The sequence below is a fragment of the Camelus dromedarius genome, chromosome 2 (genome assembly GCF_036321535.1).
Source record: "Camelus dromedarius isolate mCamDro1 chromosome 2, mCamDro1.pat, whole genome shotgun sequence".
Classification (NCBI taxonomy): Eukaryota; Metazoa; Chordata; class Mammalia; order Artiodactyla; family Camelidae; genus Camelus; species Camelus dromedarius.
The window spans coordinates 98,595,799-98,667,887 of NC_087437.1; positions in this window are offsets into that span (position 1 = coordinate 98,595,799).

Consider the following 72,089-nt stretch of genomic DNA (forward strand, 5'->3'; position numbering starts at 1 on the left):
CCTATCTCCTGGGCAAGAGCAGCATCATAGAGAGAAGAGGAAATTCAACGTTGCATAAACGTTAGTATAAGAGGCCCTGTACACCCACTGGACTCTTTTACACAACTACACCAAAGCTACCCTATCAGACCTGACCCACTGTGCTCCGTAGAGTAGAGACAGCTAGAAGACAGAAGAGGAAGGACACTCTAAGGGAGAGGAGTAGATAGGTAGATCATGTTTAGGCAAAGGAGACACAAGAGTCAAAGAATTGTGCGGTGGATGCCCTCGATTTGCAAAGAATGCCCCGCAGGCTAAACAAAGCACGGTTTACAACATTCAGACTAAGGTATGGCTACTATTCAAAGTCATTGTCAGTCTTTAAATTGGGAGGATATGCTCAGAAATCTTTTAAAGTAGCCAGTATTAGATGTTCGTACTGGATGCCTGCAACATTGCACTAAGATCCCCAAATAGTAAGGCTACTTCACAGGATGCCCAAACCAGTGGGGTTTTCAATGTGTTGCAGCCTATTTCTGCTCCTTGGTCATAGACTGGGAAATTTTCAAGTTATTCCTTAAGCTCTTGGTAAAATGTCCAATCATCCTTGATACAGATATGTTTGAAAAACCAGATTTCAAAACTGAAAGAGTATCATGGGGCAGAATATATTCATATGGATAAGAAACATCTTCATCTACCAAGAGGAGTCATTATTTAAGAGAACCTGCCTTTGGATGGAATTAATGGGGAATAATTTTCAGTGGAGAATCAATGGAGAGTAAATACGTTAAAGAAAAAGTAAAAATAAAAATGTGACCACTTGAAGTGACCACACCTGCGTACTGCAAATCTGATGCTGTGCTTTTAGGACAAATGTTAGGATCATTTTGATAAAAATATTATTAATAATGTGTATTATGTGCTTATGATATGCCAAGGCACTTTGCTAAATTCTTTTAAGAATTATTGCATTTAATCCCTGCAATGACCTTAATATGGATTATTTCTGTTACTATTTTATAGATGAGGAAAATGAGGCAAAATAATTAGGTAAATTGTCCATAACATATGGAAAGGGACAGAGCTAGGATTCAAAACCCGATAGGAATACTCTGATTACCCCTACTCTTAACCACCATGCTATAATTTATACCTTGAATACGTCAATGCAATATTCTAATTTTTATCAAATTGAAATCATATACCAAGGCTTATTAGAGGAACAAATTGTGTGAGACTCCCCATTTTGAGAAACACTGACTTTAAACTCTAACATCACGTTCTATAAAAGAAGCCATCATTGACTGAAGATTTGTGTCCTCCCCTAAATTCATATATTGATGCTCCAGCTTGTATTTGGCAATGAAACCTCTTAAGGAAGTAATTTAAGTTTAATGAGGTCATAAAGGTGGAGCCCTCATCCAGTGGGGTTAGTTGTAAGGAAAGACCAGAGAGCACTCTCTCTCCCCGTGCAAATGAGAGAAGGCCATGTGAGGAAGGAGGGAGAAGGTGGCCATCTGCAAATAAGAAGAATTCCCACCAGAAATCCCATGGGCCAAAACCTTAACCTTGGACTTCTAGCTTCTAGAACTGTGAGAAAGTAAATTTCTGTTGTTTAAGCCACCCAGTCTATGGTGTTTGGTTATGGCAGCTGAGCTGACTAAAACAAAAGCTTTAAATTGTAAATTTTTCCTTCAAACAAGGAGTTACACATGTAGAATCTGCAAAATGATTTTTAAAGGTAGCCATTTATAAATGCAAATCTAAAATTAAAAACTTTTCACAGAACTCATACCCTACTCCCTATTAAAAATAGGTCTTTGGGTTCCAGTGTTTGTGAATCTTCCACAGGACAAAACCTGGGCTAACCATTATTACAAGTCTTGTCAGTCAGTGTTTCATATTATTCTGCCTGCATTCAAAAATTAATACAGCCCAATTATTTATAAGTGATGAAGGAAAGAAGTGCAGTATTCACGTCCGTTTTGAATGTTTGAGTAGGAATCTGCTCCCTTAAAAAAGAAAAAAAGCACAAAGTTCTTGTGAAGAATGGAGTGTCACAATTTAGTTAAAGAAAAATTCAGAGAACAATTTTTAAAGTGTAAATTTCCCTCTTAGTTTGCACAGATAGATTAATGTCCAGTGACTGTCTAGGCCACTAGAATATTGGATTTCCCCTTTATATAGAGATGATGTTAGCATTCTATGTAAGTGGTCATTGTGAACATCAAAAGAGATAATCCACTTGAAGCCTTGAAAACTGTCAAGTTCCATTAAAGCGTCAAGTCAATCATTATCATTGAGTTGTTTGCTCTCAGTGACCAATGCCACATTTTGAATTTAAATCATGTGGTACTTCATTGAAAGGAAATAATAACCATGTAAGTTTAGAAAACAAATGTTAACTCTTCCTGAATGACCATGCCTAGTGTTTTTACATTATGGAGCACATTATTAAGTGTGGTTTAGTGACAAAACCATCCACAATAAACATGAGCTTTGTTAAAGGTCTAATAGAATATTATAAACCAGCCTGACAAAGAATCTGCTTTATGGGTAAAGTGGGTTGCAGAAATTATAATCATTTAATATGACAGATTTCTGCAGAAAGGTGATATTTAATTTCAGTTTAACTTGCATATAGCAAGCACCCGCCATGTGGGAGGCACTGTGCTGGCTTCTGAGCCACAGTGAAAATGCTTGTATATCTGTTGTTGGTTGTTTTATAAGATGAGATTTTGTGGTGGTGAAGAGGCAGGTATTTGTAGAGGCATTTAGATAAAAGGTCCCAGGTAATTGGCCTGAAGCGTGGGGTGAAGGAAATAAATTCAGAGAATAAGATGGAGAGTTTATTTAAAAAAATAGTGGACTATTATTCTTATATACTGACTCCAGGGAGAATATTGGATTGTCAGTCACAGGTCCATTCTTCAAATATACACTTTGTGCAGTAAGCAGTGATCCTTGCTCTCTGATTATCGATACTCAAAGTGCCCAGTATAAGTAACAATGCACTAGTGATCTAACACAAGAGCCATTTACAAACTTTTTCCTTTTCTTCCTTAATGCTGAGTCTTAGGGGATATACTAAATCTGGTTCTTGTGCAACTATTCCAGTCTTTATGCAAAAGAGGAAGGAAGCTCCTTTCAATAGGGAAAGAAATGAAAGAAGAGCAAATTTAAAGATGATTTTTGCTTAGCTGTGTATAACTTCTATATTGTCATCTTTATTTTGCAGCCAGAACACATCCCTTGTTTTTAGGATTTAATCACCAGCAGGCTGTTTCTGAAGCCTCTGATGGCTGGTTTTTGTTCACTTTTGACTTCCAGTTTCAGGGGGAGACACTTGGATGGACTATTTCACCCACCATCACCATGGTTTTCATCATTGTGTTCGGTTTTCAATCAAAGTGCATGAAACTGCATCAATCAGATCTAAGTGGGTAAATATATTCTCCAAATTAAAAAAAAAAATCTCTAATGGTAGGTTGATTTCAAAATTCCAAGTGCCCTAAATCCAGAGTTGTAATGAAAACTACCAGTTTTGTTAAACAAAAGAGTTAATTATGTAGAGTTCTTATGCCAGGAAAGAGAGGGAAAATAAAGAATTTTTTTTTTCTATATCTGTCAATTGAAAATATGCAGTGTTGTAGCTGAAACATGAATATTTTAAAGTAACAGCAAATGCCTGTAATTCTTCTTGGCCAGAGGTTCCAGGCATGTCCTTTACTGGCAATGAACCACATGCAGGGAGAGTGTATCTCCCGGTGCCAAGGAGTTAATTATACTCTCCTAGACTCTGAGGACTTGAGTGTCTTTATTATATCCTCCCTCCTACCCCCACCTTTTTAGCATAAAGTGGAACAAATCCCTTCTCATTCCTCATCAAATTGTTTCCTTTTGACCAGGTGCGATTTCTATTTTTCTCTTTGTATTTATGTGTAAATGTTTGTCAAGTCAAATCAAAGAATAATAACTTGCTCTAACTTGTGCTCCCCTTCCCCTTCCATATTTTTTCCCAGAGTTCATAGTGTCAACCCAGCCCCAAACCCAGGGGGCACTATTCCCAACAGTGCAATGGAGTTGGGCACCAGGCTCTCCAAACTAGCTTTAGTTTATACAGTTTATACATTAAAGAAAATAAATGCAATTGAGAATGCCTAATGGAACTTTCTGGCACATGCTATAGGAGAGTACTTAAATATAGTCTGATAAAAAATTAAAACCAATTTATCAAAATGGCAAAACATTTGGTAATTTGGAACACTCTTAATGTCCATTTAAAGTGCAATAGTCAGTAATTTATTCCATTTTGGAGATTTCCAGTTATCAGCATTTAGTACAATTTATAGCTCATTCTTAATTTTGCTATTATTTACTTTAGCAAATAGGGGGAGCCTTACTCTGCACAAAAAAGTGCTGATTCGCATCTCGTGGAGGACCTCAGTGTAGCAGATTCAGTGTGGAAAACAAATTGACAGCTTGCTACCACCAAAGTACAGTTTTAAACTTATTTTTCTGTAAGATTTTAGATATGTGGCTTTCATACTTTAGCACCTTGAAGAACCAACCAGAGAGCTTATTAAAAATGCAAATTCCTGGCTTCTAGCCCCAGGGATTCTGATCAGAAGATTTGGAATGGGGCCAAGTAATCTGCACTGATTTTTAACAATCACCCATAAATGATGCTGTTCCTAGGAAACGTTTTGATAAATACTCATTGAGATAGAAAAATCTGTGCTTTTTGTACCCAGTGCCATTTTATATATGAGCCACTGATTAATACATATAGTAATCCTAAAATTAATTAAGGTGTTGATTAGATTCAATTTTGGGGATTTACATGATATATTGAAAATTCAGTTTGGAAAATTGTTCCATTTTATATTAAGTTACATCACTAAGACCAAACCAAATTCATCAAATCAATAATTCACTTAGAAGGCCACAGTATACACTCAAATCTATAAATGTTTAAATGTGTAAGGTGTAGTTTCTCCTCTTAAATAATATAATTCATGGGGAAATACAGATAGTGAAACATAGCATCAGAAAATTAAATACAATAAGCAGCTAATATTCATATACAATACAAAGAAGAGGTTGGTTTATTGAAAGTGATTTTGTGTTGGGTTCCAAAGACCCCCTAAAGAATGTGGCTTTAGGGAGTACGCACAATGCTGAGGTCTCATTCTGGTCAGATACTGCAGTAATTATTATGGAACAGAAACATAACTCACTGTGGGATATTTCAGTTTTAGAACTGAACATATTCTAAATGCCATCATTTTATTTATTTTATTTTGATTTTTAATTGAAGTATAGTTGATTTACATTGCAGGTGTACAGCAAAGTGAGTCAGTTATGTGGATGTGTGTGTATATATATATATATGTATATATATATACACACACACACACATATTCTTTTTCAGATTCCTTTCCATTATAAATCATTGCAAGATATTGAATACAGTTCTCTGTGCTATACAGTAGATCCTTATTGTTTATCTATTTTATATATAGTAGTGTGTGCCTGTTAATCCCAAATCCTAATTTATGCCCCGACCCCTTCCCCTTTGGTAACCATAAGTTTATTTTCTCTGTCTGTGAGTCTATATCTGCTTTGTAAATAAGTTCGTCTGCATCACTTTTTAGATTCCACATGCAAGTGATATCATATGATATCTGTCTTCCTCTGTCTGACTTACTTCACTTAGTAGCATAGTCTTTGGGTAACATCATTTTAAGTGACAACTCCATTTTTTTCCCATTAAGGAGCTAGAGCTGGTATCATCGTAAAAGAATGGTTTACACAGTAGAGGAGATAATGCATGTTCTTTTCACGGGTAAGAATGAATGTTCAATGAGCCTCCTAAAAATATTCATTCAATCTTGAAATATTTCCCCAAACAGAAAAGTTGATTATAAAGGAATGCTGGGTGTCAACCAGTAGATACCATCTTAGATGTGAAATGATGGTCGAAATAGAAATTACAAGAAGACTTCTCCATGGTCCTGTATATTCCAAAGAGTGTGGGGGAGAGTCAACCAATTACAAGCAAAAATGAAATATCACACATGACCTCAAATACACGACGATGTAAATAGGCCATTTACAGAATGGGCAAACAAATTCTAGGTTCTAGGAAGGGAAAGGCAGAAGAGGAGATAAATCCAGGCACCATCTGGGTTTAAAGCCTCAGAGCAAAGGTTCATCTCCAGCTGTTGGCAGAGTTTGGCAGAGGAATATGGTTCCTGGGTGATGAGTGACAAGTTGGAGAAAAGGAGAAAGTGACAAGCGGTTTCTAAGGAATTTGCAGCCCAAGGCATTCCTGGTCCCTGAAGACGACAGCAACTCTGGCAGGGATCTGGAGCGGTTTCATTTTTTCTGATGTGCTTATCTGAATTTTAAGAATCTAGAGCAGAAGAACAAGAAAATTCAGTTAGGACCTAGTTCTACATCCATTATCCAGGCAAAAGGCCACAGAATCAAACCTACTGAGGCTGTTTGTATTTGCCAAATGAACTATTTCAAATATTAAAATGACATCAATACAGGTTTCTGGAGAAGCTCACTGACATTAATGGCCCTGCCAAAAATGTAACGCACACTTCTGAACATTTGTCATATTTAGGAAGTTCTGTGCTTCAGTTCATTTCCACAGAGCTGGAGGAAGGAAACATAAATCACTGTGGTAGTGAGAGGAGGACACCAAAATTTAACGAAGGGCTTCACATGGCTCTCTGGACTTCATCTATTATCTCATTTGATAAGTTTATCCTAAGTGTGAACTGTGCTAACGGTGAAAGAGGGAGCCACGTGTAGCCTACAGACATTTCAGGGTGTCATAATGAACATGCCGTCTCAAGGGACTTTAACAGTTCAACTTTATGAAGTGTTGAGATTAAGTCATTTTCAAACCAACCAATCCCAAAAGCAGTCTGCAAATCCATTCATGTACACATCCCAGACCGTACATTTTCATCTGTACCTTTTCCCAGAGCCTTACACAAATTTAGTTATAAACCTTGGAAAAACAAAAATGACTTTATTGGAATCTTTCGATAACTTTCAACGTGGCGAGGATGGGAGGAGGGGGACACCAAATCATACAACCGCACGCGGTGTGGGTTTTATTCGGGAAACTTACAAGCGAAAGGTTGACAAGCAGCGGCATGCACCTCTGTTTTCTCATCATTCACGGAGAAGCACGCGAGGGCCTGGCAGTGCAGCTGGACTCACAGTGGTTTGTATCCTGCTACTCTGCTTCTTCGGGTGGAAGCACAGGATGGCCCCACCAGTGGCTGTCTTGGCCTGGGAAGCCCCTGAAAACACAGCTTCCAAAATTTGTGTAAGTAGCATCTTTTGGAGTGTGATCCCATGGAGTCAGGAACAAGGGAGAGACAGAGAGATACACAGAAGGAGGAGGGGAAATGAGCCAGGATGAGTTATCCACCTGGCCCCTGCTGTGGCTGATAAGTTGCTCAATACCATGAAACAGTCTGAATCCATATAACACTATCTCGAGATCACCTGCTTAAAACAAAGAAGGAGGGAAATATTTGCCCATTGGCTTTGGTCTCCCTGTGGCCAAGAACTGTCCCATTAATTTACCCCACAATTCCTATCACTCTGCTTCTCCTTGTGTCAGAGACACTCTAGACTAAATTAAGGTGTTCATATCCCAGGCCTGAGGGGAGGTACTGTGTGTTACCTCTGCAGGAAACTGATCAAAGCTCATGGCTGGAATAACTAGTGATGTTTGGGCGATTTTATGATATATGTAAATATCCTTAAGATGGAAGACTAAAAGTTTTGGACTCAGGCACTAGCAAGTTAGGTGCCATTGTTACAGCCCAGCTCAGATCTAAGGAACCCATAGAAAGTTGTGATATTATCTGCTGGGTAAGGGGAGCCACTCATCACACAGAAGTTTGGGTTTTCCTGCTGGGCTGAATGTGGCTCCCCGATACAGTGTGCCCAAGAAAGGATACCCAGGACTGCCTTTGGAATTCCTGGTTGACACTCCATGGTGAAGCCTGGATATTTAGTGTGTAAATTCATTCTAGTAATAATTTTTTTAAATTATGAGCTCTTTTAAAATATATTTTTAGGCACAGATTAGGAGTAAAAGATTGATCTGGTGTACCTGGTAATATTCACATTGAATCTAATTCTCGCATTTGATGTTCATGAATTGTAAGGGAAAGCTTGAGTAGAAGGAAGCTCCTCCTTGTCTTGCTTTGCAGATGGGGCACCGATATGGGCCAAAGTGCTGCTGGCATCCTCCCATCCTCCTAGCTGCTCTGCATCTTTAATATCAGGAATGAAAGGATGATGTTGATTGTGAGTATTTTCTGCTTAAAGAGTTTTGTTTTGATTTGTTCTGTTTTGTAGAAAAGGTTATCTTTTACTGATTAATAACAGTCTTGACTATTTCTAGATTTTCCCTGAACTGTGACTGTGTAACCGACCAAAGTTTTGATGGTTTGGTTTAGTTTTGATTTTTGAAAAGACCCATCCTTTCTCATTCTTGTACTTCCCATCACTCTGCTTAAAGCACTTTTTGCTATTTTTTTGTGATGTAAAAACCAGTCCAATTTATCTTCGTTCAACATATCTTTGCTTAAAATACCTTGTCTCCCTCTTCACTTTGCTTCACTTTTTCCAACTCTGTGGGTAACCAGACTTGACTAGTCACTCCCAAACCCCTTTAACTTCTTCTCTACTGTCTTCTGTTAATCATATAAGGTGATGGAGTCCAAACATTTTATTTCATAAAGAGAAGATCACATCTGTTGAATGTCATTCATGGAGATTACAAAAAAAGAGGCATTTATCCTTCCGTTTCTTCTTTCCATAAATGATGGGGTGGATCCTAATATGCATAGAACGCTCTTCTTTCTGCTGTGGGATATGATGAAATGGAAAAGACCCGGGCCTCCCAAGTATGCAAACTAATGTGGCTAGCCCCATTTTGTCAAGGAATTTTGGTGTGGGAAATAACCGGTGGGAAAGCCAGTGGGGAAAGAGAAATAAGTAGTAAGACTCTGAACAGATGTTCAGCACAGCGGGAGACGGCATTTCAGACCTGGGATCCAACTTGTAAAAAGAAAGTGTGTAGTGGCTTGCATTTTGAGAAAGAACCCCAGACAGGAAAAGATCATACTTTGTGGCAAAGACACAACAGGGAGACCTAAATGAGTTCATGACTACATTCGTCGTGGAACCACAGAGAAGAATTTTGGGTTAGGAAGCCCATTAGCGGATGATATGCGCAGGGGCTGTACTTAGCCACTAGCCCAGGTGCTTGTGGTGGGCTGTTTTGTCTAGATAGCTTATAAAGCTCTGAGCTGTCTTTTTAGTTACCACCTTTTTTGTAGAAAATTATTTATGCTGCAGTCTTGCTGTTTTCCAATGTTTCAGAAAACCGGCTATGTATTAGGTTAGAGTAATTGTGTAAGAACACGAACTCAGCAACCAGCAAAAATCATTTTTAGAATTTCTTCACTTTTAATTAAATCTATAAATCTCACAAGAGTAAAAAAAAATTTATGTTGCAAGTAAAATGGATTTTCAAATGCTTTCAAGTCCCTTGGGGATTAACACCCAGTAAGACTTGAAGTCATATCATCCTGAATGCTGGAAAGGTCAGAACACCATGTGAAAAGTTTGAGAGGGTTCTGAACCAGCAAGGGTAGCAGTAGATAAAACACTCATCCACTGTGCAGTAAAGGAATATTAGACTGCCATTCAGAATGCTGTTTTTTGCAACCATATAGAAATACAATTCCAGTACATTGGACAAATTGAATTCCAAAAGGGATTTTGCAGGAATCGAATCACCTGTGAGTTGGGTAAAAAGCAAGATGTTGCTGTCTAGGTAAAGAATGTGGCAAAAATAAAATCTAGATGAAAGCAAATTGAGAGTCGGCAGTTCAGACTCTGAGAGGAGAAGGTCCAGAGAACAGGACCAGAAATGTTTTCTATATTGGACCATAAGGATTAAATGATTAATTTATCAAACTGCTTACTGGGGGGAAATAAAAGGACATTCTCAAGACAAAGTCGTGGAACCTATCAGGGCTGTTACAGGCCAAGTGACATTATGGGGAGACCCATTGCTCTGAGTGTTTTTCTCAAACTCCTCCATTGAAATTAACACCTTCACTCCCTGTGCTGTATTTTATTTGCAGTGGTTATCTCTCTCTGAGGATTTTGGGGGTATTTACTTGTTGACTTGTTGATCATTTGTTTCCTCCTCTTTGAACATGAGTTTTATGCTGATCACCCCGTATCTGCAGCCTGTGAGCAGTGCCTGATATTTTTCAGTACTCCACAAATGAATGAAACAAACGAATGAAAAGGAAAATGCACATTTTGCAATAACAGTCTGGCCATACCATCCTTGCTGCACAGTGTACACAAATGAATGGTAATATAAGATGCTCTTGTCTATTAAAGCTGGATGCTTTCAGCAGACACACAGCGTGGGAGTTAAAGCCCTGTGGCAATAGCTCTTGTTTTTTGTGGGCATGCACAGCAAGACTGAGTGCATCTTGTTGATTTAGAAGGACACGGTGTTAAACATAATTTTGACATAGACATTAAAAAAGTAACAGCCTTAATATATTGACATATTAGTACTTTTGGTGGTTGCCTCCTTTCTCCCAAAAGAGAATTCAGTTAGGGTTAGGGTTAAGATTAGGGAAAGGTCCCTCTATGTTTGACAGATAAGTGTTTGAACTCCATGTCCAATTTTTCAGAAACAGTAGCCTGGGTTTTCCTTTTTTTTTTTTTTGGTGCAGTTACCACAGAATTGATATGGTATCTTCTTAAGCATACAACCTTCCTCTAAAAACTTGGTATTTCTGTATTACTCATTTTTAAAATGTGGACAACATTAAGGGATTATTTAGATCTTAAAGGTATTTTGCCCCCGAGTTCATTCGTTCCATCAATCTGTTCTCCCCTTCAAGCAACTTCCTCTCCCTCTCTCCCTTTCTCCTTTCCCTCCTTGAATTAAAACTGTTGTTTTATATCTAATCTGTTATAGACAAGATATAAATTGCATGAGGGCAAGGACATTTTCTGTCTCATTCCCTTCCTAGCCTTCAGTGACGTAGTGAATGCATGAACGACAACGACAATTTTCAGATAAATGAAGGAGAAACCAGTGGGCGGTTTCAAGTAGTACTCTGGGGTATCTGTATTTTGGGGGGGGGTTGGAGTGATTCGCCACTACATGTTTAAAAAATAATTTTTGTTAATAGTTTGCTTAGTGGCATCCTAAGATTTTTTTGTGCATATATATATATATATAGCAGTATAGTCAGTTTACAATGTTATGTCAGTTTCTGGTGTACAGCATGCTTCAGTCACACATGAACATACGTATGTTCATTTTCATATTCTTTTTCACCTTAAGTTACTACAAGACATTGAATCTAGTTCCCTGTGCTATACAGAATGAACTTGTTGTTTATTTTATATATATTAGTTGGTATCTGCAAATCTCAAACTCCCAATTTACCCCTTCCCATCCTCTTCGCCCCCTGGTAACCGTAAGTTTGTTTTCTAGGTCTGTGAGTCTGTTTCTGTGTCATGAAACAGGTCGTTTATCTTTTTCTTTTTTTTTTTTTTTAAGATTCCACATATAAGTGATATATGATAAGCTTTTAAAAAATTGAACTTTAATTTTGATTATGTATTTTCAAATGTCAACGATTGCTGCAAGGCTTAGAGAGTGTCCCTTCTGCCACCCCACCCCAGCACTAGTCCCTTTGCCACAGCAATCCTCCTTTAGAGACAAGAAATGTCACCTTTCTTAGCTCTTCTGGTACTTAACTTTTTATTTCTAAATACTATACAGTATTGTTTTATTTTGATTATTGCCTTTAAACACAGTTTGGTGGCAAATCCATAGTTAGTGTTATCATGATCATAACTAGAGTAAATACTCTCCATTGTTGAACCAAGTAGAATGCTGAATTTATGTTACATTTTAATATAATTCCCCCTGGAATTAATAAATGCAATTTTTTTCTATTTCCTTAATTTACCTAGAAATTATGGGTAAGTCATTATATACCTTCTGATAGGTATGTCAAATATGGCCTCATTCCAATTCCCATACAGTCAATTCTGTTAATCTATCAATTTCTTCTTCATCTTTGTTTCTCCTGGAAACATCCTTCCCTGGGCCCTCTGTCCGATCTGTAATGGCTCCTCTCTGTGCGAAGGCTTCTGCCGAACTGTCATCTGAATTCTTGATCTCTCCATTTTTGGATTTGTTTTCTGATCTTAAGTCTTCCTCCTTCTGGATTTGTCCCTTGTTATGGATGAAATATACCATTAGCTTCTGGAGAAACCGAATACAAAAGGTAGTATTTTTGAGAGATAGTATTTCTTAAAATGTCCTTATTTCATTTTTATATGTGGTTAATAGTGTGTTTGGATGTAAACTGCTAGAATGATTATTATACACAATAAGACTTTGCAATGCATCAGGCTACTGTCCTCCACTTTTCTAGATTGCTTTTAGAAAGCAAAAGCAATTATTATTCCTGATCTTTTGCATGTGCCCCCTCTTTTTTTTCTCTAGAGGGCCCTTCTTAGTCCTTTTTTAAAAAATTTATAGCTTTAGGCACTTGGTAGTAGGTCTTTTCAGTCTGAAGACTTACATCCTTTAGAGGTGGGTAATTTTCTGGTTTTCTCTGTGGAAGTCCTGTTAGTCAGATGTTGGGCCATTTTGCTTAATTTTTTTTCCTTTCATCTTTTCTCTCCCATGGGTTCTCTCTTTGGACTTTTGATCTTCCAATTCTTTGGTAAAATTTTTATTCAGGTATCTTTTTATGCTCCAATTTTTATATCTTGTTCCATGAATGTTTCTTTTTAGGCATTTGGTTTTGTTCCCTGGGTTCAATACCTCCCTTACTCTCTGAGGATATTCATTACAATGTTTTTTTTTTTTTTTTTTTTTGCTCCCTATATTCGTTTTGGTTCTCTTCTCGTTTTAATTTTAGAAGCTTTCAGTTCTTTGCTCTTGTTTCTAATTAAGAGCAAGGCCCTGACATTTGAATAGGAAGTTCTATGGGTGTGGGCTGCATTTATGCACTGCTGAACCTCCTGTGTTTACCGGGACTGGCCAGCCAGCATCTGTGCTGTGAAACCCCCAATGTCTGTATCCCTACTGGGCTTTTCTGTGAGGAGTACATTTTTTCTTCCATCTATCTAGGGAGAATTAACAGCTACCAGCTTTCTAGGATTTGGTGGAAAAGGAAGGCTCGGGGTTCCCAGTTTAGCAAGCAAAGTTTAACTTAATTTTTTTTTTCCTCTCAGTTTGCCACCTTGCTGTCTTCTGTGCCTCAGGCCTGCAGGTGCGTTACAAGTAGGGTGGCCATTGGAAGGTACTCTGAGTGAGTGGGGACAGGGGATCTGGGGGTAACTGCTCCCTGTGTGGTTTATCAAATACTTTCCCTGATATCCTCAAATTGTTCCTTGTAATTCCAGTTTCCAAGCCTCTCTGGGGTCGTTAGGAGACAAATGTGTTAGTAAATCTATGCAAGATTTTACTATCTCACTCTTCTAAATTTTCTTCTGTTTACTTCAGTCTTCAAACACTGTGGCCTTGGGGTTACAGATGTAATCTAATTTTTTTAAAAAAAGAAATTCAATTGTTTTGTTTTTATTTATTCGTTTTTACTTTGTTTTCCTGGATTTTAGAGGGGTGGGTTTTGAGAGGAGAGGGCATGGAAATGTTCTGATGTCACCAAATTAAATTTGCAAATGTGGTGATCAGACTTTGAGGGGTAGATTCTTATTATTTGTCAACATTTATTTTTAAAAAGAATAACAATTTATTAATTAGTACTTGGCAAAATTATCATGAAGTAAAATAGAATATTTCCCTTAAGTTGCTGAAAGCAATGTTGTCCTACTAGGAAAGTCAACTTGAGAAACTAAATAAATAGCTAAACATTTCTGGTGGGTATTGAGTCAGAATAGAAAAAGTTAAGTGATCTTTCTGGTCAGTGTCATCACATTATCCTAGACTAATGCCATGCTCCGCATTTAAGCAGGTGCCTGCAAGAAAAACAGAATGCTTATACAGGGCAGCTAAGAAACTATTCCCACTGGATAGTTCTGGTAACACACAGACAGATTTCTATTCTTCTTTCTCTGTTCTTTCTGCAGATTACTGATACATGATAATAAAACATTTTACAATTATTTGGATGAGAAAGGAACAAACATTTATCAGATACCCACTCTGTGCCATATACAGCACTGTGACTTACACATTATTATAATTTCATTGTTCTGTGGTAGATATTTGTTACATTTTAAATTTGTGTCTTTTTAGTGAGATTTCAAGGCAGTACCTAATTTCTGGGTGAAATTAAGGAGATTCCCAACATTTACTTGAATCATTTCCTGGGAAGAATTTCACTTGTGGGTAACTACATTCATTTTAGAATGATTTCTATACCTTTTATTTTGATGGCTAATTTTTCCTCTGGATTTGTTCATAATTCTGTGTGTGAATCTTTTGTTTACCCACATCACACATTGCATACCCAACATTGTGCAAAATCACCTTTGCTTATTTTTCCCACAAAAGCAAGGAATATGAAATCTTTGTATTTGATGAGGTCTTAAGAAAGCAGAACGAAGTCCAAAACTAAACACGAGCCCTCACTTGAGTTCAGTGAAAAGCCAAAAAAATAAATAAATAAATTGTATCATTAAACATACACACACACACACACACACACACACAACAACAACAATATATGTTTCTAATCATTGCACGTTCTTAGACTTCCTGGACAGGACTACAGCAACATAAAGGGTTTTTCTGAGGCTGGATGCAGCTCCTCATTTTGCACCTGCCCCTGAGGTAAGCCAGGCTGGCAGGAAGAGAAGGCAGGACTGATTCCAAAGGGTTAGTCCTTCGCCAGTCACTGGAATCACAAGCCCTCAGGGTGAGCTTGAACCACAGATGCACGTTAGATGTTCATCTCGGCGTTAAAAAAAGATTTTGTGAAAATAGCGGCTGGTCCTGAGCCCAGCAAGCGTGGAGAGGAAGAATGATAAGTTATCCATTTCTAGAAACTTTATAAATATAGGACTTGCTTAACACAGACTGCTGACCTTGAATTCCCTTCTTATGAGTATGTTTGTAATTCTGAAAGCAGCCCCAGAAGGCTGGAGAACAACTCACAAAGTGGCTATTAATAAACAGTGCTCGAAAAGTTACAGAGCCCAAAGGGTAAAGACAGGTGTTTCATTTCAATATTGGAAAGAAATGCTGACGGGGTCAGGTGCCGAGCATCCACCGCTTTGTCTGAACACTGTCGGGCATGTGTATGTGTCCATGTCCATGTGCACAACCCATGCACACATACTTTCAAAGTACAGTTGACCCTCACACGATGTGGGGGTTAGGGTCACTGACCCTCCACCCAGTGGAAAAGCTGCCAATAACTTTACAGTGGGTGATCTGTACCCACGATTCTGCTTCTGCAGATTCAACCAATCTCAGAGCACTTGCTACTGTAGTAGATTGTTACTGAAAAATAAGTGGACCCACGCAGTTCAAAACCCTGTCATCCAAGAGCCCACTGCACTCACTAGTGTGTGCATTCTGTAGTAGATGATACTTATTTAAGAACATGGTACAACTTGAATCAATATAATAGTGACTTTGTTTCTAAAATCATTCCAATGTTTTTCAACAACGTTAATAACTATACTTAATAAAGTCACGTTGGGCCAATATATTTTCATTCAAGCACTAGTGAAATTAAGACTGGTTGGCCTCATGGGGAAAAACATTCAGTTCCCTACTTAGACTGAGTCAATCTCAAAATGTAGGAAAAATAATATAAATGCAACCTATTTCCTAAAGAGAGTTGGCAATAACATCTTCATACATACACAGTGGTTTTTCAATATTTAAAAAGCAGTTATTTGGATCTCACAGGTCTTATAATGAAGCAGAAATAGGAGGCCACATACCTGGACAAAGTGCAAACATTTGCAGCAAGAGTAAATTGATGAGTTTTCTTTTTCAACCCAGTTTCAGGTCTGGATTTATAACACTGACTTCCTTCCATTTCATTTTTTCACTTCTTTTATCTTCATCCGTTTTCCCCTTTCTCCTGAATCACCTCCTCTCAGTCATTTTATAGAATAAATTGTAGCATGAAGATCATCTTCAAGAAATCATATCCTACGGCCTTTCTTAAGGTAATTCAAACTTGTACTTGGCCAAAAAAGAACTGTATGCTAAATTTATGTATGTTCCGGAGACAGAGAGAAACTATTTTTTCTCCGTCCCCTTCATGAGACATTTAAACAAGTGGGTAACAGGTGCTGCATGCCTGGAACACACTGTACTCCGAATATTCTTGCAAGAAGTTGTTCACTCTGGGGAAAGCATTTCATTTCTAAGTCTTAGTGAACACCACCTGTGCTTGGTCAGTCACTGGCAGGATACACCCCTGGGGCTGAAAAGGGATTTTTTTGGGCTAGGGACAGAATTGTTTCTCCAAATACTTGGGGAGGGAGCTGATAAATTACACCTACCAAGCCAGATAATAGCTGTAATCTTGTCCTTTGGGACAAGATATTTCACCCACGTTTTGAATGGAAGAGGTAACGCAAGATTGAACAATGTACTAAACCGATGTCTTATTCTCATTTGGGAAAAAAAGGTGTTTGATTTTACTAATATGAAATATAAAACTTGATTGTGCCAAGACTGTGATATTCATGTGGGAAAAGAAGAGAAAATTTGAGACAGAAAGAAGGAAATATCGATTAGTAGGATTAAGGGGCAAATTTCCATGTTTTTTGCACTAACCTCAGAATTAGCAGCTAGAACTCATGGACTTGGTCTAATAAAGACAATTTACACAGCACTATGGATATGAAAAGAGCCCCAGAGACAATATTTGTAAGCCATAAATTACTAATATATATGTACTTACGATGAATAAATTATTTTGCAGTATGATGAGCATGATATTGCTTTGAAGACAAGAATAAAATCAAAGTTTCTGAAGGAAGATTAACTCTATCAGCCCCTTAGGATATACCTTTTTTTCTTAAATCATTGTCATTGCCTAGAGTTTTAAGTATCCTAACGGTTAGAGGTGATGTGCTAGTTCATAGACAGCATCCTCCCAACTCCCCCGGGCGGAGCGGAACTGTGACTTAAGCCAGTGCTTGGTGGATTTCCCAAACATGGCGAGGTGCTCGTCTTACCCCTCCTCCACCCCGATGCGTGTGAATCACTGCCCACCTTCAGAAGCATGAAGCTGCTGTGTTATCAGTTTAGAGATCAAATTCTTCTGCAAGAATGATAACTATACTGAACTCCAGCTGAGATTTAGTGTTCCAGGTTAAATTCTTTCTGTCTCCATGCTAGCTTTTAATAATGCTGGACGACCACAGCATAGATTTTGAGTTGGGAATTATTGAGGAAAACGAGATGGTATGGGAAAATTTGTTCTAGGGACACCAGGTCAACATATTACCTCAGACGTTGTTGAGATCTGAGGCAGGACACTCTAGGTGTGACTCTGATGCCATTTCAGCTGTATTTTAAAGTATGTATTTCCAGTGGTCTGGAGGAAATTTCCACTTGAATATTTCATCGCATCTAACACTAAATTTATCTCCGTTTCAACTTAGACCTTTCAACTTGCTTACAGATTGCATTTGTCCGGGACATTGTTATTCTAGTGTTCAGGGCGAGAATCTTAGGAAACTGGGTGTCATCTTTGCTGCTTCTCACCATCGTTCTCTGTCTCACCTTCCATCAAGTCCTTTTCAAAGATTACCTCAGACTTACCTTTCTTCTCTATTTGTGTGCAGTTAGCGTATTCGCTGTGCTGGGCTTTCAAAGCCCACCAGCTGCCCACCTCCATTCCCCAGCTCACGTTCTCTGCCTTTCTTGAGCCTCTCTTTACTGTCGTTACACTTTGTGAAGGGTTATCCTGCCTCTGGAACTTTCTGTATACTCCTCTGGCCTGAAACTTCCTCCGGGTTCCCCAGATCTGATAATTTCCTTTTGACATAAATTCCTTTCCAACACAGCCTAGACGTCATGGTTTGATGACTTAAATGCACTTTCACCAGCACCCTTGAGGCATTACCCACCCCCAGCACCACCATGGTAATATACAAAGGTGAATCTACGCATTCATTTCATTTATAACTCTCCTTTTTCTTTACCATTTGTCCTTGGCCCTGAGCATTGAAAGTCTACCATGGGACTGAACAATACCACCACACCTTATTCTAAACCAGTCTTGGGCCCTCAGTACCACTGGAGACTTCCTTCTCCTGTGTCTGCTCACAGGATTTTTATATGTCCTGTTCTACATCCCTCTTCCTAGTGCTTGTTTACTTCCAGCTCTCTTACCCCCAGCAGCCAACTCTGCCTGATTCTTCAGACCAAGGAGCGGCTGTCAGCAACAGCTCACCTTTCTCCCTGGCACCCTGACCTCTGACCACAGACTCCATCCTTATCCATCTTCCTGCCTGTCTCAGAGCAAGACAGCCCCTGGTCTTCTCTCCGTGACACCCTTCCCTGTGCTCCAGGATCTGCAGCATCATTTCGCCCCTCTTTTTGTAGATAGTCTGCATTTCGTTTTTTATTCTCTCAATCCTTTCTCCAGAGTTTATCAATGTACCCAAGTCTCCTTCACCCTCAAAAATAGTTCATCTTATTACTATATCCTCTTCAAACTACTTCCTAATTCCTTTTTCAACTTGTGGTTAATCTTCTGGGGGAGGGGGCGGAGTGAGGGGGAAGACTACACTTACTAAGTCTACTTTTCCAAATTACAGCTGAAGTTATTGCAGTCTGGCTTCCTCTCTATTTACCTTCCTGAGGTGGTTTTCCCTTTAGCCACAGATGACATCTTCATTGTCAAATTCTATTTCGTCCTCACATTACTTGACTTTTCTATAGGATTTGATGCTTGATGTTGTTCTCACGGATTCTAGGCCACTAGCTTCTGCTGGTTTCTGTCTATGTGCTGTCTCTCCTCCATCCATTTGGTCCACCCACCGCATTGGAGGGTTTGCTTCCTCAGTATGTAAGGGGACTCCTCTTGGTGTCCTTTTGTTTTCTTCAGAGTCCTTAAGTGATCCTATTTTTATCCCAGGTTTTCTTTTACAACCCAAACTACATTTCTCTACGTGATGACTTCCCAATCTCAACACCCAGGTCTCTCCCCATTTCTTTCCCTTTGGTTCATTATGACTTTTATCTTTTTTTTTTTTTTTAAAGTGTGTCTCCTCGTATCATTACCTCACTTAAATATGCCTGGAGTCTATAGGATAAAAGTCAAACTCTGTAGCAGGGTGCAAAGCCCAGCAGCATCTGGACTCCCATCTTCTATTCATGGCTGCGTAGTCCCCTCTCCAGCCACATGGGAATTCTCACCCCAATCTCTGCTTCTGGGAGAGAGATATTTGTGTACCAGTCATGTCCCCCCTCCACCCTAGTGCAAACTCTGAAAAAAAAAGTTTCATGACCATTGATGAGGTTGTATAATTCAGATCTTGAAAAATACGAATATCTAGTTATTCTGAGATGATCTTGCTGCTGCCCTGAGGCAAGGCCACACCCTGAGAGACTCAACTGGGGGGAACAAAGTGACCATTGTCAAATATCCTGGGAACTTCTTCAATATGGAGTTAGCAACAAGATACGTCTTTGAACTGAAGGCTGGAGAGACATCTTGTTGTCTCCAGTCCAGGGACTTCCCGTGATGGGACTGACCTGGTTTCCTGGGTTGGGTTTCAACAACACAAAGTCTGATGTGAGAGGATACGTGTGAAAGTGGTTTGTTAAGAGGAAATTGGAAAGGGCACAGGAAAAGCAGGATATGTGATGGGGAAAAGCCAAGCAAGTGTATAGTTTGAGGTGAAGTCCTAGCCTGGGCTTGACCCTGTGGGCGGCCCTGAAGGGTGAGCTGCACTGCGGCCGCTATCCTGTCCGGAGGCCAGGGAGCTGGCATCTGGTCTACCTGCAGTAGCAGGCAGTCACTGGCTGCCTGCTGGGTGAAGGTGGCAGGAATGAGGATTTGCAAACTTCAGATACTTCCAGCTCAGCTTCAGAAGCCAAAGAACTTTCCTCGGAGAAAGCTGCAGGTGCGAGCAGTTAGAAGGAGAGCACAGAGCTGGGCGTGTGTGTGCAGAACCGGCCACAGAGACGTGAAGGAAGATCAGTGATGTCTAATCCCACCGGGTGCGGAGAAACAGACTTGGAGCTGCACTCACAGAGCTTGGCCCGTCCGCTGCCAGCAGCAGGAGTAGCAGGAACGTCAGATCGGGGAAGTGACAGCTTTTGGAACAACCATCTTCTGGGGAGTATGGATTCCTCTGGCCACACATGGCCGTGCATCGTCCCACTAACAAGAGAGGGGATGTGCCAGGACCTGGACCCCTGGGCTCTGAATAGAGGAAGCACCAGCCATCCCAACAGAACAGAGACTTTCTGAGGGTCACCAGCAGCAGAGCAAAAGCCCAAGGACAAAATGAGCAGAGCCCAGAGGAATGCCCAGGCAGAGTGGTTTCAAAAAGCAAGCAGAAGGGCGTCCTGGTAAACTCAGAAATAACTAAGAGGTCGGGGAGACTGAGAGAGGCAAAGCCAAACTCTCTGGAGCCAGTTATAGCTTGGGCTACATCCCGCTAAAGGGCTGGTGAGGGTTAAGTTTAGGTTTACTAGTTTTCTTAGAATCAATGCAATGTCTTCTAATGAAACAACAGTTTTACATTTTTGAGAACGTCATTTACCCCCCACCAAAGAACTCTGCATTGCAGTTGAAAATGCTAAATACATACATTCACTTCAGACAAAAAAAATACTATATATATAAAAAAAAAGCGCTGGTGAGAGACTAGAATTGTCAGGCTCTAAACCCCCAACGTGGCTGATCCACCAATGAGCCAGGAGATGGAGCAGTAGTAGCTCTTTTTTTCCTCAGGCTTCAAGACCAAAGAACAATGTCCCAAATTGGGTAACTCCTTCCTAACCTCCCGTAGACTCAGTTTCTCCTTTCTCTGTGCTTAAAGGACAATTAGCTACTTTTATTACAGAATTTGCTGCACTGGACTGTGATGATTGGTTTCAGTGTCTGGCCCCATAAACTCCTTCAGGAAAGGAGCTATTACTCATCTCTCCTCTTCAATATTTAACATAATTTTAAGCAAATACTACCGTCTTCATAAATGTTATTTGCGTGAATTAAGTACATAAACCATGGTTTCATCCCTTGGAAGGGGCAGATCAAAACATCTTTAAGAGATGGATGCAAGCTATGAAATGTCTTCCCAGAAAAATGCACAAACACACAGAATTTTGTATACACGAACCCAGAAGAATTTCTCAAAACAGAAGAAAGAAAGAAAGAAAGAAAGAAAGAAAGAAAGAAAGAAAGAAAGAAAGAAAGAAAAGAAAGAAAAAAGAGAGAAAGAAAAAAGAGAGAAAGAAAAAGGAAGAAAAGAAAAAGGAAGAAAAGAAAGAAAGAAAGAAAGAAAGAAAGAAAGAAAGAGAAAGAAAGAAAGAAAGAAAGAAAGAAAGAAAGAAAGAAAGAAAGAAAGAAAGAAAGAAAGAGAAAGAGAAAGAGAAAGAAAAAGAAAAAGAAAAAGAAAGAAAGAAAGAAAGGGAGGGAGGAAGGGAGGGAGGGAGGAAGAAAGAAAGAAAGGGAGGGAGGAAGGGAGGGAGGAAGGAAGGGAGGAAGGAAGGAAAAAGAAAATAAGCATTGTTACCAGGCTTTAGCTTGTCCTTCAAACTCAAGATTGATGGTGGAGATCCTCCCAAAGCTTTGAATCCCTGGTGTGTTCTAACTCTTACGGTCAGCTAATGAGAAACTTGAAATCAATCCAAGCATTAAGAATTTAGGAGCTCTCTCCCAAATTACATGCACCAACTACTTCAGAGGAAGTTCATAGGAACTGCAATTAGTGTGAAGTGAAGCACTGATGGGAACCAAGCAAGAAAACAGAAGAGGAGGAAATGAAGAGACTTTTTAATGAACAAAGAAAACAGGCAGAGCAGGCACGTCTGGTCCTGGAAATGAATGGGTGGGGAGGACACTACTTTCCCGCAGCTTCTTGCCGCACTCTAGGCCACCCCATCTGACTACTGAGTGAGTTACGTCCAGGTTTTCTTAGCCAGATGGAGATTAAAACCTCCTTCTTCATAGACTCTCTCTTTTCCAAGTGCTCCTGGGAGCCTCACCTTCTCATTTCATTTCTCTAGTCTTAAAAATGTTTTTACTCTCTAGATTTTTGGTTACATAGCCAATGACATTGACATCATTTATTTAAGAAAAGAAAATAACGCCAATGTTCACGTGCAATGGGTTAATAATGCCAGTTTAGAGATTTTTGAGTAATTTGGTGCTCCGTTGTGTTTCTACATTTGATGAAAGTGTAATGAAATATTTTGCATGTGTTAAGTTCCAGTGAGTAATTATTGACTAGCTGATTGTTGATTGAGAACAGATTTTAAAGAAAGAAGTATCAGTTTAAATCCTGTTCCTTCTTTTACTTTTCTGAACAGACTACCTTGCAATCTCACGATGCAGTTTAAGATGAACTCTCAGCTAAACATGTGAAGGGGAGTTAGGGAGCATCCAGACAGAATGAAATATAGGTAGACAATTATTTAAAGGTAAATTGAAAATAAAATACATCAAATAATAACCAAACTTCTCCTGGCTACAAAAACTCATTCCTCCTCTGGTACTATGGCCATAAAATTTCTAAAATATGTGTCAAGAGCTAGAAGTAAAAAAAAAAAAAAAAAAAAAAAAGTTTAGGTGTGAAATCATGTATGTTTGAAAGTTTCTTTAAATTTATCCACAGAAATGAGTTAAATCAAAACTGATTTTTCACTATCAATTGTTGTTCAATTGTTAATGTGTGTGCTGTTTACATATATATATTTTTAGATATATTTAAATTTTAAAATTCTGATTATTTATGATAAAATAGCACATTTCCTTGATTTAAAGACAAATGTTTCTGAAATTGAGATTCAACTTACAAACTATATGACCGTGTAATCTACAAATTGTCTTGAAATTGATGGTGTGTTATTCAGTTGATGGACTCTTAGAATGGAGGAGGTAAATAAGATTCTGTTTAGTTTTCCAAAAAAACATTTATCAGAGATGGGTACTTTTAATTGATATTCTACAGCTTCTGTTCTCTATCCACTTTACTTTTTTTTCATCTTCTGTCTGAACTAATTTCTTCATGGAGCAATTAGGCAAGGCCTTTTGAGAATGGGGTAAGAATGAGATATTCTGGGCTTTCCAATGCTGTAAGAAATATCCATGCGTTACCATTGAATTAATGGCAGATGTCCCTTTGCCATTGATTTACAAATCAGCTTTAGGAAACCACCTTCATACCTGGCTATGTTGTCATATGGAGTTGGACTGAAGCATTCAAACAAAATTTTCACACAACATCAAGACCGTAGAGTTCCCTTTTAGCACCTGGCTGCACTTTTTCCCCAAACATAAATCTATTTGTGTTAAAATTGGCCAAACGGTTTGTCTCATTAAACCATATTCAACTGGAAGTATTTTATCAGTAATGAAAAATAAAATGTTATGTCAAAGTTACTTAAAAGGTGAAGGGGGGAGTGAAAGTCATTTCATGAAACAATGTGAAAAATGAAAAAGCTCTCTTTGATCGCAGTTCGTAATTGAAGGTTATTTCCATTTCCTAGGTAGTTATTTTGGCAATTAAATCGACTCAAAAGTTGTATCTCTAAAAAAAATTAATTGTATGTTGAAAAAGTGAATTGAGATAATGTATTCTGTAAAGGTTAAAAGAGGTTATTTCAAATGCTATTTCAGTAACATTAGATTTGTTATCATATGCAGAAAAGTTTAAGATATTAAAAAATATAAGATGCTAAAAATGTTTTCTATATGGAAAAATATTCTTTAATTTTATTAGTAAGAATTGTTCTGAGTGCATGTATTTATTACCTTAAACTGCTAACTTAGATTGATTTTTGTAAGGATGCTTCTAGTCTGTGCTGCTATGTATCATGTTGTCTATAAATTTCCCCTGACTTAATGACTAGATTATAAATTCCTGAGGGTATTTATCATTTTTCACATTTGTAAACAGCTAGATATATCTCTCACACACAATAAACTGCACATATATAAAATATGTAATTTGGTAAGTTGTTCTATAGCTCACTGATCCTCTGTTTACTTTTTTCTAAATTTTTTTCCCTTTGTTTCATTTTAATAGTCTCTATTGCTGTGTCTCCAAGTTCACTATTCTTTTCTTCTGTAGCATCTAATCTGCATTAAATCTCATCCAGTGTATTTTTCATCTCATACATGGCAGTTTTCTAGAGAAGATCTCTAGGCATTCAATTTGGATCTTTTTTATATCTTTTAGGTCTCTACTTAACATTTTGAACATATGGAATATAATCATAACTTTTTAATACCCTCGTCTATTAATTCTAACATCTGCATCAGTTCTGTGTCAGTTTTAGCTAATTGATTGAATTTCATGTTAGTTCTATTTTCACACTTCTTTGTATGCTGGTCATCTTTGGTTGGTGGCCAGACATTGTGGATTTTACTGTGTTTGATGCTGGCTATTTTTGTATTCCTATAAATGTTCTTGAATTTTGTTCTGGGATGTGGTTACATTAGTTGGAAACATTTTTACATTTGTAGGTCTTGCTTTTAAGGCTTGTTAAGTGGGACTACAGTAATATTTATTAGGACTAATTATTCTCCACTACTGAGAAAAGATCCTTCTGAGTGTTTTACCCAATGCCTGCAAATTACGAGGATTTCCAGTGTGGCTGATGGAAACGTGTGCATTCCAGACCCTGTGTGAGCACTGGACATTGTCCTAATTTTTTCAGATGATTCTTTTCCTAGCCTCAGGCAGCTTCCTCATGTGCCTGTGCTGATCAGTACTTTGTTGAATGCTGTCTGAGAAGAACTCTCAGCAGATTTCTGCATTTGTTTCTTAGTGCATTTCTCTTGTCTCCAGTACTCTGTTTAGTGAATGCTCGCTGCCTTGGTCTCCCCAGACTCACAGCTCTGTCTCTCTATCTTAGGGAGTCTGCCAGGCTCCTTCTCAGTCTCCCTTCCCAGTACTGCAGCCTGGAAACTCTCTCAAAGCAGTAATCTGGAGACAATCATCTCTTGAGGGTCGCTTCTTTTGTTGCCTGATGTTTAGGGTCTTGAAAGCCATTGTTTCAAACATTTGCCCCTTTTGGGGGTTATTTTAGGTGGAAAGGTGAATTCAGTATGTATTTTATATATATACATATATATAAACATATTATAATATATATACGTAAGTAGTATTATGTTTTAATCCAGGTAAATCTCAACAAGGAAATTTGGGGGGAAAATGTTATTACAGGCTTTCCAATCCTGTAAGAAATATTCACTCATTGTGTGATCTTGATATTGTTCAGAAATTTTGTTTCAATGCTTCAGTATAACTCCATATGGAATCACTGCCAGATACAAAGGTGGTTTTTCTATTTTATACGTAAATAATCTCTGTTTCCTTTCTGAGCCAACCCCCTATCCCAGTGCATTATGTGAAGGGGCAGAAATTGATGTATTATTTTTCTCAGAAGAACTTTAGTGATTTTGAAGTTTATTCAGTTTCTGTCTTATACTTTCAATCATCCTTTTGTTCAATTCTCATACCCAAAGGTACTGAATCCATATGACAATAATAACAGACGAATTTATTATACCTTGCTGATTTTAGGGCATGGTTTTATAGGTCATCAATATATTTGTTTTAAGAACACAAGTACTACTGGAATGGGGAAAAATTTTTTGAAAATAAATTTGAAAAGAATTTCAGTCATTTAAAAAATGGACTCTTTATGCAAGTTATGTCCCTATCCCACATACAAAGATATCTTTAATAAGGTGCTTGTTCCTGAGAATCATTATTAAAGGATATCAAATTATTCTTTCTCAAGAGTGGTTAAACGTTGCTTCTAGAGTTTGATAATAAAAGCAGGACTATTCATGCATAATAGAATCAGACTTTTTTTTTTTTTTTTTTTTTAAGGCATGCCTTCCTTTGCTATTCTGGACAGGTGTTTCCATTGTGCGATTTAAACTACAAAAATGGCTCATAATTGCCAACACCTAATTTAACATTCTGAAGCTAATCATAAAACAACCTCCCCTTTCACAGGAGAGACAAAGTCTCAGCTGGGCTTTAAATCCTGATTATATGACAAGGTTCCAATTGAAATTTTAGCTATCAACCAAGTGACCTTCAATGACCACAAGCTGGGAAGCTTGGTAACTAATCTAAACAGATCTCTAGGCAAAACCCCCACCCAGCGTAGGTTTGCAGACTCTTGCATTATTCACCTCATGAAAAGAGACAAGCAGACTATGAAAAGCAAATGATTGTAGCAACCTTCAACCCTTGATTCTTGAAAGGCCAACGGCAAGCTGTGAAAATATTCGCATAACCCTACTTCCTGTGTGAGGGTTTAGGACACAATAAAATGTTTATATTGTCAGCCCACATATAGCAGTCAGTAACTCCTTCTGCCTGTAAGAAAGTGTATTTCAAAGAAATATTGTTCACATTAAAATAAAAGAAATCATACCTTCATAGTTACTTGCAGGTCATAATAAATTCATGCTTCATTTGTTTACTTCCCATAATCCTTTTCAGTTTGAGGGAAGCTTAACTATTAATTATTTTGGTGAAGTTTTCCTTCTCTTCATAGCAAAATTCTTCCATAACAAAATTTTATTTTATCTTTACAAGACTTTTTTTTTTTTCCAATTTCATTTAAAAAAAAATCCTGGCATTGTGGTGTGTACTTCATTCTTGTTTTTAAGTAAGATTGGTAAACACATTGACTCTTAATTGCCAAACCATAAATTTCTTGAGGATAATCCATGTTTTTAAAGCAAGTTTTTATTCCCCAAAGTGATCACAAATTTGACACTATTAAACATGTGTTGAATGAATTCAGGTCTTTACTAATGTGATGAATGAATGTATTGATTTTCTCTATGGCTATAGTGATTATATTCCTGAGGTTTTTCTTCCTGATTTATAACATTATACAATTGTACCAAAGGCATATAATTAAATCACACATAACATACATTTAACAAGGTATTTATCCTATATTGACTTTAATAGCATTTTATAAAACAAAATGGAAAATACCATAAAAAAATCTGTGTCAAGTAAAGCAATATATTTGTAAGTTTTATTTGGGTGCGCCCAACCTTTTTTCTAAGATAGATTTTAGCAGATTTACATTAAAAAGTTCTCTACAATAATATTATTAGAATAAATTAGAAGAAAGAAGATTAAGAAAAAAAGGAAGAACCAAACAGGCCAACTACAAAGGCCAACCCAGCGGGTACCACTGATCAGAAAAACTGGCTGTGTGTGTTTTTGGCAGTCAAGACAGAATTTAAAAAAAAAAAAGGAAACACAGTGGGTTTCATAACTCACCAACAGAAAAGAAGAAAATTTACTACTTTCTCAAAGAAGGCACATTTTTTTTTCCTGGTACTAAACTCAGAACAAGTCCTCATGTGGGTCTTAGGGAACATTGAGTCATTTAAGGGACAATGTCCTTATACCAATTTCACAGCAAATGCAGAAATGGGCCTCATGTGGCTCTTTCCTGTAAAGGCCTTCCATAAAAGTCAAAAGCATAGCATTAGAACACCAGGGAAGAAGACAGGTTTGAGAAGGACCCAGTGAATAAGATGCCAGAGTGTGTTAGGTCCTGATCCAAAGGTAGAACTTAGAACGCCGGGAGGAGTGAAATGCTGAAACTGCTTCTTGGTTGATGTTTCCTATTGGTTATAAGCTGGAGGGCAGAAAATCCTGAAAGTAACCCTCAGGTGTGGGTTTTGGTTGAGGTTTTTATACTTATGGTTAGAAACAGACCAGTAAAGTTTAGAGTCCACATGAACAGGTAAAAAGCCAGTCAGTCACTAAAACATTCAGAACTCTGACCAGTGTTGTGGTCCGCATCTCCTCAGCCCACGAGGCCATGGAGTGAGAGGGTGTTGTTCAACGTGGCTCATCTTCTCCATCTTTTCCATCAAATCACCTCTAACGACAGGATCAAGTGAATCTGTTACCACTAGGATTGGGGATAAATTCCCAAAGATTTGTGCCATTAAGTCGACAGTCTCTTTAAAATCTCAACTAGAAGTTTCAAAGGCACATACACTATCTTTGCACAAAACACTCTAATTTATTTTCGTATAGAAACAATGAAGCATCAAACGTGATGCGGAGCACAGGACTCTCATTCACTGCTGATGGGAAAGCAAAATGGTCCAGACACTTTAGAAAACAGTTGGAATTCACTTAGAACTAAACTAAACATACTCTTAACCACACAATCTAGCAACCGAGCTCCTTGGTATTTACCTCAAAGGAGGTGAACACTCGTGTGCACACAAAAGCATGCACTCCGATGTTTATAGCAAATGTGTTCACAATACTATAGAGAAGCCACCATTCTCATTCTCTGCAGGCATTCTGCGTTACTCACCCCGGCTCAATGACCTTCTCAGAGTCCACTGTTTTCTTCTCCACAACAACTTTACCTCAGGCATATCCCATCATGCCCTCCGAAACATGGCCTATGTCTCCATTACACCTTTGCTGCTGTAACTCCCGTGTTTAACCTGCTCAGTTACTCAGTCCTTTCCAGTGCCTATTCTGAGAGGACGTCTTGGGTCAGGTCCTTTTCCTCTTCAGGCTGTACTGTCATTTCTTGCCAGCCTTGTGTTTGGTGCCCTGACCTGATCCAGGCAGCAGTGGTGGGGTGAACAGGTGTCTGGGGTCTGGAAAACAGAGCTCCTGCAGGAGCAGTGACACCAGAGAGGGGCTTCTCTTCTGAAGGGTGTGTGCCTGTGATGGGCTTTCTCAGACATGGCCTGTCCACTGCGAAATTGAAAGAGCTGTCGTATTGTTCTTTTGTACTTTCTTGAAGAACTTCGCTCATTCAGTAAGCACATGTCCTTCCTTTATCAAATATATCTCGGCAAGCCACTATTAATTTCTCTATGTTATAGAGAGGTGACTTGGTTTCATTGGGCATCCTGTGGCTTGTCTGGTTCCCCAGAGTTCTTAGTCAATATAAAAATGGCCTCTGGGATGCACTGAATGAACACTTGAAAACATCCTTAAATGTTGGAATTCGAGCGTTAGTCAGTGTGAATTTTCATGCTGGCTTACTCCTTGTACACTCAGTTTCTAATTTAAAAAAAAAAAAAAAACTTTCTTTGTTGCCTGAACTTTTCCCACTTTCCAGGCAGCTACAATTTTGCATTTTTCCTCTCCGGCTATATTCTGAGTTCCTGAGGGCCATCCTTATGCTAGTATCTTAGACTGTCTTTGTTAATGTTCATGTCACACCATCACCGTCACCTGCTTCCTCAACCCCTCCTCCTCCACCACTACTAGTTTCAAATGCCCAGGGTCCTGCCACGGTTTTGCTGTTTAAGTGTTTCACCTCCACTTAAGTAGGTGCTAACTTCGTCTAAAGATGACGTTGCACATGGAGATAGACAAACCAGTCGTAAGAATGAGATGAGAGGTTGTGTCTGTTACTGATTGGAAAAACCTCCTGTGCTTTGGAAGCAATGACTTTTTCACTGTTGTTTTGCTTTTGTTTGTGCTCGTGGACTTTTAGCTTCAAGTAATGGAAAAAAAAATACGATTAGAGGTACATGCTTAAATCTGAAACTGTTTTTTCAGAGGATGATATGCAATTGTACTTTTCTTTAAACAAAACCTCACATTTAGAGGATTATCTTTCATAGATAAATATTTTTAAAAAGTCTTGTTGATAAAAGTCCTGGAAACCACAAACTTGAGAGGCAAATGCTGCTCCTTTAGTGGGAAGAACAGCATAAAAACTGGTGTCAGATTTCCAGCACGAGCATCGCTTATCTCGCATATCAGGTGTAAAATGGGAACACAACTGTATCTCTTTAGAGAAAGATGCTTATTTTCCTTGCAAAATTTCTTTAAACTTGTTCTTTGTCTTGTCGTTTCAGATCATTTTTATTAGATTAGACCTTTCTAGTTCTGCAATTTTGAACAGCAAACTATAAAAACAGTAACTGGAATGAAGCTGTGTGATATCCACTTGATTACTTAAACACCGTGTATTGCTGCCTTGCTGGAACACATATAAACTATTTTTATAATCTCAAGATTTCAAAAGCTATAGTATTTTGTAATGAATCCTTGACATGCATCTACAGATGCATGACATATATATTTATAACTACTTATATAATTACATATATAATTAATTATATTATAACTAAAATATACGTCTTCCTCTTTTTTGTGGTGCTAAATATTTTTTTTGTTGTTCTACTTGCATGTTTTTATTTTAATACTTACTGGCTTGTATAACTTTATCAGCATTTGCCAAAATATTACAACTTCAAGGGTATTACTGATATGGTATGTGATCAAGGAAATACTATATTTAAAATTAAAACCGTCTTGGAAATTCTGACATATGTAATACATTTTAACAATGAATTAAAAATCAAGAGTTTAAAAGATACATCACTTTCGAAACGGGTTGCTGTGAGTGAAATCACACACACCACAGCACTAGTTTATAATAGGGTGACCTCATTTTAATTATTTTCAGAATATGAATTAAGCCATTATGGGTGATCTTTGTAAGAATAGGTCTAGGAAAGATGGAAAACATTTTTATAGCCTTGGAATAAAGGGATGTGGTCATTTGGAAATGCATCATTAAAGATTTAATCCCAAATACAATATGGGAAGGCAATTCCACAGACGTTTTCCAGAAGAAATACAGAAGATGTAAGGTCAGGAAGGAGGAGAGAAAGAGGTTTAAAACAAGGCACATCTGGGGCTGTTAAGAACAATCAGAAGCCATAATATAAAGAGGACAAAAGGGGAAATGCGCTTCAGTCGTCTCCACAGCCATCTGGCTCAACGGACTCTAAATATTGAACAAGTACTGTTTCAAAGGCTTCTTTTTTCTCTCTCTGACCTCGGCTACTAGGAAACTACAGTTTATACAAAGTCAACCTTTTTGTGGAATCCCCGTTAATTCAGGGGTGATACATGTTTGAAAAATTTCCAACTTATGTTAGTCTCAGCTTTCTACTTAGTGGATACTCAATGCCCAAGACAATATACGATTCACTAAAATTACAAATAGATTGTCATCTTATTTTTGTGTGTGTGATTTTTCTATAAACAATCAGTAATCAGCTGAATTCCTGAGTGAATAGTTAAAACAAATACATACCTGATGGTTGTTTTTGATATTCAGGATGAAAACCAAAATGTATGTGTGTGTATGTGTTTGTGTGTGTGTTTAATCCATAAAGGAAAAGGGTCGATTTTCCTTGGGAGGAAAAACCCAAATTCTTATTTTAGTAAAAATAATGTGAACTAAACATATGAGAATACTTTTTAAAAATAATCAATAGATTTATTTTTAGTACAGTTTTAGATTTACAGAATAATTTGAGTAGATAATGCAAAGAATTCCTTTACCCCTCCCACCCCTCACAATTTTCCTTGTTATTAACATCTTGCATTAGTGTAGTATATTTGCTACTGTTAAATGAGTATTGATGCATTACTAACTATAGTCCATCGTTTTTTATTAAGGTTCACACTTTGTGTTGTAGCGTTCCATGGCTTTGACAAATGCAAAATGGCATGAATTCATTAGTTTCATACAGAATAATTTCACCGTCCTAAAAATTCCCTGTGCTCTACCTGCCCTCCCTTTGAACACCTGGCAACCACTGACCTTATTGTCTTTATAGTTTTGTCTTTCCCAGAATGTCATATAGTTGGAACCATACAGTATGTAGCCTTTTCAGACTGGCTTCTTTAACTTAGCAATAAGCATATAAGGCTTCCCCATGTCTTTTCATGGCTTCATATCTCATTTCTTACTAACACTGAATAGTTTTTTACATATGCAAAAGTTCCATAACCAAATATTAGACTGAAAAGTAAGGAGACTTAAAAATGTATCCTTACATAAAATTAAATATTAAATAATTGTCTATTTCAGATGCACAGTTTCCAACAATCACTAGGCTCAACAAAATTCCTTTTATTTGTCAAAATGTATAAGCCTCATTTGTATTTTCCAATACTGCTAAATTGCCTCTAAGTCATGCGCAATTCCTTTCTTCCCCATCTATAACACTTGGACCATCTGCTAGTGTTCCGTAGGCTCATATACCCATAAACCGGAAAAGCTGGCTGACAATCAATATTCCATGGATCCCCAAAACCATGAGAATTGGTCCTCCTCTCCCTGTCCTTCCAAATTGCTTCCTCCTCTTTCCTGCATACCCCTGACTTAGATATTAATAATTTAATTTATCAGATTTTTTTTTCTTTGGTGGGAGCTGAATAACCATGAAACTGCAGAGCATTTCTCTGTGGTAGTTTCTCTGCATCTCATCTTATCTGTGGTTGGCAATGAGTTGTTTCTAGAGCCCTCTACAAATATCAGTTTCCATTGGAACGAAAAACACAAAAAATTAAACAAACCAACAAAGGGAATTGGGAAAACTTAACTTTTCATTGGTTCTAATGTCTCTTCTTTTCTAATATGTACTCAAATCATGATTACTTAAGTGAGCATTTTGACCTAGAATAAAAATAAGTTTTAAAAATAATCTATTTCATATACTTATGATCTAAACCACACACAGTAGTAGTTTTTGTTTTCACTAAAAGGAACCAGGCTGTTGTACAAGTATTTCTTGAACATATGTTTGAGAAAGCCATTGCAATGATCTAGGCAAGACTGCTTTATAAACATGAAAGACTGGAATAAATTTTGCATACTAGAAAATATAATTGAATAGAATAATTCAAAGTTCATCTTTCTTCTAAATAATATGCTTAAACAAAAAGACATCTTGTAAAATGCCTTAGATCCAATATGCTTGGTCTGCTTCCTTTTTCTAGGAACCATATTGATTGCAGTTTTAGAAAGAAAGCCATTTAAACAAAATCAATTAAAACAATATTAAGAAGGTCACACACATATTTATAAAAATCAAATGATCTGTTAATTAAAAAGTGCAACCCATTAGTAACATTGAAGCTTAAAATTTCCACGGCAACAGTTAAAAAAAAAATTAGCAGCACACATTTTATTTACTTTGCAAAAGAGATAGACAGATAGTAAAATAGACTGATGACCCAACACAGGGTGGATTCATAGTCATATGCTTAAGCTGGTAAATTGAGAGAAGTGTCAGCAAGATTGGCTGGGAAAATACAGACTTGAAGTCACAGCACAGTCATGTAACAGTCATGGCTATTACATTGGAAAAATACATGTTATACTAAATAATCTACTTCCATGTGCTCTTACAAGTTTGTAAATTTCCACATCTCTACATATGCAAACATCTGTTATTTCTACAAATATGAACTCGCCTCCACAGTATTACATTTATTCCATTTCTTTGAGTTGACTGCTGGGAATACTGAATTCTTCTTCTCATCTTTGGCATTATTTTTAACAATATAATTGCCCTGGCCACTACCAAGTCATTTTCAAGTCTTTCTCACCCACCTCTGTTTTTAAGTCCTTTGTATGCATTATAAGTAGTGAAATAATAGTTTCATCTATTTCTTTATCTTTTTTTTCGTCATTTTCAATTATTGTCATCCTACCCCAGACAACCACAAATTGTATTCAGATTTCATCTGACCATAATTCATAACAGTCAAGTGTACAAATAATTCAACACATGTGTGTCTACAACATATATTCTAAATATGGTTTGTTTAATAGTAATAAAAATGAATATGAACAAATCAATGATGCCTTTATTGTGGAAAAATCATCAATATGAAGATAATAATTTGCTTCACAGTCTGAACCCTCAGGAGGCATATGAGTTATGGGGGAGATGTTATGATAGATGAAATTATAACAAACAACACAGGTTACGGATAATCAGTGCTTAGAAAGTGATGCGGGCCAAAGAGGCAGAGGCGGGCAGGAGAGGGAGAGACCATTTAGCATTGGATGATTAATGTAAATCTTGACGAAGGAGGTGGGGTTTGGTCTGGGTCCTGAAGGATGGATGAGATTTGAATAGTGGAAGGAAGGAGGAAAAGGGGTTCCCAGCAATGAGAACAGAGTGAACTAAAGCAGAGAGAGTGAAAGTCCAATGTGTCCTGGGGACACTGAAGGGACATGAACAGAAAGTTCATGTAAGGCTCTGGTGAGAGTTAAGGTTGCAAAGACAGACTATGACTAGATTTTGGCAAATTCTTTATTTCAGGCTAAATGGTCCTAATTATGGGCACTGGATGATCATCTTGTGGGGTGGCAGCAAGAGAATGGATGCTTTTTGGGCAGATGAATCTGACAGTAGTAGGTAGGCTCTCTGCAGGGGAGGCTGGAGGCAGGGTAATCAGTCAGTGGAGCTATGGAAGTCAGGAAGACGGAATCGTTGGGGAGGAGGTAAGGCGGAGATGGTCTAGCGATGGTTAGTTTTATCTATTTTTAATTTTTAAATTTATTTTTATTCAAGTATAGTCAGTTACAATGTGTCAACTTCTAGTGTACAGTATAATGTCCCAGTCATGCATATATATACGTATATTCATTTTCATATTCTCTTCATTAAAGGTTATTACAAGATATTGAACATAGTTCCCTGTGCTATACAGAAAAAAATTTTTTTAATCTATTTTAACATATAGTGGTTAATATTTGCAAATCTCAAACTCCCAAATTTAGCCCCTCCCACCCTCTTTCCCTCAGTAACCATAAGACCGTTTGCTATGTCTGTGAATGTGTTTGTGTTTCGTAGATGAGTTCATTAGTGTCCTCTTTTATTCTTTTTCTTTGTTTCTAATGTTGAATGTGAGGTGGTCAAGTAGTCAGTTGAAGTGGAAATATTCATTTGAAAATGGTCTTTAGGAGAAAGAATGTTAGATTTCAGAGTCATTCCAATTAGGAAATTTTGACTAAATGCCTCTGCCTCCTTACAGGTCTACAATGAAGTCATTGAAGGTAATGACCAGTCAAACAGATGGCAGCTTTAAGAGAGAAAAAAATATGAAGAACAAAATTGGAGAGAAGGTTAAGGACTGAGTCTTAGGCATCCCTGTCTTCTCTTGGGAAGAGAAACTGTAAAAGGAAATAAGACATTGTTAGACAAGTTAGGTGGACCAGAAGAATGTAGCATTCTAGAAGCTAAGGGAAAAAGATTGGTAAACCCAGTTAATACTAATATCCACCTCTCAGAGATTAAGGCAGAACATTTGTTTAGTCCTGATTTTTCACCACATAGTTCACACATCACTAGGAAGTGCTTCATGTAACTGAATATACTCTTCCTCTGCCAGCAAGTACCAACATACCCTGTGAACTGTTGCAGAGTGATTTACAGTGTAAATAGGACCTGGAAAACTTGTTTTCCTTTTGCTTGTGGAGAGGCTTCAGTCAAGACATTCAAAAGCATAACCACATGGCATGAAAAACTCTCCAGCCAAGTTTTCTTCCCTTTCTTATTTTGCTAATTCCAGAAATCAGCTATTAATCACAGAGACAACAATAAAACATAATCAGATCTTTTTAAACCCCTAAATCCAAAATGATTAACAATTTGCTGAGGCAGCTTTCTGTCCGTGTATGCCCAGATGTAGATGTTAGTTCTGATAAGAGGGGAGGACATCCGTTCAGCTCTGCGTAAAGAGATTGCTCTTGGCACTCCAGACTGAGGCCCCTGTGCACACTAGCAACAGAGGGAACAGGCAGGAAGAGAAAGGACATTTGGATTCTGTTGTACTGGACACTGTGCAATATGATTACTGGGATTGACCCCATTTGTTGGGCCCAGAATAGTAACCACTGTAATAAACTGTCAGACTTCAGAGTGCAATGTACAATACTAGCTAAGAGGCCGCTGCTTCTTAGAATAATGTATTCTTCCTGTGGGTTAAAGGTAAGTGGGGGAAAATTGCTGAGGTTAAATGACCATCACTTTGCCCTGATGACTTAGAAACTAGAGGAGGGTTGTTACTGGGCATCTCTCCTGCTAACGCTGCTAAATCCAGATGAGAACTTGGGAGACTTGTTACATAACTGAGCCACCAGCACAGCCCAGCTGGGAAAATCCTGGACCAGTTCCAGTCCTCCTCCTGCCTCTGGCTCAGCTGTGTGATCCTGAGTAAGTCACTGAACCTTCAGCTTTCTCAGGAAAGAAAGAGATGTGTCTAATCCACGATAAAACCTAGGATTCTTTTAAAATGTAGACAGCACCGTGGGGATGGGTAGTTATAAAAAGTGCTCCTGGCTCTAGGAAATGCATACTTATTTTCTTCTAGGTTTATTTTAGATTGGTAATTAAGAATATATATATAAATTTGAAAGACCTCTTGAAACAGAAAATTTCCATTTCTAGGAAATGAACATGGTACCAAACTCTGCAACCTGATTTCTCACCATGATCCCATAGCTTCCTACATGGCCTTTCCATGCTCTTTGTTTACTTATTTATTTATTGTCTCCTTCCTTCCTTCCTTCCTTCCTTCCTTCCTTCCTTCCTTCCTTCCTTCCTTCCTTCCTCTCTTTTCCTTTCTCTCTCTCTCTTGCTCTTAGTCTCCCTCTCCCCCTTTCTGCTATAAAATAATTTCTATTTTCAAACCAAAGAGATTTTTTGTTTTATCTAAGTGACTAAAAAGAAAGAAAGAAACTTCTTTGGGATAAATTCTGAACAGCAGAAGTAGTTTGATAAAAGGCAGGTCCAGGAAAGACTGGTTTGGGTCAAGTGAGCATCACACAGGAATTGCCTGGGATTTAGTTTGGGGCTAAAAACTGGTAGAAAAAGAATAACAACATATAGCACATCCAGATTTGGAAAGGACTTTTCTCATTAGCTGGAAGTTACTAACAGTGCTGCTAACAGAAAATGGAAATGTTAATTTGGAATATAATAAATGATAGAAAATATGAAAACTTCAAAAAACTGTATAAATCTGCTAACTACAGAGTGTTCATCAGAACTAACAGAGATTTGGAAACTTAGAAAAAAGCATATTCATTCCTAAGTAGTAGGAGATACATTTATGTAGAAGAATATTAATTAGAGAGAGTTACAATTGCATGATTTATTGAATATGAAGCAAACTTGAAATAAGATGATCCCTCATTTTCCAAAAGATCTTAAAAGGAGGCCTTTTTTTTTTGTTTGTCTGTTTGTTTTGTTGTTGTGGTTGTTTTTTAGTTTATTTGTTTTGTTTTGCATTGTTTGTTAACTTGAATATACATACTTTTAGGGATGTAGTTTAAAGAGCTATTTATAAAATTTACTTATTTTCTTTGGTTACACACAACTTAAAAATCACATATTATTTTAAATGATACAGTAATTAACAAACATTGCTATTTTTCATGATCTCATTCTATGAAACAGTTATAGCAAAACTCCTCACTTGCATAAACACTTTATAATGCCTAAATATAGTGAAAGTGTGTTCTGAAAATTATAGGTTATACATCAGTGTCTTTTTTATAACTAGAACCACTTTTATAATCATTTAAACCAAAGAACTTATCCCCTTCCCTTTTATCTAAGTTGTTGGAGATATAAATCTTTCACAGCTTGTGGGTTAGGTGGTCACTGAAAATTTTACCCCAAGCAACAAATATCCATTTGGTAGTCTCATTTCAACAACTCAGTTATTATGCTTTACTTTTTACAGTGATATATAAAAGGTGTGTTTACATCCAACACTTGTGATTATCAGGCCATACTCTAGCAGTAATTATTAAGTGTGTGTAAATTTATTTTCCACCTTTTTTTTATTTTTTTCATTTTCGACCTTTTAAACATTTCATTCCATTGATTTTGGATTAGTGTACCTTTCCCAAATAGAATTTTGTTGTTAAAATAATAGGACTCTATTTTAAATGACAGATTCTGTGAGATGACTTTTTTGTTTCTGAAGGATAATTTTGGAGAAAACAACTTTCCTGATATTCAAGCATCTATGGTACTCGTGCTTTTTAATGCCTGGGTCCATTGAGAGTGATGTAGTAAGAGTAATATTTCAGAAATACTTCTGAAGTACGTACCCTCTTTCTAGTAGCCACTTTCATTCTCTGCGGCTCTGCAGTGAACAATGAGATAGAGAGGGGGAGGGTGACCGCCCAGGACTGAAGAAGGAGGCGTATAAGGAAGCTCCTACCAGCTGGGAGAAGAACTGGAAAGATCTTCTGATTCTAGAGAAAGGTAAAGAAGAAGGTGAGAGTGAGACGCAGGTAATGACAGGAGTAAGACGTGAGGGTTCTCTTGCTTCCACTGTTTGGCTAAAACCCAAAGACAGGAGGGCACAGAAATACTCAGACAGGTTTGGGGCATATCCTGCGGGAGACATCAAGTCTCTCGGAGAAGCTGTCTCTTGGGAGCCACATTCAATATGACACCAGGCATTAAAATAGAAAAAGCCAAGGGAAGTGAGCTGGAGGAAATCTTTACAGAGTTCTGTGAGCTTCAGGTGAGTGTGAGGGACAGTGACAAAGAGTTCCATGTGGAAATGAAGAAGAGTTGAGGAAATCTTTCCCACTACCTGTGGGAATAGGATCTTCTGATCAAAATATGAACTGTTTTAGAAATAGAGAAAACCCAATTTATATTTTTATGTCTGAATTATCGAGTTTTAATACTTCAACCTAATTTATACATTGAGGTATCAGTCAGGAGAGTTCAGGTTCTGCTGCAATAACAAGCAACCCCCAAATCTCAGTACCTTAAAACAGCAAAGGTAGATTTCTCACTCATGCTATGTGCATGAGAGTTGGCAGGGACTGCTCTTTACTGCAGCTACTCAGAGAAAAGAAATCCAAGCTGATGGAACATGGACCATCTCAACCAACTGTGACAGGGGCAAAAAGAGCACAGTCAGTTGTGTAGGTTGCTCTCAAACTTCTGCTTTGAAGTGACATGTGTTCCTTGCACTCAAATTTTATTGGCCAAAGCAAGTTACATGGTCATGTCTAATGCACCTAATATCGAGGGTGCACAGAAGTGCAATTTTACCTTAAGCCTTTGAGGAGAAACAGAAATAGTTGAACAGCGCTAATAGCCACCATAATTTTTAAGCCCTTTGTAACCTGAATTATGATTTCAACATGGAAAATCATCTAACCAGGACCAGATGTGAGAAATACAAAAAATAGCAGTGACTAAAATTTCAGCAAAATTAACATATTGTTTACAATGTGTGCCACCATTTTCTCATCTTTCTTAATACAGTAGCAACCATACAGCTCAGAGTTCAGTCAAACCAAGGCAGTTTACTCTAGATCAGGGGTTGGCAAACTTTTTGTGCAAAGGGCCAGATAATAAATATTTTCAACTTTGTGAGCCATATGATCTTTGTCACAACCACTCAATTATGCTTGATAGGGCAAAAGCAGTTCGAGCTAACATGCAGATGTGTGGGAGTGGTATGTTCCAATACAGTTTTATTTAAGGACACTGAAATTTGAATCTGATATCACTTCCACATGTCACAGAATATTATTTTTCTTTTTCTTTTTCCCCAACCAATAAAAAATGTAAAAATCATTTTTTGCATGCAGACAGCACAAAAAGAGACGGTGAGCTGGACTTGGGGTAATAATATAGAGGACTGAGAATGTACAAAATCATTGAAAGGAATGCAAGAACAGTTCCGGCCTTAACAACCAGTATCAACTGGTAGCTCTAGAAATTACTCTGCCTTTGCCTTTAGCAGGTAAACCACTATCACGGATGCAAGAAGCTGAAAAATTATAAATCTGCAGCTAATAGTGCTGACTTCCTAAGCTGCAGTCCTAGGCTAGTCTGCCATGATCCAGAAATATGCCACTGCTGCTTTGGGAAATGCTGAATCAGGAATCCACCCACTGAACGGGGAAGGCTCGGCCACCTCGGCCTTGATCTTCGCCAGCAAAATGTATGCCTCAAACTTGTCTTTTTTTCTACATTTGATTCAGTTTCTAAACATTCCCACAAGCGTATGATGGAAACTAAATTACGTCCTAGCCCCCAAAGAGGCTGAGAAATGGTTTATAACTTTTCAGCTACTTCAGTGTTTAGAAGGGACTTTGGGAAAGCAATTAAAGGTAGTAGACCTGGCCTAGTATAAGGGACATAGTCAATTAAGATGACCTCTTTTGGCATTTCCAAAAGCTTCTGTGAACTCTCAGGAAAATAAAGTCCTCTGTATAACTCCCACGAAATAGTAGGAAGGTAAAAATAATTGTATGCCTGCTTCCTTCCCATGAGCGCCACCATCCCCAAACAACCATTTAGTCCATCCCACCGCCCTGCGAATTTCCTGCTGTTGCACAAAGAGATTTGTGTGTTCATGTTCATGGCCGCGCTGTTTGAAATAGAAGCAAAATGTGTTGTCAAGAGAGAATAGGGTAAAAATGTTGGTAGAGATGTGCTATGAAACAATTGAAAGAAAAGATAGGGGTGTAGATACCCATGTGGAAAGAGTTCCAGGACACGCTGTAAACAAAATGAGTTATGGAGTAGTTTAGGAAGTATGACCCTACATTTTGAAAAATAAGAATTTTTAAAATGCATTATTATCTTTACTGCTTTGTGCTGATTTGAAACATAATCCAAAGGTATAAATATATTTCATAGAAGTATATGTAATAGGAAGTGAAAGTTCTCTATAACCCTCGTCTCCTGAGGTAATTGCTGCTGATCTTTTGGTATACATGTTACCTTCTTCTGTACACATACACAATTTAGATAACGTTTTTAAATGAACTTTGTTTTGTTTAAGATACAGATTTTAATTTTTAGGATTAAGTTTTCTTGTACCAGGGTTGTACTATCCAGAGACCCTGGTGGCACACTGAATTTCATTTTTCTACCAAAAAAGCCAGAGGGGACCACTGATTCCTTCATAGATATAATCTGCACGGGCTAACATAAAGGACTAACTTGCTTCAAAAATTTGGGTTCAACGGTTCAGTCTTACACAATTTTAAATCATAAGCCATTTCAGAGACTTGTTGTTTCCCACGAGTACTGCAAAGTGCTATTATTTTCAGTGCAAATATACCATTTAATCAATCCGAGACAGGCAAGGTACTTGCAAACATTAAACAAACATTAAACATTAAACAGTAATGTATCTCTGAGAAGCACCGCATTCCCTTAGGCCCTCCTTGAACACTTGTGTAAGTCTCACATTGTAAGACTTTTAGACAAAATACTTCGTTTTCCAATTGTTGCACAAAAAGAGAATTTACATAAAATAAGTGTAGGATCTATTTCAATCATTACTTAATACTTAATAAGAGCATCTCCTTCATGGTTTCTTCTCATGCACGTGGGTCCATCATTGTTACCCATGAAATAAGCTATAAAATTTATAATTTTATCAGATCTGCTACTGCAACACATTTTCATTTTCTACTTAAGCAAAATATACATAGATGAGTAAGTTATGTCTGGAACTAACTGGAAAAGTGTAATGTTCAACAGTAATTAAGTCTAGAGGTAATAGGGCACTTAAGTCCCTAGTTATAGTTAAACTTCACTAATTCTGAGTAAATAGAAAAAAAGGAAACAAAATGGAGAAAAGGCTGAACTGTAGAATGCATTTAAGAAGTGGTTTTCAAACCATTTGGTTGTAGGACTTCTTTATACGCTTAAAAATTTTTGAGAACGCCAAAGTAGGCCTGCCAGATAAAATACAGAATGCCTGGTTAAATACGAATTTCAGATAAACAATGAATAATTTATTAGTATAAGTATGTCCCCAATATTACAAAGGATATATGTATATTAACAATTATTCAATGTTTATCTGAAATTTAAATTTATTGTGTGTCCTGTTGTTTTATTTGCTAAATCTGACAACCCCCTATTCTGTTTACATGGGTTTTGTTAGTATTTACAATATTATAAATTAAGACTGAGCAATTTAAAAATGTGTGCATTCATTAATTTGTCTTAAGATAATAACAGTAGACCTATTATCATAAATAATTTTATGAAAAATAACTACATTTTCCTTAAAAAAATGAAAGGCTTAGGATTATTTATATTTTGGGGGGATTAATCATTTAATATCTAGCTAATAGAAAACGGCTAAATTCTCCCACCAACTTCTGTACTGAATTTGTTGCGGTATGTTGTTCTGATTTAAGTATATTAAAAAAAATATGATCTTACTTAGCTATGTAGTTTAGACAGGGAAGAATATTTTAATGTCTTTTCAGATAATTGTGGATATTCCTCCTTGATCTATATCCAAAATCCTAATTTTTCCTGGGAAGTTAAAATTTTATCTTTGGCAACAGATTCTAAGCATTCTTTTTCTTGGGTATTGGCAAAGTTTTTCTTTAAAATAGTAAAAGTAACAGGCTCATTTTGTTTATTTTCAAGAAAAACTCTCTGTCAAATACCCAAGTCTGAATAATCAGTCAGTCATTTTCTCAAGCAGAGATGGTGTCCCACTAAAAAAGCAGCTAGTTCAGCTCGCAGCACAAACACCATTTTCCTTAAGGGTACTATCATACTTTGGCAAAAGTGCTTTTATGTGTAGTTTCAATTCTCATCACATACAATGTTTAAAATTGTGTGTATTCAAGGGTTGAAATGTAATTAAATTAATGCTTAATCAAAGAGATTGTCTTCCCCCATGAGTGTGTGGCAGTGAATACTACAAAAATTACTAGTACAGTTTGATGCTTTTGCCTTGATTCATGCTAAAATATTACAAAAATAGTTTTGACTATGTGGACCCCTTGAAAAAGCCTTGGGAATCTCCAGAAGTCTGCATACCAGGCTTTTAGAACAGCAGCTTTAAAAATTTTTGTACATTGTTTTCAAGAGTACTTTAAAGAGCAAGTAGTTACAATCAAAAACACCAATATTTATATGTCCAACAATTAAAGAACTAAACCAACATATTTTTTAAACATTTCCCACCAAATGCCCTTATTTTCTGTAGCTCCAAATTTACCATCTCTTTAGGCTGTAATGCCAACTTCTCATTTGCTCTCCACTCTTCCACACCGACAATTCTATCCACTAGTGCCTATGTCCAAAATGAAAGCATATACGAGTGCAAGGAAACATCACTACAACTATATGGGAGGTCTTGGTTTGTCTGGAGTTATACACAAGTTAGTGTAAGCCGTCCCCCGATGCCATAGCAACATTGCTCCTCCTAAACTTTCAGCATCACATCTTATTTTCTTCCTTAAAAGCTTGTGATGTGGCCTTACTGTCCTGGTAAGGCTCAAATTCCTTAGCTAAGTGACTAAGTTTCTCACATCTTGGTCTCAATTCAGCCTCTTGTCAACTCTACACACACACACACACACACACACACGCAATTCAGACCCACGACCTGCTGTTTCCTAAAAATACATTATACTTGCAAGTTTCCATGCCTTTGTACATGCTCGCTTCTCTGTCTCAGATGTTTCCTCCAAACCTTCATCTCTTTGGCAAACTTCTCCCCCCAAAAATGTATTTATTCAGAATTCATCTTCTCAAGAAAGTCAATCAGGAATTCCTTACAAAAATGTCACCCCCTTCAACATTTCATTTCCTTCCTCTCTGTTTTGTCTTCCATTCTCACTTCTAACATACCATATCTATCATTATCTTGATTAATTTCTGTTTCACCCCCAGGAATGTGCATACATACCATGAGGGCAGAGACTTCTGCCTGCATTGTCCACAATTATATCTTCTATATTTTCCAAGTATTCATTAAATGAATGAATGAATGATTTCAAATAGCACTGCATCCCCTTAGCTACCCTCACCTCAATCGGGCTAATGTAATCACATATTTTCCTCACTATGTTTCAAACGACATACAGCACTACACCAGCTATCACTTTGTTTTGGCCTTAGTTATTTTAAAACATAACATTTTCTACCAGACTATCAACCCCTTACCATATATAACTTGTTTTATTTATTCTCAGTTATTGGCACAGGTGGACACTTAGTGTTTTGGAAACATTTGCTGAATTGAAAACTAAGTTCCATGAGACAGCTAAAACTAAAAATGCTAAATAATTTGGAGTTTACATAAAACAGGATGCCTGATACCAGCAGTTATTTTAAGTACAATAGTACTTTTGAATGGTTTTACAGTATGAAATTACTACTCCTCCTGAAACAAATAGAATATGTAAATACCCCCCTTTTTTGTGTGTTCAGATGCCATTGAAATTAACTAGGCCGTCATGAACCAAAAATTTTCCAGAGATGATGTCTTTGATGCTGGCAGCCACCTTTGGCTTAACCACCCTCCTTCTGACATTCTTCTTGCTCTCACTCCCTCCATGAAAAATATTCTATTCCCCAAAGGTTATAGGATTATTTGTAGTCTAATCTCTAATTTATTTAAGGGAGAATGTTTTGTTCTTTAAAAGAGAATTCAGACACCAATCACCTTGTGATGGAGACATTGGTCAGGACTGTCCCTTAACCAATGAAGTCGTACTCTACAAAGGTTCTTTCTAAGGATGAGTCTGACTTATTCAATTTATTAGTCACAATAAAATGCCTGTATCACCTAATATTATTACTCACATTATAGTTAAAAAAACAGAACTGAGAGTTTTTCCTGATGGAGCAAAAAGCACCTTCACTGTTCATATATTCGGTTACCACCAGCCCTCCAGAATGCAGGGAATCCATTGCAGGGATGAGGCCAGGAGTGGCGAGAGGTTGGGTGCAGAAGGAGCAGCTGGATGGGCTGTTTGTGGAGCCAGTGGGTTCCTGGGGTCGGAGAGAGGTCTGGGGAGGTGAAAGGGTACTGGGAAGAGTTCAAAGACAAGCAGCCTGAGGCCAAAGGGCAGACCCCTGACCTTTTGTTTTAACATGTGTCTGTGGGAAAGGGTCTGCAATGAAGATTGAACTCAGTGGTTTCCTCTCCATCTTGATCCTCATTATAGAAATGGGAGAAATGTTAGTGAAAATGAGGAAAGGGAAAATTGAAGGCTTGACTGTGTAACATCAATGGACATTTGTGTAAACTCTGTGCAGTTTGTTGGCTTTTCATACGACAACAAGAACATGCCTGTTATTCAGTGTGATTTATTAAGCATTCTAAACTTTGATTTGATTAGAATTGCTCATGCTTTCAGAATTTTCTGTTAATAAACAACATTATATTCTGTCTACAACTTTAAAGAATAGGTGAGTTGTCACAAAAGGACTCCTACTTAATCACCTACACCAGATCAAATTTTGATATTTAAGAAAAATGTTACTAGTGAGAGAGCGCATGTATGTTTCAAATAGAACTTTTGTCTGTTACTGGCATTTGTGATGCCTCACAGAGTATTCCTGGCTGGCTTTTCCAATCTTGCTGGTGCAACTTTAAGTTTCAGTGATACAAGTCCTTGAAAAAAATGTACCTATGTTTAAAGTGTTTCTATGACATCTTCTGCAGAGACAAAATATGGCCTATAATATGACCTTTGTTATCCACTGCATAATCTGAGATTGAAGATGGGAGACTTCAGCTTCCAAATATTTCCCAAGCATGCTGTAACTTTCACTATTAGAAGTGTGTGGAATGAAATGTAAATTCTGTTGTTACTACTGATTTTGGCATGATGTGTGACAACATTATTTAAATTCTTTCTCAAAAGAATAGATACAGCCTCTTCCTAACTCCAGAGAACGTTTAAAAAGAAGGTGTTCACATTTTCAGAGACCAGCTTTTAAGGGCGAACATTATTTGGTGGCATGATGATGATTGAGTTCATTGGTCCATCAAGCTGTATTCTTCTGTCTGAGGCAGCTTTTCATCTGCATATTGACAAAAGGATGCCCTTCTCTTCTGACCTTTTAACCTCAACCCAGATAATCCTGCCTTTATTCCAAAACGGGAGTGGGGGTGGTCCTACTGCTTCAATTGATTTCCAAATTTCAGAACAGCTCCCTCACAATTTTAACAAAAATTAAGATTATTAGCACAATTAATAACAATGTAGGATTCCACAGAATATTTAACATGATATCTTGTGCTGTATAAATGCTATTAAAATCAATTGTCATAAAAGTAAAAGAAGCACATGAACAGCATTGCCCATCAAATCAATAAACAATAAAATGAAATGGTTATGGAGAGAGCATTGCCTTTTACTAAATCAAGCAGGCTTGAGTTTTCCCAACAGCCCAGTAAGACTACTGAACCCAGACATAGACTGGCTGGAGATCTCACTTGTAGTTTGAAAATAAAAGGTAAAAATCTCTCCCATCCATCCCTGACAATCTAACCTTTGGAGCTGATAATCTGAAATCGGACAAAATGTCCCAGAAGAGATATATCTGGGGGTCATCTCAGCTGGAGACTGAAGGTCACTTTCAACAAAGCAATCAAATATCTAATAAAAACTGAAGATCACATCTAGGCATATAGGCAATCAGAAAAAACTAGATAAGAGTGAAAGAGCCTGGACTCCTTTTATCTGTAGTGAGAGAAACATAGCCACTGAATGTTATTCCTTCTTTAAGCATCAATGTGGAGTTTGGCAAATGTTCATTAAGGCTGAGTTTGCTTAATAAGAAATTTATGCATCAAGATTGCATCAATTTATAAAGTGGGAAAACAAAGTTGTTTTATTATCTGTCACTGAAAAGGTAAATGTTTACAAAAATGCTATAAACTTCTCTCATTATTTTGATTAATTTGACTTTCTGATTGGCTCTACAAAGATAATTTCTTCTATAATTATAGGAGAAACTCGAGTCCTATTAATGGTACGTCATTCAGTGTTTATCAGATAATACGGAAATAGATAAAATAAATCTTAATTTATTAATTCAATACCTTTATATTAGGCACAAACATAAATTTGCTTTTAAAAAATCATATTGTTTCTAGGTTTGGATATTTGATAAATGCAAATATGTTGTTTACATGTGTTGACAACTTAGAGACTTGATTTGAAATAGTAAAATTCAAAGAAAAGCTCTGAATAAAAGATGGTTTAAAATATTTGTTACATATATTACTCATGTAAACAAACACAATAGGTAACTTATATTTTCTTTTTTCTTCACCAGTCACTGAATTTTTAAATTACATTATAGAGACTATCTTTAAAGTTGTAGTCATTAGAAAAAATCATTTATAAAACAAGCAAAACACAGACTTTAAATTCCGCCTTAACTTTCCCATTACATCTTCCTTTCCTTTGTCAATACTTCACTCAAAATTAAATTTCTGGAAAGCCTTTAATAGCAAATGCTAACTAAACCTCTGCCTCCAAATTTTCAAAATGCTGATTTATATTTATTAATATACGCCATGTGTTGTCTTTTCTTGCCCTCCTTGAGATAGTTTACATCTTCCCTCTTCTATATTTCATTGAGGTATCTACTTGAATAAGTCTTTTGGAGAACTTTGGTCATTACTAGATATTTTTGGAGATCTCATTAACCAATTAAGCACAACAAAGTGAAATTTATCAAATTCACACCTCAGGGTCCTGAACCATATAATTCTATCTGAAAGAGAATAAAATCAATTTTGCATTATAACATTCACACATTATTTGATTGCTTATTGCCACTCTAAAATTGATGATTAACTACTTCATATATAGTCTGGAACTTTCTGGAAACTAGATGAATGGTGTGAACTTTTAAGAGTTCTTCACTCTTTTCTTAAGAGTTATCACTTAATACAGTCATGGAAAGAGAACATTTTTATACAGGTAATTATGCTCATATACCATTGAACCTAATCTCTGAGAATTGAAACTCCATCATTTTTTCATATGAGCATTTTATTTGTTCAAGATATTGGAATTTGAGAAGGGCCAAATTCTGTGAAATATTATCATTTATACTTAAAATACATTCATTATTGTGCCAATAATGAAAGAGTAGAAGTGTTTGCTCTTCTTGCTAAAATTTTGAGAATTCTAATGGTACACGCCCATATACCTTTGTCATTAAACTGTGGTTACTGGAGAACTTGTGCCTGAAGCAGGGCACTTATAGTGTGAATAACAATTGGTGTTACATGTGTCTGTCTTTGCGATCCCAGTCACTCTGAGCAGGGGGTTATGTGATGAACAAGTAGATTCAGAATTCAACATCCCAACGCAATAAGAACTAAATCACCTTCATGTAACATGGAGACGTTCCGAGAATTTTATGAGCAGCTATGTGGAAGTCTAAGTTCTTGGCCCTGATATCCAGGACTCTGAGAACAGAACCGCAGACAGATCATCTTTCTGTAGCATTCATTGTCATGAACTGGAACATTATTAGTTGGATAGTGACACAAAGTTCTGATCTTGCACAAAACGGAAGCATTTTCCTCAGCACGATGTGGCGTTTCCATGAGTCTGTCTTTAAGATTCATCCTGCAGCATCAAAATGGGACTGTATGAGGTACTTTATGTAAAGCCAAAAAAAACTATGTTAAAAATTTAAACATACACAGAATATAGAATTGTGCTGGAGCGCTCATATACCACCACTTAAATTCTACAATTACCATTTTTATAATTGCCTTATCATCTGTCTACTTACAAATATTAAGTCATTCTATCCATATGCATGGCCATGCTCTCCATTTATTTATCTTTTTGTCCTTCTATAGTTTAACTCATTTCTTCTTTAAAGGTGTGTGGATTTTTGTTAGTTCAATTCTTAGTTTGTTAATATGGTGAATTGTGTTTTCTTTATTTTTTAAATTTTCTTAACTGGTTATTTCTAGTCTAGAAAAACATTACTGAATTTTTAAATGGACTCTCAATTTGTCACTAAGTTCTAGAGTTTATTGATTCTTTGGGGTTTTCCATGTAGTTGAGCATACATCTTCTGTAAGTATTAACATTTTTCCCTACCAATACTAACATCTCTGGTGTGTGTGTGTGTGTGTTTATTTTGTGTGTGTGTGTGACTTACTGTAATGCAAAGCAAAGTATCTATTGCTATGTGGAGCAATACAGGTGTGAGCCATCTTCCTCCTCTTATTTCGGTCTCCCAGAGATTGTATCTAAGGTTTCTGCCTTAATGTGATGTTTGCTCTTGGATTTGGTATGGCGTTTTTAACGGTAAAATTAAGAGCAGTCCATTCTATACTTGACTTTCTGAGAACCTGTGTCAGACACAGAGTGAAATTTATCAAATACTCTTTCTGCTTCTATTGGGATAATTATGTGAATACACTTTTTTTTAAATTTATTAATGTGGTGAGTTATTCTAACAGATTTTTCTGATGTGAAAACATTCCTGCCTTCCTAGGATAAATCTTATTTATCATGCTGTGCTAATATTATTATTATTTAACTCTGGATTACATTTAGCTATTACTTTAATTAGGACTTTTCATCTTTGCTTACAAGAGTTATGGGCTCCTATCTTTCTTTTTTATGTACGGTCATTATCTGGTTTTGAAATTAAGGTTACACTAGTCTTCTAAAATGACTTGGTCAATATTTCCTTCTTCTCTATTTTCTGAAAGAATTTGTAATAAAATATAGATTATATATGCCTTGAAATTGTGATCAGATCCAGTGTAGAACTCTCTTGGCCAGGGGCTCTCTATTTTAGTGAGGGGAGAGGGGGGTTGATTATTTTTTAGTTTAATTGTTATTAATCTAGTCAAGATTATATTATTTTTATGCCAGTTTTTACATCCTATAATATGCAAAAATTTATCTATCATATGATTTTCAAATGTGTTGCTTCGTAGTTCTACATGACATTTTATTGCATTTTCAGTCTGTACTTTACCTGTAGTTATTTCTCCTTTATCATTCTTGTTTTGAGTTGTAGCCTCTCCTCCTCTCCTTCATCTCTCATTGTCTATAGCGTAAATTCATACAAAGAAACCAACTTCTGGTTGTATTTGCTTCTCTCTCTCTCCCGCTCTCTTTTAGTTTTTGATTGTAATGTTTTCTCTCTCCTTCTTCCTGTCTTATTTATATAGATTGTTGCTTTTTTCCAAATTGTTTAGCTAACCATTTATCAAAGCTGTTTTTAATTTATTCCTTTATGGTAATTTACTTGGTACTAAAATTTCCTCTAATTACTACTTTGCCTTTGTTCTATATTTTTATTGACATTTTCTTCCATGCGTTTAAAAAATACTTGAACCCCATCTTGGGGAACCAGCATTTCTATGCTTATAGTACACTCAGGTGGGCTGACTGGGTCACTGTGGAGCTCTTGCCAGAGGGCCCTGAATTCTGCCACTGGAGATCTAGAAAGCTGACAGATGACCAGGTGTGTGCCCTGGCTTGTTGAACCTTTGCAGTCAGCAGAGGGCTTTGGAGCTGGCTGCAGGATCGCCGAAGAACATGAGTCTCCTGTAAGACCTTCCGCCAACATGCCTGGCCCAGTACTTTGGAATTTGTCTTAGCTTTGAGTGTTTTTAATATGCAGTTACTACTAGTGCATTATAGGAAGCCTGGCAAGTACTTATGAAATATATTTGTGTATTAGTATGTCTCACCCATATATCCGTCACTCATAGTTAACTACTATCAGTTAACTATACTATCAGGTTTTTGACGGTTTATTTACATGTTTGTTTCTTTGTTCATTTTACGTATAATAATAAAATAAACGCTCACATACCTATCGCTGAGGTTCCTTTGAAGCTTCCTGAGTGCATTCTCCTTTCCTTCCCCTCTAGAAGTAACAGCAGCCCTGGATTTTATATTGGTCAATTCGTTGACTAGTTTTTCTTTATAGTTTTGCCATAATACCATATATAGTTTTTAATCTTAATTTAAATGAATCCATTCTTTTCTTCTGTGACTTTCCTTTCTTGCTCAATACTAAGTTTTTGCTCTTCGATCTCATTTAAATATACAACTATAACTAATTACTTTTTGTTCCTGTGTAGCATTCCATTTTATAAAGATACCACAATTTGCTTTTCTGTTCTATTCTTGGTGGGCATTTGGGTTGTTTCCTGCTCCCTGTTCTTACAAACAGTACTACTGGGGAAATTCTGCACATCTCCTCTGGTTCACACGCATGAGAGCTTCTCTAGGGGATAGTCTCCAGCCTGAAACTGATGCTTCCCAGGGTTTGTGCATCATCAGCTTCAATGCCACGTTGTTTCCCAAACGGTTGCATCCTCACTGTGTGAGAGTTCCTGTTGCTCCACATCCTTGACAACATTTTGCATTATCAGTCTTTTTTATTGTAGCCAATTTGGTGGGTGAGAACAAGTATGCCATTGTGACTATATATGTATATATGTATGTATATATGTATATATATTTCTAATAATTATTCCTTAACCTGTAGATTATTTATTGATAACTTAGTTTTAAGCATATGAGATTTTAAAGATTTATATATATATATATATTTTTTTTCATTTATTAAATTATGATCAGAAAATATAATCCCCAAAGTGATGGTTAATTGGAAGTAAATGTGTCCCTTTTACTTGGAAAATAGTACATCAACTACTCTTCTGTTTGAAAAAAGTATATATTTTCCATTTGTTTGGTAAACTTTTAATATATTTATACACCATATGTGGTTTAGTCTGATAGATAATTTAGTTTAAATCCTTTATAACTTGTTTGTTTTTATCTATATATGTGTTAGCTTCTGAGTGAAATGTTAATTTCCAACTGCAATGTTTAATCTAGGTACTGTTCATATAAATATATATACACACACACACACATTTCTATATATATATATATATTTGGAAGTGTGTTTATGTTGTTAAGTACATATATTTTGATGATCATTGTAACTTCTTAATCTACTTTTCCTTTTGTTAACCTCCTACTTGGTGACTTAGTTTTAAGTTTTTAAATTTTTGATTAAACTATACTTTTTCCTAAATAAAATTTGTTGTATTCTTCTGTTGCTCATATATGACCATTATATCTGTTCCCACCCCTTTGTCTTCAGCCTTTTTATTTTGTTTCAAGTTTGTCTCTTATTGATAGCACATGACTGGATATATATTTTTAGAAATCCAGTCTGAGAATCTGCCATTTGATTTGAGAATTTGATCTATTGACATTTTTTCCCCTGACAATTGATCAATCTATTCTATCTATCTATCTATCTATCTATCTATCTATCTATCTATCTACCTGCCTAACTTTGTATCACTATTTGTCATTTGACCATACCTCTCCATCCTCAGCACTGTCAGCCTGGGCCAAGCCGCCAGCATCTCTGACCTGCCCTTTGGCAATAACCTCTTTACTGCCCTTGTTGCTCCCACAGCTGCTCCTCCACAGCTTACCTCAACTCAGAAGCCAGTCTGAGTCTGTGTTAATGTACTCAAAACCTTTCTATGCATTCTCATCTCGTTCAGAGTAAAAGACAAAAATCTTTACAATGATTTCTCAGACCTGACGTCATCTGCACCCCTCATCGTTTCTCTGACAGCATTGCCTCATACTCTCCCCTTACTCACCAGCCATGCTGACCTCCCTTTTTTTCTGAACAGGCCAGGTTTGTTCCCCTCCACAGTTCTGTTCTCTCTTCCTGGAGTACTCTGCCACTGCTTTCTTAAGAGTTTATTCCCTCACCTCCTTAAAGCTTTGACTCAAATTTCAACTACTTAATTGCAAACCAAACCCAGCCACCCCTTAACCTCTTCCCTGATTTATTTTTTCCATAGCACTTATCATTCTTAATTTGCCATATTATTTTTTCATTTATTTTTATTATCTCTCCCAAGGGGCTGTTAGTTAATAGACACACAATAAAAATCTGCTTAAGTAATAGCAGATTATAATTACTGACTTATTAGACCTAGTTTTTCCATCTCATTTCATGTTTTTGCCTTACCATACTTTCTTTTCTACCTTCTCATACCTTTAATAAATAGAAATTCTTTTTGTTGGACTGAAAGTCATACATTCTGTTTTCATTCTTCTATTGTTTTCCCCCAAGGGTTTTTGTGTATTTCCAAAGCTTATCAATCTCTAGCATTTCCCCAATATAAGAGGAAAACCTCAGCACGATCTCGTACCTCTCTGGTCGTCTTCCCCTACCCCTTGGTCTTAATTTTACTGTGTTAGAATTATCTAGAATTTTAGCTATGAATATATTATATTGACAGAAATAAACTTTATTTAGCTTTTTATTCATTTCACTTTTCATATATTTTCAGTCCTCTTGCATTTATTTTCCTTTTTATTGAAATACTTCCTCCGGAAATGTTTTCATGGCAAGTATCTGTGGGCCTGACAATATCTTTTTGCAAGTTCATATTTCAATAATAATTTAGCTGAATAAAACATTCTAAGTTCAAGATTCTCCTCATTCCATGTGTTGAGTAATACTTTAATACCTTCCTGGATACCTGATGATATTGTTCTTTGCCCATTCTTTGCCCATTTGTAGGTAAACTGCTCTTATTTGTATCTGAAAATGTTCTTAGAATTTTCTCTTTGTCTTTAGTGTGTACTCTAATATGTCTAATTGTTGGATTTTGTATTTTTTAAAAGTTCATCTTTTAGTTGCTCTATAGGCCTTTTCAACTTGCTGTATTTCCTTACTTTGAATGCCTACTGTTACTTGTTATCAATCATTAATTTGTTTCCTCACTTGCGTTTTTACCAGTGACATTTTTCTTTCTCTCATTCATCTTGCCTAGTTTTATAGTTTTTCTGCTCCCTTTCCTGATTCATTCTGAAATACATTTTTAACATGAGCTTTCTGTTTTCTAGTTTGTTCTCCCCTGAATCCTCTCTGCTATTTATCACACTCATTGAATTTTTATTTCCATCATTTTTCACATCCATTAGTTCCGTTTCATTCTTGTTCATAATTTAAATGTTATTAGTATCTCCCTACCCATATGTTTTTAAATGTTCATTATTTTTAAGTTCTTGTTTTATTTGATTCATTAAGTCTCCTTATTTCTCTATATTATTCAATTTTCATTTTTGTTTTTGTTTATTTTTTTATTTAATAACAACTGTGCTCCTCAAATGACTTATGGGGTCTTTTTCTTCTAGGGTTACCCGTATTGTGACTGACAATGTGCCTCTAGATAGGGGTTGAAAAATTAAAATCCAAGTGAGAGACTTTCTTCCCTTCTGGTGACTTTAGATTTCAGTGGGCAGACAGCCATTGGATTTACAATCTGGATTTAATCATTTCCATTTGTTATTCTCACCATGTGACTTTGTCCTCAAAGAACTTCCTTGTATCTCTTCCTTGGACCCCTCCAAGAGCAAGCTCAGAGGCCAGTATACTTGCTATGGCATATATTCTCATTAAGTGTACAGTTACTTCTTAATTCTGAATTGTACAAATTCAGTATAATTGAGTGTAATAGTTGACACGTATTCTGTTGATATGATATTATCTTCTATTTTTTAATACCTCTGGTAGGTTCAACACAGAAAGGTTTTTAAAAGTAAAATATTTTATAATGATTTTCAGTTAAAGAAAAAATGTTGAAAGACCAAGTATCTTAATAAAGGGACAACTCACTTTCAGCCAGTGTTATAAAACAATTTGAAAAGTGAGACTGAACCGGCAAAGAAAAATTTAGGAAAAGGAGGCAGAAAGTGAACCGATAAAGACCTATTCAGAATATGAAAAGAATGCTTATAACCCAACAGTAAAAAAGACAAATAACCCAATCCAAAGTGGGCAAATACCCAAATGGAAATTTTTAGAAAAGAGATATTAAAAAGAGCAAATAAGCACATAATAAGATACTTAATGTCATTAATCACTAGGGAAATGCAAATCAAAACTATAAGGAGGTATCACTTCACACCAGGATGGCAACGACGATTTTTTTTAAAGGAAAAGAACAGGTGTTGGTGAAATTGTAGAGAAAATGGAATGCTAATGTGCCACTGGGAGTAGCGTAACATGACAAAGTTGCTGTGTTATGTAATTTGTGGCTCCTTAAAAATTTAAACATAGAATTGCCACATGCCCCAGCAATGCCACTCCTAGGTATATACCCAAGATAATTTTAAACATATGTTCACCCAAATACTTGCACACAAAAATTCACAGCGATTTTATTCAGAGTAGCCATAAAGTAGAGAAAGTTCAAATGTCCATCAACTGACAAATGAATAAAAAATGCTGTTATGTCATACAATTATTCAACCACAAAAAGAAGTGAAATGCTATTATATGCTACCAATGGATGAGCCTAGAAAACATGTTAAGCAAAAAAAGCCAGACACAAAATGTCACATGTTGTATGATATCTTATACATGGGATGTCTAGAACAGACAAATCCACACAGAACATAGATTAATGGTTGCCTAAGGAGTGAGTGTGTGTATGTGTGTGTTGGGGAGGGTGGTGATTGACATGAATGACTAATAGATACTGGATTTTGTTTGGGGATGATAAAAATGGTCTGGAATTAAATAATGGTGATGGTTGTACAACCTAGTGACTTCACTAAAAACAAAATCTTTAAATTGTACGTTTTAAAGTAGGGGGGTGGGGAGAGGAAAGAAATAGGTGAGGGAGATTAAGAGATGCAAATTTCCAGTTGCAAAATAAATGAGTCATGGGTATGAAATGTACAGTGTAGGGAATGTAGTCAATAATTATGTACTATTTTAGTATAGTGACAGATGGTAACTGGACTTATCATGGTGATCATTTTGTAATGTATAGAAATATCGAATCATTATGTTGTGTAACAGGAACTAATATAATTTTGTAGGTCAATTATGCTTCAAAAATGAACAAGCAGAGAAACAAACAAACAAACTCATAGAAAAAGAGATCCGATTGGTGGTTACCAGCGATGCGAGGAGGGGAGGAGGGGAAATTGGACGTTGACAGTCAAAAGGTACAAACTTCCAGTTATAAGATAAATATGTACTAGTGATGTAGTGTACATGATCAATATAATTAGCACTGCTGTGTGTCCTATATGAAAGTTGTTAAGAGAATAAATGCTGAGTTCTCATCACAAGGAAAAACTTTTTTTTATTTCTTTAATTTTGTATCTATATGAGATGACAGATGTTCACTAAAATCATCGTGCTAATCATTTCGTGAAGTATGTAAGTCAAACCACAATGCTGTACATCTTACATGTATACAGTGCTGTATGTCACTTATATCTCAATAAAACTGGAAGAAAAATTAAATAGTGAATTTTATGTTATGTGAATTATGTCAATTAAAAAAACTGAAGTATATATGATTAATTGAGTTGTACATTATTTTCAGTAATCTTTTCCATCACTATTAATATTTTTAATTAATTAAGAGCTAGAGCACCTTTTTATTTAAGAATGGCCCTTCCTCAAAACACAGTATTGAAGGCTGACTCTTCACAGTTTCATTCTCTAATTGCAGAGAATAGCTTTCTAACTCTACCTGAACAATGTGCATACAGACTCTAAGTTCTTTTAGCATGCCCCAAATATTTGTAGGCTACTTATTAAAAATTCAGTGATGCTTATAATTTATTTTCCAAATGATTATTGGTAGGTCTTTATAGTAATTTGTAATAAAATATTTTTTATCGATGTTCATTCCCAAAGACACTATTAAGATAAGAGTCTCATATATAGGGATGGAATGAGAGGAGCCTTTGCATTTTCTCCCATTTGGTTAAGAAACAATTTCACATCCTGAACTACTACAGATACTATAAAAAGGATTTCATCCAAGGAAAAGAGTTTTAAATGATTAAGCTGAAAAGGATAAATAATCCATTAGTAATAATGACTCAGTTTTGCTCATTTTAACTACAGATGGAGTTTCCCACTTAGAGACACCAGTAGTTTAGTGTGTTGGGTATAAGATAATAAAGTTTAGGTCAAAACAAGACCCGAAGTTTCCTACCTTATACTTAAGGTATTTGTCCAAGAAGCAACTCTTGATTCTCCCCTTTCCTCAGAAAAAAAATTTATACCCAAATTAAACCCATGACTTTTCAGCTTTTCCCATGTCCAAGAAGTAGTCATCTCTCATGCCTTGCTGTCTAATATCAGCCATACTCAATCCAACACTGCAGTGTGCATCCACTGCAATTTGACCTTTAAGTATAATGTGAACATTCTTGCAGTGAGGAGACTCCCTCAGTGGTTGGGTCATTGTAGGAGAGAGAGCTCATCATCTGAGCATAGAAGCTAAAGGGAGGCAAATTATCCCTCTCCTGCTCCCAGAGTCATCAGGGCATTGCCCCATAAATTATGCTCAGGTAAGTGAATGCTCCAGCTGGGACTTTGACTCTTGATAGGGAAAGATGCAAAGATACAGGGGTAGTTTGAGACTGTCCACAGTAGCCGTGGTTTCATTGAGATTCCAGCTAGCTGAATTTGGCTATGTTCTTGGCTATCTTTTCTTTTGTTCTCACCTGCTTCCCAAGCTCAGTCTTCCAATTTCTCTTCAATTCTGCTAGTTTCTTGCTATCTTTCCAATAATTTTTTCTTTTTCTAGAGTTGGTTTTTGTTGTTTTCAACCAAGAAGCTTGATCAGCACAGTTGCTAAATACTTTCCATTTTACTTCCTAACTGACTTTAAAACCATCCACTTGTCTCAATCTCCATCACTCCTACCAACCAAATCCAAGCCACAGCATCTTTTTCTCACATCTGCTCTTCCTAACTCTTCTTCCCATAGCCATGCCGATCCCTTTGGGATCCATCCTACTTCCTACAGCTGGAGGGAGCTCTTGAAAACGTAAACTGATCATTTCACCCTGCTGAAATCCTTCCATGGATTCTTGAGATAAAGACCAAAGCCCAGCATTGATCTGGTCTGTACTTAATTTCTTGCATCGATTTAACCTTGGCTTTCTGTGTGTTGACCTCACTGACTTTCAAATTTTAGGTGAATCATGTTGCTCCCTGCCACAGGACAATTACCTGGAATTTCTTTTCATTCATTTAATAAATATTATTTGAGAGTGCCCCTTTCACCTAGTTAATTCTATTCCACCTCTAAACCAAAATCCAAACATCCTCTTACTCCTCAGTGCACGTAGGCTTTCTTTGTCATAAACCCAGGTTCTTTGTCTTGAGAGCCCATGGGGCAACATTTGTAACTGTACACCTCACAGTGTGATTTTATGATTGTCTATCCCCCTTACTGGGCTGGAAATCTTAAGGTGGTCAGGAATCACATCGGTTTGTACTTCTTATTGCATGCCTGTTACCAGCACAGTGCCTAGAAACTACTAAATATTCTATTAATATATCTTAAATGAAATATTCATCAAATATTTCACAGAATATGACTTAGATTTAAAGGGCTATTACAATATATTTCTATAATTTAAATATATGTAGTGTAATGTCTTCTTCGTGGTTCCACCTTGCTAAACTTTGCGGTTTATCTCTAGATTTCTAGAAGTGAATGTTTCCCTGTCATTCCTGTTCTCATTCTTGCTTCCTTTGCTGTCTTATTTCTTGCACTGTACTTCTCTGAGAAAGCAGTGTTTGAGATCAGGTAGCCTGAGTTTATTGAAGTTTCTCAATTGAAAGCCAATTATCTTAAATCCTCCTATTGACTTCTAAACTGACCTTCCACTAAGAAAAAGAGTTTATCTGAAGGCAAAAAAAATGGCAGCTTTCCTGTTGAAGATTCTTCGTCCAAGCTTGACATATAGAAATATTCTCTCTCCCCCTGAATTTCACTTAGCCATAAGTTTAAAGCTCGAGTTTCAATTATAAGAGCTGACAAATATTTAACACAGAAAAAAAAAATGAATGGCTGGTTCCAAATAACACACTGTTCTTTGAGAAAGATCACTTAAAGTATCAAATTTATCTCAGTCTCATTATCAATTGTTCCGAAAGTCTCTTTTGGGTCATTTATCTTTGTGATTATTGTTTTAATCCATATATTGGCATTTAGATAGTTGGGACAGATGGACAATATCTAAAAAATATTTTAAACATGTATAAAAATGCACCCATTATACCCTTACTAAAATATTAATGACAAAGGAACTAAATGTAATGTGTTCATTTTTACAATAACTTTAAAGAATTCATGTTTAATTAAAAGTGATGTATAAATCATGCTGTTTGCTAGCACTGTTGACTGTGCTGTTCCCATTCTGCCAAACTTAATATAAAATTAATTGTTAATTTTCAGGCGAGTAGTCTGCTCTTCACCAAGACATATGCTGATTGTTTAGACATGGCTGAGTGAAATATTAAACTTCATAACTGAGAGCTCTCTTATGATGTGATGGCTTAAAGTCATTCTCAGGATTTGACACTACTCTCACTATAGAAGTTTGCCCCTTTTTAGATATTGAAAAGAATATTTTGAAATCTAACTTTCAAGACATGCTATGCATCAAGTCTACTTCACATTCAGTTGAATCGTTACTATTTCTGTAAAGTGCACTTAGCATTAAGGGTAGTATGACCTTGTCAGGTGGTAAAGAATGGCTTATCTTTTGCACAATCGCATACACAGTCGTGGACCAATCTAAACTTTTCTCACTTTTTAAGACTTGAAGACCTCTGGGTTAGTCTGACCTTACATAAACAAATATAGCATTTCAGCAGCCTTTCACATGCTTGTTCCGAACAAAGCTTCAAGCCAAAATAGCCACCAACTCCAAAATAAGTGATGATTAACTTAGGGAGTACTTGGCTCTATCTTCAAGAAGGTTAACATGACCTCAAATGACAAAATTATACTACTTACTTATATTGTATGCATTTCATGTGCTGTTAGGATAATGGCTATTTCATTTTTGAAGGAGGCTGGACTGAAAAAAATTTGACCAGTAAATGTTTCTGTGACATTGCTCTCCTTGAAACCAGTCTCTAAACTTACCAAATTACTTTTATTTCTACCACTTTTTATTTTGCCTGATATTAAAGCACACCGACTCCTTCATTAAATAGAAACCCAATTCCCTTTCTCTAGGTGAATGAAAAGAATATTTCCCCATATTTTCACCCAATAAACGACAGTACAGAGACCTTATCTTTCCCAATCTCTGCAACACCTCCACTGAGTAGTCCATCCCACCCAACTAGGCTTGTGAAGGTCACTCTCTCAGGCCAAGCACTTTGTGCCCTCTGTGCTCCTGTCTTTCCCATTGCCTAGGATGACTTCTTTCCACCTGACATTTTCTTCTTCTTAATATCTGGACACTCAACACTTTTCATGATTTTCTTTCCAGCTCATTATCTTGATGGGTGAAGACCATGTTTGGGAAACACTGCCATTGCTGCATGTAACCAGAGTTTCTTAGGCTTTCTAGAAATTCAGCTCTGAATCTCCCCACTTATCTTTCACTCAAGGAATCAAGTTGGAATATGAGTGAGAATGTAGTTATTATACACCATATATTCAAGCCATTGTTTTAAATGAAGTAACTGGCAAGGTTTTGTAAATTCTTTTTTTTTGCAGCAAATTGCTTGTGACCCATGTAGGATGTCACGACATTTGATTAAAAAGCACTGACCCAGTCAGACTGAACTGCGTTTATTTATCAAGGCCCAACTCAAATCTACTGTAGTTCAGAGTGTATTCATTTATTTGTTTATTCATTCACTCAGCCATTATTTATTGCCAGGACCAGACACTGCACAAGGTGTTGGGCTGTAAAAAGACAAATGGAAGAAAAATCCCTGTTATCAAAACAAACATGCTGTACTCCCCCAGTTCTTTCTTTGTGACAGAAACTTCTAGCACTTTTGAGGTGAGCTTATAGAAAACCTCAGAATCTTTCTGAACATAGCTCTCTAAGCAACTACTAATATATTAGAGACAACATAGAGATAGACATTTCTACTATAGCTAAACAGACAGATGCATACAAAATGAGTAAAATGTAAGTTGTCGAGTCAAGTAAAAACTATGAAACGTATAATTTCTGTACAGCACGGTTAGGTCCTGTGTGAGAGTCAAAGAAATAATCTAAATAGAAAGAATAAAGGATTTAGATACAGTCTCCATGCATTATTTCAGTTTTCTCTTCTCTGAGCCATTATATAACCTTCCGCACTCTGACTTCTGATCTACATCCAAGTCTCAGTCTTACTGGCACTGACAACTTCCTCCTAGTTTCCAGGTCAAAAGAACTCCTTAAATTCTGTATTGCATTTGACCCTTCCATAGGACTTAATATTGTTGATATCCTCCTTTGAAAATGCCCCCTCTGTTTCCAAACACTACACTTCTGGTTTTCTCTTCCCTCTCTGACAGTTCCCATTCAAACATACATTTTATTTTGATTCTTTTCCTTCCTCCACCCCTAGGATTGGTGTTCCTCATAGCCTCCAGTCACAGTCACCTCTCTCTCCCTTTGAAATACTTTCTCTGGCTTATTTTCTTCAATCTCAGGGTAGCTACATTGAACAACAACAGTGGGTACCACTCACCTCACAGTCTAAGTAAATGGTGTCCCTAGAATTGTACAGGGCACAACCTGCACGACCAAACATGTGCTCTCAAATCTACACCCGCTGTAAGGACTCAGATCTCCTTCCTGGATTTCTCATCCTTAGTTGATTCCCTCAGTTGCATAAATTAGCCTCATGGATTATCCTACTCCTACAATCACACCAAATCTATACATGCAGTCTTGAATACCCCAAAGTTCCAGATTTGTGTTTCTAACTTTCTATTGGATATCTCTACGAGGAACTTGTAAAAGTTTTATTCTACATTATGTTCCCAGCTGCATGCATCATCCAACTCTTCAAACCTGTTCCCCCTACTCTGTTCAATATTTTAGTTATGAATGCTATTATACATTCAGTTCCCAAGCTAGAAATTTAGGAGCCAACTTTTACTTCTCCCATCTCTCCATCCAAATCCAATCAGTCATGATGTCTTGTCAAGTCTAACTCTGAAAAGTTCTTCAAATCTGTCACTTCTTATCCATTCTTACAAAATTTTATTTATCAAGCATATGTGGCCATCTCCTTTTTCCATGTGACTCGACCTAGTCTTAATGTCCTTCAGTGCCACAAGCTATTTTACATCTATTCACATGTTTTGTCCATTCTCACTAGTTTCTGAAAAGCTTTGCTCATTTTCCCTGTTGTTTTCTTTACCCAAGTGATGTTTCTTACCAAATCCTTACTACAAAAATCATTTTCAAGGATCAACTCCAATGTTACTCCCTTTAAAATGTTTACTAATCCTTTCCTCATTTGATTCTCCCCCATGAAATAGTACCCTTTCCCTTCTTCAGCTTCCCGCAGTGTTTTATTCATGTTACTAGTAAAATCCCTTTGATAATAATCACTGCTTGCAAAATACTTGTTTCCTTTATTAGACTGTAAATTCCTTCAGGGCAGGAATCGGGAGTCTTATTCATCTATGATCTTTAAAATATAAATAAGTGTTTAACGCACAGAAGAAACTCAATAAATGTGGGGTGTTAAATTGTGCTTCTAGCATGTGTATTGACTAAATAGACTTTTCATGTAGCACAAGGTGATTCTCATCCCGAAAAAAGTACACATTTGAATGCAAAGTGTTCAGTAATTCTACCTATATAAGTAAAGAGAAATTGATAAAAAGAGAAAATGTGTGCATAGTTCCTGAAATTCACAAGCGCCATTAAGCTTCACAATGATTTGAGGCAGTATCACTGTTTGTGGCTCTTACTGATTGTAAGCAGAGAAAGGTGTAGCTTTACCTGTTTAACTTGCTTCCATCTTCTACTCCCTTCTGCTCTGGCCCCATAATCTTGAAAATGAACTGCTCAATAAACACTATCGATGCCTTAAATACACCCCATAATAAGTAAGTAACATTTATGAACACACACTTATCACACTTACTTTCTTTATCAACCCATCATTCTATTTTGTTCCTGAAAACGAAATCAGGAGACACAGATCAACCATCAATCCCAGGTGACTATAGAGGCTTTCCTCTCACTAAATCTGGACTCACCCTGGCTCCCCTGGTTCCTTCTCCTGCTTGAACTTTGCAGGCTTCCTCCACTCTTCTTCTGCTTGCCCGTCTTCAGCTTGGTTCACTTCTCATTCTGCCTTCAAACTATATTTACACCTTTCCCAGTCGATTTCTTCCATTTGGTTTATACAAGCAAAGTTCAAAGAGGAGTGGCAGAAAGACTGAGCATTAGCGATCTCAAGATTAGAAAGGATACAGAAGTCACTTGAAAGGAACATTCAGCCCTTGTCATATTGTCTTTCCTTGGACTTCAGACTCAAGCAACTCTAATGGGTCTTCCTAGTACTTTCATTGACTGAGCCCTCTACTCATGTTATTCAAGATGAAATTCTAATCATCCATTTACCAAATAAGAAGTGCGTAGCTACCAGTCCCATTGTAGATTTGAAGGATGCTTCAGAATATAACATAGTTCCCTTTCAAACAGATCATCCATTGCACTCTTGTTGGAGGATATAGGTAATAAATAAATAGATATATAAAATATCAGTGAATAAAACATGTTATCCAGGGGGAAAAGCTAACAAGGCAATGGGATAGAGAGAGGTGGAGGAGGTTGTGTCATTTTACTGAGCATGGCCAAGGAGTGCCTCTGAACTGGAGTGATATTTGAAAGAGGCCAATGTGAGGAAAGGCAATGAGCCTTAGGACTATCAAGGAGATGAATGCATCTGGCATAGGAAAGAGTGAGTGCAAAGGTCTGAGGTCCTGATGCAGGAGAGTGCTCAGTGTTTATATTGTTCGGGTCTCTACAGAATAATTTGACTAGAATGTAATCACAAGTCTCCACGTAAAGAGCAAAGACACAATGCGAGGACGTCGTTGGGGAAAATACAGTACCTTGGATTAGTGGTCCAATAACAGTGGGTCTCTGTTACTGCCATTAGACCCTATGGGGTGAGGTGCTAGATTAGTTGTAGGAATTCTGAGAAAGAGGGATGTGCAAAGAGAACTGCTTCGTAGGACTGAACTTCTTGAAGGAAGGATGCCGCCTGCCAGCAGAGAACCTGCAGGGAGAGAGGTAGCAGATACAAACTCTGTCCTCTCTCTTTTTCTCCCTCTGATCTCTTGTCAGACATCCCTCTTGGCTGAAGGCAGAGGGCTAAGGCATCTATTGATGGAGACCAACTCTTTCCTCTATCAAGACACAGAAGAAAGGAGAGAAACATTAAGGGTGGATCCTGAGGGAAAAATGGAAGGCAGCCAGCTCAGCAAAGTTCCCAATCTAGTGAGTAAAAGGGAGAATGGAGATGAGAGCACGAGGTTGAGGGCAAGATCATGTAGGGTCTTTAATCCACAATGTGGACTTTATAGTTTTTTCTAAGTGATCTTTGAAGCCTAGGGTGTTTCTGAGCAGAGAAAAAGCAAGGATAGAAGCAGAACGACAATTTGGGAATATTGCAATAGTCCAGGTGAGAGATGATAATGGCTTGGACTAAGGGAACGGTGGGTGTGGTGGTATGAGAAATGGTCAGATTCTGGATGTATTTGGAAATTAGAGCGATCATAATTTACTTATGTCGGCTCTGAGAGACAGAGAGGATCATCAAGGAAGACTTCAGGGTTTGGTCAACAGAAAGAATAGAGTTGATACTTCCTGAAATGAGAAAGACTTCAGAAAAGGTAGGTCTCATAAATCCGTTAGGCACCTAGGCAGAAATGTTATATGGGAAGTTGGAAGAGATTGTCTGTGGGAATATAGCTTTGACATTTGTCAGATACAGAAGTTATATAAAGCTACGGCACCAGATGTGGTCAACCAAGAATTAAATGTGACTGAGTAACAGTACCTTAGCACTGACTCCTGGGGGAATTCTACCACTTAAACTTTAGTCATGCAGAGAGCATGCAGCAAGGAAGACTAAAAAAGACTAGAATATGTTATAGCAGGAGTCCACTGAATGTAACTCAATCACGTAGGTTGAAAAGAATTTGGGTCAAAAAAAGCCTGTAGCTATAGTGAGAAAATAATTACAAATGAGAGCCATTGATACAGTTCATGATCTTGGGAAAACTTAAAAGGGACAGAAATATCACTGATTACATTTTGGTGGGGATTAAGACATAATTTTGATCTTTTTATTTTTGAAATCAATAGTTCCATCAAGTTAGTTGTTAGATTCTTCAACATTTTTTACCTAAATATTTCCAAAAACAAACTGATATTTTAAAATAGTTTGGTTAAGAAGGTAACTTGAACATAGTTTAATCCCAAAACTAAATGTATTTAAATTTATGTATTGTTCAATTTACCTTCATGTTACTTCCTTTGACACTAGGAAACTATTTGGAGGACTATGAAAAGTTTTAAAATTGTCAATGTGTATCCTAAAAACAAGGGCAAGACTCCAGGTATTTTCTTGTAAGTAACAAGGAGCACTTATATGATTCTGCCATTTTCCAATAAATGATAGGCAGGGTAATGGCCCCCAAAGATGTTCACAACCTACTCTTAGAAACCTGGGAATATTTACCTTACATGACAAAAAGGATCTTTCAGAGGTGATTAAGTTAAGAACTCTGAGATGAGAGGTAATGTCTTGGATTATCCAGGTGAGCTCAAGGTAGTCATATGAGTACTTAAAAATCAGACAACTTTCCTGACTGTGGTCAGAGAGATGGAACCTTACTGATTTTGAGGATGGAGGAAAGGGTTTCTGAGCCAAGGAGTGTGGATGGCCTTAAGAAACTGGAAAAAGGATGGAAACAGTTTCTCCCCTAGAGCTGCCAGAAAGGAACAACATCTTGTCAATACCTTGATTTTGTTCCAGGGAGACCAGTGTCCAAATTTCTAACCCAGAGAAATACAAGATAATAAATGTGTGTTGTTTTAAGCCATAAAGTTTGCACTGATTTGTTATAGCAGCAATAGAAAGATAATACACAATGTCATGTTTTGTTTTGTTTTTTAATTATCATCTCATTTGAATGCAGAAATAACCCAAACGGGGAATTTTAAGATTGTTTAATGAGAAGTAGTTTCCCTCCCCATATTCAAATGCAGGTGTGACTAGAGCAGAATGAACCGTTATCCACTGTACCTTTCTATCTTGAGAAGATAATATTTGTCTTGTAGATGAAGGAACAGAAGCTCAGAGAGATTAAATACATTCATAAGATCATATTCCAAATAATCAGAATGTTCCCAAAAATAAAACCCATTTTTCCCCAACACATTGCCTCAAAGCCTTTCCAACATTTCCTTGTCCATATATGCTTATGAAGTCCAAATAAAATTGGAAGTGGAATGATTATGCACAGTTTCCCTTTGGCTGCCTGATTTCCTTTTGGCCTTCTGCACTTAGGAAGTGGGTGCACGGTCATAACACAAGAGGGAACAAACCAATATACATGCAGTCTAATCACTGCAGCCTCCTGAAGTCAAAACAAAATTGTCTGGCCTCTGAGAAGTTCTGTATTTCACTGAAGGAAAAAGCAGAACAGTGATTTGCTAAAAAAAAAAAAAAAAAAGAAAGAAAGAAAGAAAGAAAGAAAGAAAGAAAGAAAGCAAGCAAGCATATATCAGCCATGTTGAAAGATGATCATCAGGCTCACTTCTGCATTTCCTGTCCTTTCAATTTTTGGCTGGTGGGGGAGGGGCAATAATCAAGAGCATCAGGTGTAAATTGCTCATTAAACTAACTAACAGTCCTTTGGAGAGCTTCAATAGTCTCCCTCCTTTTGTCCAATTACTGGCAGGAAACTGGGTGACCAGGTGGCTTTCTGGTGCTAGAACTTTGCCAAGGGCTGCTGGAAGTTGGAAAAGGGTTTTAACTTCTCTCTTCTAGATCCTCAACCTCCTCAGCCTGGGTTTCTATTTCCACCCTCTTCACAAAGCTGTGTTTGATCACAGAGAATCTGGTAAAGGGCTGCATGTCATTACTACCTCTTGAGCTCTAAGGTTCAAATTCAGTAAGGTATAGTGCAACTGGGCTATCTTTTATAGTTCATTTTTATTAAAATATAATCTCCTCACTTAGGAGATGTTTGACGAGCTGCACTGACCTGCCCAGAGTCCGTCTCTTTCTGTTGTGTTGCTTACCCGAGTGTTATCCCTGCTGGGAGTGGCTTGTATTTAATTACACAGAACGCTGCCCGGCGGTTTATTTCTGTATCTGCAGAACATAGAAACAGTTCCATAAAAGGAGTAGTTGGGATGCATTTGACGGTAAGGAAATGGGAATGTTTGTTTGTTTGGACTATGAGGCAAGTTCAAAGATGGAGACTTTTGTCTTGTGAAACCATGGTGAGCCGCTCGGGTTTCATGTCGAACATCAGGGGTTCGTGCAGGATGTAAACATTTCCTGCTGGCCAAGTCTGTTTCTATAATGGTAACCCCATAGGGTTGGTGCTACTTGCACTGTCATTGTGCCAAGAGTTCTTGTGTTCAACAGGGGAGGTTAAAAGTCAGTCTGGTTTCGCAGCTGTTTTGGGGAAGAACTGTCTTTCCAGGAGCTCTGAAAGCGTGCAGTTCACGCATCAGACAAACATTAATCAGCGGCCATCATCTCACACGGATGCCGTGGAGCTGTCTGGAACGGAATTGGAAACGTGCCTCTCTGTGTATACGTACACATGTAATGGTGGTGGGTAGAGGTGCTCACTGGGCATTAATTTTAAGTAAGGTCATTGGAGAATTTTATTCATAATTTGTTCGGGCGCATGGTGCGGTGAAAACGAACAGGAACAGGACCTTTAAACAGTGGATCTAATTTCCTCTTTGACTTACAGAGAAAGTTTAAAAATGGTTTATCTCCATTTCTGATAAATCTCAATTTGGCACCAGTTCTCTTTTTCTCCAGTCTCTCTTTCAAGTAGTTATTGATTTATAAACAAATACTTAAATGCAAGGAAGAGGGAGAGAATTTGATTTAAAGCAATCCTGCGGTGAAAGAAGAATCATTCTGAGATGGAGAGAAACCCTCTCTAATGGATCTGTGTCATGGGTATGGTTTTCATACTTACAGTCTTCTTCAATGGGGGGGCTTCCTCTATTCCCTTAGAGTTTTCATAATTTGTGCCCTAGCGGAGAGTATGAGCTGTATTTGGTGGACCCATTTTAGAGCTTGCTCTGTGATCCAGATCACAAAGTTGACAATGAGAATTATGTTCTTTCCCTTGATAAAGGTAGTCAGAAATGGCAGAACAAATGTAAAAGATTTTGAAGGTACTTGAAAGAGAAGATATCCCGTGGGCTTTTCTGACTAATAAGGTGTGCTGTGCATATTTCTTTTCAGGAGGTAGAGGAAACCTTTAAGAGGAAGATAGGGTACAGACATGACACATATTTTAGATGTACCATAACATTCTAAGGACAGCCAGCATTGTAATTTTTTTAGACCATTTTGGAAAGCACAACAGAAATGGTGAAAGCTGTGTTCTTTTCAGGGTGAATTATCCAAGTCCCTTGGTTTTTCTGGGAGAATATAAACAACAAGATATGTGTGCAGGAGCCTTTTTAGAGAAATAAGTCAGATAAAGCAGCTTCAATATGCTCTCTCCACCCAAAAATGAATAAAGAAAAAAAATATGTAGTCATGTACACACATTAAGTTTTATATGTTTTTAACAAGAGATAAGATTAAAAGCTTTCACGAAAGTAATATCTTTCAGATTGTCAGTAGTTCAACAAATACTCTAAAGTCTTGTATGTTATAATCCCTGATAAACAGTAATGAAGATGAATCTTCTGTGGGTCTAAAATGTATACTGTTCTTATTTGTAAACAGCATTACACATTCATGGCAAAAAATAAAAATAGAAAGAACTTGGTGTATATATAAAGTTTATCATCTGGTGATATGATATCAATCTGCAACAGTACAAATTATTATTAAATATATTTCCAGATTTTTATGTCTACTTTAATGGTCATTGCCTACATTTTCATTATTCTTCTCTGTTGGCTTCTTCCACATGCTGTGTGTCAGCCAAAAAGTCTAAGTCTGCAGCATCAAAGTAATTTGACAAATCTTTGGGTTTGTATCTTATCTCAGTCTGAATCTTCCAAGTTCTAGGGAAGAAATATAATAAAAATTGATTCTACAAAGATACCCAAGCCCTCACCCATCCTTACATAGTCAGGATAATAAAAAGATATATACTGTCCAAAAATTAATTTCCACAGCTCCCCTGGCCTTGGGTGAATGAAAAACTATACTTTTTAGTTTTATGGATCTCCTAGCCTTTGCAAGCACCAATGTTGAGGAAATTAAACAATTAATCTTTCTTTTAATTGTATGGGATTGTCAGGGAAGTAAACACAACTCATTCCACTCATGCTCAATGAAAGTTATCTACTGTGAAGGATTAGCTGCCACGTTCAACAATAATGAAGCTCTTGTTTTCCAATAAAGAGGTTAATTGGCTTCAGAGAAAATACATGTACAGAACACACAGGACTAATATTGGTTTTGCAAAGTCCCTGTGTGAGGGAAGTTAATGTTTCCTGTTTATTAGCTGTTTTACAACAATCTGCCCTGGACCAATAATTATGCTTACATAGCTGATGCTAATATTGTCAGCACAACAGCTACTTAACGTGTCCTCTACACCTGTGTGCAATTGAGTTTGTCATCATTCCATGCGGTCCTCAGTGCCTGCTCTTTGGGTGTTATATCCTGTCTCCAAATGGACTACCAATACCTAGATGGTGGAAATTCCACTGTCAAAACTTGGGCTGCCTTTCCAAGACCAATTTTTTTTTAATTCTAAATGTTACCATCTGTTCAGCAGGTTTAACTATGTAATTAAAAGTTAGAATAACAAAAGTAGAGAATACTTTCTAGACCCAAAGATCTTTCCAAGGAAATTCACCCAGGTGTCCAATACATATCCACTGGGGAGGTGCTTCTGGAGTTTAAACAGCCTACAGATCACAGGGAGTAAATGGTCTCGTTCAACTGCAGAGTGTGACTAGGTAAGTCTGGGGAGGTGCCTGGTGATCTGCATTTTCAGTAAGCCCCCAGATAATGCTGGTGATATTGGTTCATGGAGCAAAGTTTGAGTAGCAAGGTGTTGGGCTCCTGAGGACCTCAGTCACCATAATAATTACTCATGATACTTCCTAAAATCTAGCCAAGTTATTACTTTTGGATAGCAACCAGGCCTTCTATCTCCCTTGAAAAGTCTCACAAAGTTTGGGTACAGTGTTGCCCTAAACACAGAGATCTGATAAATTCTGTCGAGGAATTTCAGCCATTAGATGAAAATGTATTAAGACCAGTTTTGTCACTGAAGATACACAAAGCCACATATAGTAGTTTTAAAAACAAGACAACATGGAGTTGCTTATGCTAAGCCCCACATCACCACATCAAAACTTAACTAAATTATGGCTTCAGCTCTCCTAGGCATGGAATCCTAATAGACTGCCTGATAGAACCCTGCCTTCTCTAAAGGAAAGTAACTTTGCTATGATCAACCTGCTTTTTTGCCTAGTGTAACTCTCTTGTTTCTGCTTCCTTCTGCCTGTAGAAGCCTCTCATTTTGTACAGAGCTCCTTTTTAATCTGCTGGGTTGGATGCTGCCTATTCAAATCAATTTTTGCTTAAATAAAACCTTACATTCAAAAAATATGCCTGTTTATCTTTTAATAGTCCTATGCATGGAAATGGAAATTTGAGGAAAATGATTTAAATAATTATGGCAATGAGAATTCCCAATCGGGACAATTAGACTCATTGATGCTTTAATTTCCTACCTTTCACCTTATTTTCAACTCTCTCATTCTCCCAGAGAATATTTATTTCAGTTCGCTCAGTGTACCTCCTTCTGAGGGCATGCTAACTGGGTTTCAAATAGCTCTTTAAAAACCATCCCATGTCATAAATAGGGCACACAAAGTTCATGGACGGCAAAAACCAAGAATCAGGAACAGCAACCATCTTTGAGATTTTGAACTTTTTCAAGCAGAAGAAAGTATTCCCCCTGGTTAAACATTTTTTTGATGGCTACAGGAAATACTTATATTAGTTTCTTAAAAAATGATGACCAGGATAAAGAGGCTATGTAAAAATAGACTGAGGGACAATCACCGGGCCGATTCTATTTCACCATGCAAGTTTTTAGTGACAGCTCTAAACTAGCAACTTTTCAATTAAATCCAATCTGTCACAGTGGGGAAAACAGTGTGGCCGACAGGCCCTGCAAAGAGATTTGGCTGTGAGTGGCCACGTTAGCACTTTTAACTGAAAATAAGCTATATTTGTTTAAACCATTGCTTAAATAACACTGCATATTTTTATTCCTTTGTAAGCATTTATGCCATTAATTTCTACAGCATACAATTAGGCACCTCTAGTTCCGTGTTGGAATCTCCAGTTTTCAGTCTTTTTCGTGTCTCTAAGTTTGGCTTCAGCTTGGTAGGGGTAAAGCAGGGTGAAAAAAATCATCTTTTCTTCCTTTCTTTCACTCTCTATGACATTGGGAGAAATATTTGTCCTTGAAAATGTTAAGTGTCCAAATCGTCTCTGAGCCCAGTTCATGGTCAGCACTTGAAGGAAACAGTGTGAGACAGCAGGAGCCTCTTAAACCATCCCACCACAAATCTATTATGATATAAAAGGACGGGAAAGAATGCAGCCCTCCCAGCTTCAAACTCCGGTGACACGAGGCCGTCATTGTACTATGAAGTAACTTCTCAAGGTTGTTCTTAAGAGCTGTGGAATTGTACATTTCAAGAGACTTTACATTATTAACAAGGTTTATATTCTAAAACAACACAGAGGTCATAAATTAATGGCATCAATATCCCCTGGAACTAGTTATTAGCTGTGTTTAGTTAGAGGTATTCTTATTACTTATACTCCTCTAACAAACAGGACATTTCTCTGATCATCTGGCTTCAGCAACTTGGATTGGCTGTATCATTAGCTCAGTAGTGCAAGTACCAGAACCCAGCCAGGGACACATCTGCCATCTCATCTTCTTCTTCACCTCCCCCATCTCTGTCTTCTCTCTCTCTCTCTTTCTCTATCTTGTGTTGTGACTTAATTGGGAAAGCTTGAACTATTCTGGTAAATAAGGTCCCACGCAAACCTAAGCTTACAGGTAGACCCTCAATTCCTTCTCCTGGTCTCCATTATTCAATGTAATGTGATCAAGAGGGGCTGGGGACCTAC